The following is a 72089-nucleotide window of genomic DNA, read 5'->3' as shown; positions in this document are numbered from 1 at the left end:
TTCCTTCCAGCAGCAAATTAGTTATCCTCCCATCAATACTTCTTGAAACTTTTTTTATATGACATTTATATTGTGCACTGTTCTCGTTATACATTGTAAACTGGGATAGGTAACTGGTGCAGTCCAGATGTTTTGAACTACAACTTCCATACTTTCTAGACATTGTTCTTGCTAGTTGGGGTTTATGGAAGCTGAAGTATGCAACACCTGGAGAGCACTATGTTACTTACTCTACTGTATGCTATAGCTTTATAGCAGAGGGCTTTTTTTTTTTTACGGGAATGAGTTCAATAGGAAAGGTAGTGTAGTATAGTGGGTAAATAATTGGACTTTGACAAGAAAAACATGTCTTTAAATAATCCATAAAATTTGTTCAGTGACTTTGGACTTAACATAGGAATGGCCTGCTGGAGGAGATTCGTCAACTTGACAGTCTTTTAGCATTTAAAAAAAGCAATAAAGACTGATCTATTCTGGCTGGCCTATCCAGTGAAATTTTAGAATGTTTTTAGGATGATTTAAGGATGTTTTAATCATGTGTACTATGTTTCTATTCAGTTTTTAATGTGTTTTATATTCACTGTTGTTCCCCGCCTCAATCCAAGTGGAGAGGCAGGTAAAAGAAAAATTATTATTATTCATTATCCTACCTGATAGGATTGCAGTAAGGATAAAATAATAGCTCCTCAGGAGGAGGAGGAGGAGGAGGAGGAGGAGGAGAGGCCAACCAGCAGTGTCCCTTTTTAATCAAAGTTTGGTAGTAGTGTTTTAAAAAACTGTTGTTTCACTTAAATTGTGAGGGGGGGAGGGAATTAATCTTTGTGACTCGGTGTATCACACTGGTTTTATGATATTACTACCTCTAGACATGTATATTCTAGAAAGGCTAATCTTTCCAGAGGAGCCGTTCTGCCACACCCGGCAAGGCCTGGGTGTGTGGAAGAATTTGCAAGTGGGGAAAAGAAAGAGACGTGCCCTGCCCCGAGTGACTAGAAGCGGGTGGTGCCACTGGGCTGGGAGGAGATTTCTGTGGGCCTATAAATAGGTTCTTACCCCTCCCAGTTTCCTTCTTGTTCATATGGCTCCCTCCCTCCCTGTAGACAGTGTGATGTCTCTGGTCGCCATTTGGTGCCGAATAGGAATTTTTTGCTCATGTTCTAAATTGTTCATGGTTTTTTTCTCCTACTCCACACTGTAAGACAGCAGGGGAGTATAAATAGGTTGATTAGGTTGATTCTATCATTTGATGATAGGCAGGAAGGAATGGGCATCCAGAGGGATTTTCTAATGGTTAACATTCAGTCACTGTTGCGGTGACTGGTAATTCCTGAGGGTTCCCAGCTTTGAGCCCTGCGGCCTGGCTGGGAGATAAGGGTAACCTCTGAGGCCAAACGTGTTCACCCACTCATAGCTTTGAGGCATGCGTTGGGGGTGACACCAGAAGGTCTCCCTACCCCTAAAAGGGGCGGGCCAGTGGGAGGGTGAATTCTACAGCACCAACCCATGGGCCATGAATGGCTCGCCCTTCTCAGAAAGGTCTGCACAAGGCCAGACTGGATGCCCCCTTAGGTTCCCCCTTTGCAGATCTTTAAATAAATGTGGCCCTGTTTATACCCAAAGTTCTGTGTGTAATCTCTTTATTTACTGACCTCTGTCTTGCAAACATTGCTAAACTATCTCCTGAAGGATCATTCTGGAATTGCATTCCTTTCTCTTTCTCAATCAATGACTTCACACCAAGTGCATGACCTCCATATGTGCGAAGACTAAGCAGGTATGATAAAATATTTTCCGTTCATTTTTTTAATCAGGATTTACCTAGATCACACCCTCTGGATCAGATATGGACTATAATGCATTCTATGGTTGAAGTCCATACATTTTCAATCTTGCAGTGTGATTCATAGGCCAAAGCAATGTGTTCAAAGTCATGAGTACATCTGAAAAATGTGCATGAAAAAATGTGTACTTTTGGAATATGCTTTAATCAATAGGAAAATAATGTGTACATTTCAAAGATGGACACAATTGATGTGTGGATTTGGGGGAGAAAATGATCAGCAGAATTCATGTGTCCATTTTTTCATGCAAAAAGGAAAAAAAAAACCAACCAAACCCAAACTCACAATCTGATATGGTGTCAAGTAGGAAAGAGCTTCAAGATGGAATTCAGAGAACTTTGGTAAGCTCAGGTTTTGCTGATTCAGAAATGTCAACTTTGTTATGCAACTTATTTATCTAGGAGGGAATTCAGTAGTACTGATCCCTGGGTTAATATCTAGAAAATAATAGAGCCCTACTGAATACAAAAGTTGGCACTCTCTGGATCGCTGTATTCATGAAGAGGACTCCTCTAAATAATATTTAGTCCTCATTTCAGAAATACAGAACACCTTCCTTTAACAATAAAGTGAAACAACAACAGTTATCTGATTCTCCATTCACTGGAAAAAGCACTAAAAAAAATTGGTATCCAAAACAATTATCCTCAGATTGGAACTTCATGAAAATGTTTGATGTTTTGTAAATTTCTCATGAATATAGGCAGTGAAATTTCTCTCTCTCTCCATCTCTCTCTCTCTCTCTCTCTCTCTGTGTAAAAGAGAGAGGGGGAGAGAGAGAGAGAGAGAGAATTCCATTTAGCTGCCAGGATTTGGAATTAATTACTAGGAAAAAAACTAATCTATTCCACTTTTGCCCTTTCTCTGTACTGGTTTCTTGTCCCCTTTTTCATCATCTTCTGTTTAAGACACTTCCTCTCTGTTTCAGTTCTGTCTCTTCTCCCACCCTTTTCTCTCAGGCCCTTTCTACACCTAAGGATTATCCCAGGCAAACGGAGGGGTCATCCCTGCCTGCTCCCAGGATCCCCTGTGTGTCATTTGGATGCACAGGGATGATCCCAGGATGGTCCTGGGGGGAAAAGGCAGGTGTAGAAATGGCCACATTCTTGTCTGCTACTGAATCCCTCTTTTTGTTTCTTCTACAACTACATATATACAGCCTCAACACCATTCTTTTTTCTCAGGAACCTTAGGGACATATTTGCTAAATTTACAAACTACATTTCCCAGGATTCTTTGGGGGAAGCCATGACAGTTAAATTAGTTTAAAACTGCTATACCTATAAGATAGGTTTTTTTTTTAGATACCTGCTAATCCCATTGCCCTGTCCCTCTGAATTTACACTGAATAGCCCACAACAACACTTGATCACTTAATTAAGATAGTGAAATTTGACTGTTATATAATCCTGCCTTTGGGCTTTTATATGTTCTCTTATACAGATGCAAATGTTGCATTCTGCATATCACCTTCATAGAAATAAAGTAATTACTTTTCAGAAATGATTCATTATATTGGGCAAAATGCTAAATTTCATTGCCGGAGGATATACAGATAACTGGCAAAGACATTGAGATTCACAATGAAGGGATGGGTACCTTTAAATGTCATCTGAGTAATTTGAAACTCTGAGCAGGGTGTTACATTAAAAAACTGTCTTGAAAAGCTTGTCTGAATGCATTATCATAACTCACTGCAGTTACTTTCTAGAGAAGTCTTGAAGGCTCTGATCCACAAACTATATATTAAGAATGGTTTTACTAAATTCAATGTTCAAGAGTAAATGTGTTGATACTTTCAGCTTATACAGTTTTGCAGAGTGGATGGTGTCTGAAGTTGATCAAATGAATCTCATTTAAGTCAAAGATCTAAGATAAAAAAGTGTGTGTGTGTGTGTGGGGGGGGATTTAGCCAGTCTGGTGTAGTGGTAAGAGAATTGGTCTAGAATGATAGAGTACATCCAAGTTCAAATGCCCACTGAACAATGAAGCTCTCTGGGATACCATGGACCAATCACCATCTCTCAGCCTAACCTACCTCACAGGGTTGTTGTGAGAATAAAATAGAGAATCATGAAGAATCATCCCATCTTGCCTTTTGCTCCTTAAAGGCAAGATGGAATGAATGAATGAATGAATGAATGAATGAATGAATGAATGAATGAATGAATGAATAAGATGGAAAGGACAGTTGTTGAGTGAAGACAAATAATGTACTTAAAGTTTTTATTATATTTGTATCCCATAATTCCTCCTTGGAGCTCAGGATGGAATATATGATGTGATCCAATTTTTGCATTGCAGCCACTCGTAATGGGAGGTTATGTTGAAAGGCAATCACTTGTTCAGGGTCTTGCAGTAAGCATCATGGCTGAATCAGGATGTGAATTAAAGTCTCTCAGTTCATGAAAGTCCATTCGCTTTGCCTTTAGTCTTCCTCACACATTCATAAATTGTAATCAAGGGGGTCTTCAGGACTATACATATTCCCTTGCCCTTCCCACATTGAGCAGGAAGGTCTGAAGAGAAATTGTAACTGCTTTTTGGCTAGATGCACTTGCAGGCTGCCCTGAGTTCAGGTACTATGAGCAATTAGCCAAACAGGGTTACAAACACATTAAACCATGCCTGGCATAGCCTGGGCGGGGCGAGGCTGTTGCAGGGGGGGGCATGGACAAACAAGGCATGGAGGTTGGCTTTCCCCCCTCCCCTCCTTCCTCTTGCGAAGCGGCTCCCTCCCTCCCTTCCCTGTAGACAGTATGGGCTTGCTGGTTGTCTTTTAATTGAGGCCAAGTAGGATTTTTTTGCTCATAATCTTTCATTGGTTATGTGTTTTTTCACCTACTTCATACTGTAAGACAGAAAGGGGTAATAAGTAAGCTGTTAGGCATTAATCCAATTTGGTCATAGTTATGGGTGTTAGGCGCGGGCATCTTCAGAAGGCTAGGGTCGGCGAGCATTTTCAAGCACCTGACAGTGAGCGGTAATGCCTGAGGCTCAACACCTGTGAGTTCCGAGGCCCAGGTGGTGAGATAAGGATTACCCTTGGGGCCAACCCTCCTCACCCACTCAGAGCCCCGTGGGCAGGGCTGGGGTGACACCGGAAGGCCTCCCTATGCCAATAGGGGGAGCCAGGGGGTGGCAAAGTCATAACGCTACTGCCTGGCCGAGAATGTCTCGCCCTTTAAATTATTGGCTGGATGCCATAATAGTGAATGAAGGTGACCACTTAGGATACCCATCTGCGAATCTAACAAAAAATGTGGCCCTGTTTAAAACCCAGTCTTGTGTCTCGCTTCATTATTTCCCATGTTCTACATTCCCGCAATCTCCCTTCAGACCTGCCCGCTCAATGCAAGAAAGTTACGAGTGGAAGACATGGCAACAGTGCATGGGGCCCAGTTGTCCCTCAATTTCTAGAGCCTGAAAATGATTCCTCTCATTCCTATCCAATTTTGTGCATGGGGGACAAACTAAGGCTAACCTATTCTTTCCCTTGATGATGTCCGGGGTGTCTTGATGTCCGGCATGGCTCTGAATCCATGCTGCATCAGTTCTGTGATGCAGCTGCAAATTTGAAGCCATTCTGGGGCAAAGAGGTGAAGATGTGCGGCTGGAAAGTCAGGAATTTAATCCAACTTTTCCAGCCAAAGTGAGGTCAGCTCAGCTCTGCTGCCGGTCTGTCCTCACTCGGAGCCACTCTGGGAGCTTTCCCAGGCAGAAGGTGACATCCTATTAGTCGCCAGAAGCCACAGGAGGGGGACGGGGCTGGCTTGGCAGGCCTAAGGGTTGTTAGAAAGCCTGTGCTGCTTCCCCTCATATGGACAACTTGCTGCCACCATGTACCAGCAATAGCGCAGGGTTTGGCAGTGAAGCAGCACTAACCCGGTGCCATTGTGGCCTCATCTACACCATGCAGGATATTGTCGTAAGAAAGTGGTATGTAAAAGGCAGGAGCCACACCAAGCAGGTTATACCAGTATGAAAGTGGTATATGGTATATGTCAATGGGCCCAACAGTTGTCAGTGCACTTCAATAGCACTGTAAAGCAGTAGTGTGGCTCCTGCCTTTTATATACCGCTGTCATAGTGCAATATCCTGCTTGGTGTAGATGAGGCTGAAGACAGCCCCCTAGATAGCTGATCAGTATAACTGCCATTTCCAAACTAAGAAAAGAGGTGTGTGTGCAGATGTGGCTTTTCATCAGCTAGGTGTATGTGTGTATAACGCCTCTGGCTTTACAGCCAGTGGGGAAGGGACCCAAGGAAACAGAAGTTCTGTAAGAGAACAGGAAGTCACACATTGATCATGAATGGTCTCAAAGAAGACAATAACTGAGAAAAGATAGACATTTTGTATTAATCCTTGTAATCCCTACTGAGGTTTCACCTAAGGACTGACCATGTTCTGTGATTGAGCAGGGGGTTGGACTTGATGGCCTTATAGGCCTCTTCCAACTGTACTATTCTATGATTCTGTGAATTTTGCTGTATGTGAAATTGTTTGGCAATGAAAATTAGTTAGCCATCCTGCAAGATGGGTCAGAAAAGAAGCTGTGTCACCTCCAGCTACTGTGTCTGGCTCCTTATGGAAGCACCACTTCATAACTTTGAAATAATAATAATAATAATAATAATAATAATAATAATAATAATAATATAATATCTATTTATTACCCACCTCTCCCTCTGGATTGAGACAGGGTACAACACAAATGCAAAACACCATAAAATAGATATAATTAATTGTGAGTTAACATTCATAAAGATATACTTATGACTACTATACTGATGACTGCTATAGAGTAAAAAGGACCTCAGATAACGACACCTTTGCATCAGCCAATGACAATTTGTTGCTATCAAACAACTATTTCATTATGTTATTTTATAATGTTGGGATATCTCCTATACTAAACCATACCATACCATACTTCTTTATTGCGATCCATAGATCCATAAAAAACAAGAATCAAACATGAAACATCATACAGTTAAAGCTATTATCAACTTTCGTCTAATACACAGAGCTCTAATCCTGGCCGCCACTGTAAGAAATTTAGCAACAGCCAAAGTTACTCTTGAGGACTTATCTTCCAACAGAAACTTCACATAAAATTTGTCTGAACTTCTGGACAGTTTACTCAACAATGGGGTGATCATAAGATGGCGGGCCTGATTATAAAAGCTACAGGACAGAAGGATATGCTCCATCGTCTCCATTTCCATATTCCTACAGGGGCACCGTCGTTCCTGATAAGGGACACCAGCATATCTGCCCTGAAGTAATTCAATAGAATAAACATTGCATCTGGCCTTGGAGAAAGCAATACAATATTTAGCCACCGACAGGTTCTTTAAATAGTCGGCCAGCTGAAGAGGCCCAACGTAATGAACGTGCAATGCACTGGTAGAGCAAGAAACATAAGAGCGAGTGTGTAAATCACAGAAGGCTATGTCCCACAGTCTTTGTTTAACATATTTAAAAGCAAAATTCAAGCCCAGATTAAGGAGGAGAGAAGAGGAGAGACCAATTGAAGCTGCCTTCCTGGCAAGAAGCTTGGACTATACTAAACTGATTTTTCCCTCTACTTGCCTTTAAGTTGCATGCAAAGTAGCAGGACTGCATTATTATTATTATTAATAATATATATATATTGATAACTAATGCTGATGAGTAACTTTATAACATCCACTTTTAAAAAAATCTTGGCCCTACTTAAGGCGAGGAAGACTTAATATCATATATTACAAAATAAATAGCCAAATCATATGCACATTGATTAAATCAGTGAGCAAAAAAGAATCCTGATGCAGGGCAGATCTACACCAAGCAGGACATGGCACTATGAAAGTGGTATGAAAGCAGTATATAAGAGGCAGGAGCTACACTACTACTTTATAGTAGCATTGAAGTGCACTGACAACTGTTGGGGCCCATTGACACATAATGTATACTGCTTTCATACTGCTTTCATAGTGCTATATCCTGCTTGGTGTAGATCAGGCCGCAGTCATGAGCTTACATAAAGATTGCACTGATTTAATTATTGTGCATATGTACTGGAGAGCATCAATGCCCTGTACAAAAAGAAAAGACACGAGCTGAACACTGTGGCAAACTATAGTCTTCTTCGTACATTATTCGCATAAAGGGGCCGTTGTACTGGGGAATGGGGCCACCCTCCTGGCCCTGACTACAGGTCCTGATCATCTGTAGGGAAGAAGCAGGTGCTCATGGATAGGGTTCAACCTGATCAGGTAACCTGATCACATGTGAAAGCCTATGTGTAAGTACCTGCTCATGTATAGGCCTCTTTCATGGAGTCAAGTAAGCAAATGGGTGGATGTTTGTAGAAGAGGCTAATACTGGACATGGGGGAAGAAATGCAGCCCTACTTCTCAATAATCTTACTAGTAATGTGGGAAATGAGGTTACGTGCGATGTAGTTCCTAAAATAATTTGAGAAACTCTCCACATTAACCTGAAAGACAGGCAGAGTGGAATGCTGAAGATTGCAAATGCATTGCAAAATGGGTGGGTGGGTGGATCCGCTAATCCCTGTACAGTATACATTTTACAGTGTGATCCTATGCACATTTATTCATGACTAATCCCCATTCTGCTCAATGGGACTGACTCCCAGGGAAATGAGCAAAGGATTGCAGCCTTAGTTATTTACCCAAGTAGAAGCAGCTTCTATTCGTTTTGACCCAAAGGTGTCTCATCCCAGTGCGTTCTGAATAAGGCTGAAGTACTGTTTGCTGAGTTGTCATGGCATTAATCACATTTACTATGTGCCAAACTCCAATACTTTTGTTCTTGGGCAACGCCCTTGGGAGCACAAGGTCACTGTTATCAAACAGCAGTGTCTGCAGCCATTCATGCTGAGCTGAATTTGAGCCTTACTTCCTTGACAGAGGTCAGAGAGAAGGAATTGAAGTTAATTTTATGAGACATCTGCTATATTTGTGGTTATAGTAATTCATCAGGATTGCCCTCCAAGTATCAGTTGCTGAGACAGCAAAGGTAGCAGAAACACTAGGATGATGATGATGTCTTTGTAATGAATTATTTGTTTGTTTTTTGTTTCTACCAAATAATGGCATTCAAGCCAGTTTACAAACACGACTAAATGTGATAAAAATAATAAGCAAATACATTAAAACACAATTAAAACACAACAATAACAGAGCAAAAACAGCACCCTGTTGAACAGACCCACTTACACACCACAGGCCTGCTTGAATAAAGTGTTCATTTCCTACCAGCTGAAGGACAGCAGAAAGGGAGTGAATCTAGGCTCCCTTGGCAGCGAGTTCAACAGCTAGGGAGTGGCCACTAAGAAGGCCCTCTTTCATGTTTCCACCAAATGTGCCTCTGAAGGCAGTGGTCTTGAAAGAAGGGTCTCTCCAGAAGGTCTTAAGGACTGGGAACGCTCATATAGGAGAAGGCAGGCTTTTAGGCAGCCTACAGCATGTCTAAACCCCAAAGGTGTAGGGGGAGGATCACAGACTTACGAGCTTCCACGATCCTCCCTGGGTGTCTTGATGGCCACATGACATCCCAGAAGGATGTTGTGGCTACCATTTTTTAAAAAAACAACAACAACAATGAGAGGAGCACACTCGTGCTTCACCACAAAAGGTAAGAAAAACAAAACATAACTAGACCCTGCTCCCCGACCCCACCCCAGATGGGCACGGACTACCGCCGTGCAGCTCCATGCCCATTTCAAGTGCCCTGTTACTTGCGGGGAGGATGGGATGACCCGGGAGCAGTGGCCACACTGCTGCGCTCCACAGGATGGTCCCAGAACCGCGGAAAAGTCAGTTTTTCCACAGTTCCTGATATCCTAGAACTGCTCACCCCAGGTTGCTCCCAGGATCCCCTGTGCAACATATGGATGTACAGGGATGATCGAAGGACTACCCCGGGATATAAGCATGGTGTAGTGATTCCATAGAATGATCTCAATTCGAATTCAGGGTAAGCCATTTAACATCACAGTGATCCAAATATATGCCCCAACTACAGATGCTGAAGAAGTAGAAGTAGATCAGTTCTATGAGGATCTGCAGCACCTACTGGATAATACACCAAAAAGAGATGTTATTTTCGTTACAGGAGACTGAAACGCCAAGGTGGGTAGTCAAATGACATCTGGAATTACAGGTAAGCATGGTCTAGGAGAACAAAATGAAGCGGGACACAGGCTGATAGAATGCTGCCAGGACAACTCACTATGCATAACAAACACTCCCTTCCAACAACCGAAAAGATGGCTTTATACATGGACTTCACCAGATGGCTGACACCGAAATCAGATTGACTACATCCTTTGCAGCCAAAGGCGGCGGACATCTATACAGATGGTAAAAACAAGACCTGGAGCTGACTGTAGTTCAGATCACAAACTTCTTATTGCACAATTTAGAATCAAACTAAAGAGAATAGGGAAGACCCACAGATCAGTTAGATATGAGCTCACTAATATTCGTAATGAATATGCAGTGGAAGTGAAGAATAGATTTAAGGGACTAGATTTAGTAGATAGGGTCCCGGAAGAACTATGGACAGAAGTTCACAACATTGTCCAAGAGGTGGCAACAAAAAACATCCCAAAGAAAAAGAAAACCAAGAAGGCAAGATGGCTGTCTGCTGAGACACTGGAAGTAGCCCAAGAAAGAAGGAAAGCAAAAGGCAGTGATAGGGGGAGGTATGCCCAATTAAATACAAAATTCCAGAGGTTAGCCAGAAGAGATAAGGAATTATTTTTAAACAAGCAATGTGCGGAAGTGGAAGAAGACAATAGAATAGGAAGGACAAGAGACCTCTTCCAGAAAATTAGAAACATCGGAGGTAAATTCCAGGCAAAAATGGGTATGATCAAAAACAAAGATGGCAAGGACCTAACAGAAACAGAAGAGATCAAGAAAAGGTGGCAAGAATATATGGAAGATCTGTATAGGAAGGATAATAGTATTGGGGATAGCTCAGATGGTGTGGTCAGTGAGTTAGTGCAAAAGCTGGGTTGCAGTTAAACCTCAAAAAAACCAAGATTATGGCAACCAGCTTGATTGATACCTGGCAAATAGAGGGAGAAAACGTGGAGGCAGTGACAGACTTTGTATTTCTGGGTGCAAAGATTACTGCAGACGCTGACTGCAGCCAGGAAATCAGAAGACGTTTACTTCTTGGGAGGAGAGCAATGACAAATCTTGATAAAATAGTTAAGAGCAGAGACACCACACTGACAACAAAGGTCTGCATAGTTAAAGCAATGGTATTCCCCGTAGTAACCTATGGCTGCGAGAGATGGACCATAAGGAAAGCTGAGCAAAGGAAGATAGATGCTTTTGAACTGTGGTGTTGGAGGAAAATCCTGAGAGTGCCTTGGACTGCAAGAAGATCAAACCAGTCCATACTCCAGGAAATAAAGCCAGACTGCTCACTTGAGGGAATGGTATTAAAAGCAAAACTGAAGTACTTTGGCCACATAATGAGAAGACAGGCTACCCTGGAGAAGAGGCTGATGCTAGGGAAAGTGGAAGGCAAAAGGAAGAGGGGCCGACCAAGGGCAAGATGGATGGATGGTATTCTGGAGGTGACAGACTTGACCTTGGGGGAGCTAGGGGTGGTGACGGCCGACAGAAAGCTCTGGCGTGGGCTGGTCCATGAAGTCACGAAGAGTCGGAAGCGACTGAACGAATAAACAACAAACAAAGCTGTATAGGGCTTTATACGGCATAACCAACACTTTGAATTCTGCCCCGAACCAGACAGCTAGACAGTGAAACTGTTGTAACAAGGGAGTAACATGCTCCCTGTAACCAGCCCCTGTCAACAATCTGGCAGCAGCCTTCTGGACCAGCTGAAGTTTCAGAATAATATTGGATGTTTTATTCCTCAAGTAAAGATATTGCCAAGTGGAAAAATAGAAGCTGGAGGTGGATAAGATGGGCCACATTTACTTAGTTATTGATGTGTTTAAAATGTTTTTATGAAGTAACAAATTTACTTTGTTATTGAGATGTTTTAAACCCACCAACCCCAATGTCCCATGACCACCACCACCACCACTGAGATTTTGCTTTAAAACAAGGCGTGTGGGAAGTGTGCACTTTGTTTAGGAGCAGAATCCCACTCTTGGAAATTTCCAAGCAAACTTGCCACTTATTTTAGAGCAAAATTACTGGGGTTTTTTGTTTGTTTTTTGTCACCATAGATTTCTTTTTTTAAAAAAATAAAATAAAATGGGGGCAAAATTGCCACTTATTTTAGAGCAAAATTACTGTTTTTTGTTTGTTTGCTTGTTTGCCACCATGGTTTTTTTGTTTTGTTTTTTGCAACAAATTGGGTGGGGTGGGGTGGGAGGCAGGGGTCTGGGGAGCATTGTATCCCCCACATCCCAATCCCTGTGAGTTGCCCAGCGAGTTATAGGCAGAGAGATACAATGTGTCTCAATCATTAATGGGCCGGATTATGTATTTGTCCAGCAAGCCCAGTATAGGGATGGGCGAGTCAGAAGCGAAGTCATACATACATCAGGCCTGTGGACTTTGTGACTCACTCAACCAAACATTGCTCATGAATCACATATTTATGTATTTATTTTTACATTTATATACCCCTCTTGGAAGGAACCCAAACTGGCTTACATGGACCTCCTCCTCCTCTGTATTTTATCTTTACAACAACCCTTTAAAGTAGGTTAAGAGTCATTGGCCTGGTTCAGACAACACGCTATACCATGCTGCTTAACCACAAAATGGTATTCCCTTAACCATTTTTTGGTTAAGCAGCATGGTTTAGTGTGTTGTCTAAACCAGGCCATTGACTGGCCCAACATCACCCAGTGAGATTCATAGCCAAGTGGGGACTAGAATATGGATCTTCCTTGTCTCACTCTAAAGACTATACCAAACTGGCTATTTTTGGCCCCACCCAAGAGAAGTTTTAAAACTCCAAAAAAAAAAAAAAAATCTTTGCAAGGCATGTAAGTATGTAAACTTTCTCAAAGCCACAATATGTGACTAGCAGGCTGTTTTCAGCTTGGTGGGTTACAATTTTTGTCGGCCTGTCATTCTTCATCATAGCCTTCCTAGCAGCAGTGGCAGTGGTGGTGACACCCACAATACAAACCATATAAAAGTAATTAAACATTACACCCAAGCAATGCATTGTGGCCACCCATGTGCCTGACAACTAATGCTCCCAACACACCCCATACTCCCCCTGCAGGCAGCACAAAACAGGGAGATTACTGATCCCCCTGTGGGCTGCAATAGACAGCTAGAGAGCTATGCTCAGCTCTTGCCAGCCTGTTTTAGATGGGTTATCTTTAACTAATGCTTTGCTTTTGGTAACCCACTGTGAAGTCCATGAAAAGTGTAGGTTAGGAATCAAAATAATGGGGTATCTATCATATTATATAGATGTTTGCCCTTTTCCTAAGGAGCTTACACAAGGTTATCTTGTTATCTTCACAACACCCATCTGGGGCAGGCTGCTGACTAGTGATTTGCGAAAGTCATCCGGCGCCCCTCCTGTGGAATTCCCTGCCTCTGGAGGTCAGGCAGGCGACAACCTTGTACTCCTTTCGGCACCTCCTGAAAACATCTTTATTCCAAGAAGCCTTTCTTTAACATGCAGCCTTGGATTACTGTTATTGCTTCTTTTAAATTTTGTTTTAACTGTTTTTATTCTGTTTTTATTTTCATTTTACCTTGTACACCAGTCTGAATTTTTTCAATGGGGAGCGGTATATAAACATTCTAAATAAATAAATAAATAAATAAATAAATCCTATGAATTGTATGACTAAGCAAGGATTAGAACATTGTTCTTCTTAGCTGAAATCCAACACAGTACACAAAACATTACATTGGCTATCAGCATGTGATAACTCTATCAATAAGAACTTAAGTTATCTTCCTACAAAACTTTTATTGGCCTGGAATTCATCTCCAGATGGACATCAGTTGGAATATCTGAGGACTAGAGGAAGACTTGTAACACTTTTGATCATCCAGTGCCTATTGCATCTGCTAACAGAGCCAGAAGCTGTGAGAGACATCAGGAGCAGTCCAGCAAGTAGGCCTGGGCATGTGAGGGACTAATATTTTGCTGCTTCAGCAGCCATTTTCAGGCCAGGATATTCAGCTGCGTTTGAAAACTAGGAAGAAGCTTATACACACGTTTGTGCCACCCTAGTAACTCTTGTGTATTTGATTGCATTTAAAATATATTGTAAGATTCCTCAAGAAGTTTGGTTAGTAGGTGGGATGTGAATACTCCAAATAAATGAAATGAAATAAATAATAAATCTAGGCTTACCGATTTGCGAGTGTTTGATATGAATGCACACAAAGTGTCTCCTACCAGTCAGCTACTTGTTCTCCTGTCCCATAAACTCCGCTTGAGGCAGAGGAAAGGAAGACAAGGCAGAGGTGGTGGGTAGGGGGGGGATCTGTGAGAAATCCACTCAATCTGGTGGGTTTTGGGGGGTCTTTTTTCAGATTTCTCCTATCCACACCACCCAAAACCAGACATGGACTGGGTGAAATTTGTATCCAGAAATCTGTATGTTTCTGGATAGGCAACACATTCCCCAGACCAGGAAATGCATTTAGAAAAGTGTGCACATTTGAAAACTAGGCAAGGAAAAATACTTAGGTTTTTTTTTGTTTTTAAAAGAAAATGTATAAACCCACCCCTTTAGTCAATAGGCAGTTGCATACACAAAAACACACTTTTTCTAAAAGAAAGTACACCAGAAGTCCATATGGATTTATTTATTTTACATAAACACCCCCACCCCCAATCCACATTAATACAACATGGAATGAACTTGGCTCTTGAGGTGGAAAATGGAGGAAGTCTGTAGTGGGTGATCCCACACATTGGCAGAGCTTTTTTTCTGAAGGGGACTGGTCCACAAGTCCCATAAACTCATGCAGTTAAAGACATGAAACATCAATTTCTGCCTGGCAATTCTGGGACTCATACTCCTATTCTCTAGTGGGAAGAGACTTGCATTGGGGACTCGGATCATCTGCTGTCACCACCCACTGCCTTCCCATTTTCCAAGGTACATTTCTGAAGAAAGGCAGTGGTGGCTCAAAAGATCAAGATGACCCTGCCCTACAAATAGGTCAGTGTTCACCTTGATCAGACTTGTAAATATTCGAGCAGGGACACTCATAGTGTCATCACACAGGGGAAAATTGTGTTTGCTTACCATCGCTTCTCTGCCCATGGGATTTTCCCTCATTACTTCCTCTTTTGAAAGAGGAAATAAACAACCTGTATGTGGCCCATTGAGTGGGCCATTTTGATTGTGCTGCTTCTCCTGCACACAGCATGAGATGACAGCAACTTCCATCTTTAAAAATCATTCGGACTTACTGGGCGCTGGATGATCAAAAGTGTTACAAGTCTTCCTCTAGTCCTCAGATGTTCCAACTGATGTCCATCTGGAGATGAATTCCAGGCCAATAAAAGTTTTTTTGAGGCGCAAAGAAGGCTAGACAAGGTGATGTCATGAGAGGGACCCATGAAAATCTGTGAGTGCCCAGTAATGAGCATGCAATAAAATGCTCATCTGATGGAGCTCTCAGTCCTAACTCTGCTCAAATGCTTACAACACCTCTGACTTTGAGTATCCCAAAGCTAGCCTGATTACCCATCTCTAATGAATGGATCCTAAGTCAAACACACTGCATTTGTGTCAAGGTTATATGATACTTTTCTTCTAAGTGTTTCCAAACAAAATGAGATGCCAACATCTTATTTATAAGAGAGAAGATGGAACAAAGGTAAATGAGTTTGAAAAGTTCAGCTGTGATACCTAACCATTTGTCAGGGCTGGTAAAGACTGATTCCCCTCACTTTTTAAAAAAATTGTTTAGAGACACATTAATTTAGATGTATTCTAATTTAGTACCAAGGCAATAATTCAAAGATAGCTTCCGTGCAACTGTTCTTATTTAACTGGGTTTTTGGATCATACTCTTTATGCAAAGCTATAGATCTGACTGCTTGTGTCACAGAGAATACCCAACTACATCTTGAGTTGCCTTGTCATCATTCATTTGTGGCTGAGCTTTCATCTGAACAGTTAGCATCATTGCTTTTCCATTAGGAGTGGTAATGCAATCTTAAGGACAAGTAATTTTAGCATCTACCAGATGGTGGCCTGGGAAAGGAAAGATGATAGTGCAGAAAACATAACAAGCACCAGAATCGGCATGGACAGCAGGTACTTCACAGCTGCCAGGGATGTGTCTGTCAAGCAGGTAAACATAACTCATGTTCTAGGACTGAGGCACATACATGATTTAGCTGGAAGTGAATAAAATATATGGTTGACCTGCAGCGATTACTGGAATTCTGCTTCCCTGGAAGTGAATTTGAAAGTTCCTGCTTGAGCAAATTACAAGGGGAATTTTGAGGGAACCAAACATAAGAGTATTACATTTTCATGGGCACTTGCCATTCCTCAAGGTCCACCAAGTTTTGATGAAGGAACGTTTTGAGGGGAAACACTCTTTACAAAAAGAGTTTTGTAAAGTTAGTGAAATGTGTGCACGGAGAAGGGAGGGAAGGGTCAGCATGAAACATCCCTATTTCTCTGACCGCTACAAAAGTTCTTAACAGCATTTTCTGCATTGCTTAGGCTAACTCAGTTATTGTCCTCTGATTCGGCATTCACGGTTGTGGCATTACCCACATTTCTATTCCCTTAGGTATGTCTGGTTCAGTATGTCTAGAGAGTACGGAATGTTGGGCTGAGTGGGTGTGGCTGGTGATGCTGTGGAAAGGGGGGAGGAGTTTATATATATGGGGGAGCTGAGTGGTCTGAGGTGTGTTCAGTTGGTGATTGGGTTTGGAGGGTAGATGTGTTTAGCTGTGTGATTTCTTGTCAGGAGTTGTGTGAGGAAAATAACATCACAGGGACTAAAGATTGTTATTATTTGATTTGTTTCTACCAGTATTCTTAAGAATAGCTAGGAGTTGAATAGAATTTGAAGGAACTAAAAACTGTAAACTACAATAAGCATTTTATTTATTTTGCTACCACAAAACCATGTGTCTCCTGCTCTATTGGTTCATAAATAAACACATTACATTAAACCTTCAGCCTGCTATATTCACAGAAAAGCCTTTTCCAAACCTCCTTACCTTTTCCCTCTGTTATCAGAGAAAGGTTATACTTTTCTTTTTACCCCTTCCTCAGTGGTGGTGCTTAGCTTGAGGGAGGTGTGCACGACAAAGCCTTGTGTGTGAGGTGGTGGCATCGCAATGGCCATGAATTATCATTTTCATTCCCCTCCTTTGCCTCTGAGTTATGCCAATGTAACACTAAATGAACAGTAGTTGCAATCTGGGCCACCATTAGCAATAAGCATCATCGGACCACTCCACTATTGGGCGCAATGGCAATCCTTTCAGTTCTCAGGCCCTGCTGTCTTCTGTCTTGCTCTTCCTGCCTATTCATCTATCCTCTCCAAGTGAGCAAGCACTGATTGAGTGAGAAATTTGCTCTATCAAGAGTTCTTTAAAAATATAAATTTACCTAAGTAGCACCTCCCTGAACTGAACATGAACATGGACTTCATTTGCGGTTTCTGAGCTTGTACAAAGAAAAAGTGCACAAAGAAAAATGTGTACATTTCCAAAATGTGCAAAAACATGCTTTAGTCAATGGATATTTGCATCCAAAAATGCATACATTGATGAGGATATTACCAAAAGTGTGTATGGATTTCCATACAGATTTTTTAACATATAAAAATAAAATAAAATTACATAAAATAAAATAAAAAAAAATTAGAAGCTCATGTAGTAACAGGATGGGATAAGCTTGACCTCAAAAACTATCAGATACATCAGATAAATCAGATCAGGACCACCGTGCTTCAGGAGAGGGGAATTATACCTCCCAACCCACCACCATTTGCTTCCCAAAAATTATTTCATCGGTGGATGAGCTCTCTAGACAGGTACACCTATCACCTATGACGTACTACTTTTGGTGCCTTTTTATTATTATTTTCTTCACATTTTAGCATTCTAGTCTTTTAGCTCTGCTGTTTTAAATCTGCATTTTAAATCTCAGCATTGCTAGGTTTTATTTTGGTTATACTTTTATATTGTAGTCTTAAATTAGGCCTAACTAGACACACTAATAAAGATGGTCCTCCATATTTATGCTGGTTGACTATTCCCAAGTATAGGAGGGCATTTACCTTGGCTAGATTTAATGCCCTTCCTTCCAGGTTGATGGAAGGCAGATATTTGTGAACCGCCCAGAGAGCTTCGGCTATTGGGCGGTATAAAAAATGTAATAAATAAATAAATAAATTCCTTTATGCATAAGATGCTGCCCTTGTAACAAAACTGAAGTAGAAACCGTTACCCACATCCTGTTTTTTTGTAGCTTCTATGATGATATCAGAAAAGAGCTGATATGCCCTATTATACAGGCTTTGCCTGGGCGCTCCCCAGGGACCCTGATGGTTAGCCTCCTCCAGGGCCAAAATAAATCAATCACTCTACAGGTTGCCAAGTTTCTGAATCTGGCCATTCTCATCAGACCACATATGATCGCTTAAATTTTCCTCCTATGTTCTGTTCAAGATCTAATGTTAACACATGTCCCATTCTTGCTCTGATCTTACTCCCTTTTACCCTTGATTTTTATGTATTAAAATGTATTACTAATGATGTGTTTTATATGCTTAGGTTATCTTATTGACCTTTTGCTTGGAATAACTGTACCTTTCTTTTTCTGGTCTATTGACTGTAAATAAAGGATTGATTGATTGTAGTCTTAAGCTTTTATATTTTTTCACTGTACCTTGGGGTTTTATTTTTTGTGAACTGCCCAGAGATCTTTAGCTATGGGGTTGTATAGAAATGTAATAAATAAATAAATAAATAAATGTGGAAAATGCCTCCAGTGACATTGATGGAGACTTTCCTGACTCTTAACCCCCTGTCCTACATGGGGCGGGGGGATTGGGAAGCAAACAGTGAAGGGAGAGTATGGTGGTCCCAATCTACTGCATTTACAGTAGAGCAAATACAACCATAACTATGGCCAGGTCTACACCAAGCAGGATATTCCACTATGAAAGTGGTATGCAAGAGGTATATGGAGGCAGGATCTTCACTATTGCTATTGAAGTGCACTGACAACTGTTGGGGGCCATGACACATGCCATATACCACTTTCCTATCACTTTCATAGTGTTATATCCTGGTTGGTGTAGATTTGCCATGGGTTGGTGTAGATTTGCCAGTTGTCAGTGTACTTCAATACCACTATAAAGCAGTAGTGTAGATCCTGCCTGAGAAATTATTATTATTATTATTATTATTATTATATTTATTTGTATCCCGCCTTTTGCCCAATGCTGGTCCTCAAGGCAGCCTTACAAAGTTTAAAACATACATTGGGGGGAGGGGTGAACAAAACCATAAATGTTTAAAATACACAACAAAATTATAAGACATTAACATCGATGGAGGGCCAGATTATTCTCCAAAGGCGTGCTGGAACGAAAAAGTTTTAGCCTGCTTCTGAAAGCCCATCAAGGAGTGAGCACCGGAGCAGACACCGAAAAGGCCCTCTCCCATGTTCCCACCAAGCGCGCCTATGAAGATGATGGAACTGAAAGAAGGGCTTCTTCAGAAGATCTCAAAGCACGGGCAGGCTCATAAGGGAGAATACGGTCTTTCAAATGATTAGCGTAATGTGTAGTTTGGCTCTGATTATTTATCAGAACATTTTAAGTGTTCTGGAGAGCATCCCACTGAATGATACCTTAAAGTGAAAACCCCAGTCCACTTATAGAATGCCAGAAATGTGTGTGTGTGTGTGTGTGTGTTTTAATGGAGCTATAAAACCAGAAATGTAACTTAAGATACATTCAAGTTCATTTCTATTTGTCCTCTTGCTAAGATTATTCCGGAGACATATATCTTGAATAAAAGCAAGTTTCAGTCTGCATCTATATGGATTGTTCTCTAATAATCTGAGTGCAAGGAATGTTGTTCATCCATTTAGTGGTAAGTGGCTACCTGTGGAGACGATTCCCCTCCCCCAAGATTATTATTATACCTGGCAAAGTGTTTATGTTACTTAAGTTTCTCAATCTTGCTTCTTTGTGAAGAGTAATGGAAACATTTATAGACAGGTATTTCATATTTCATTCCACATTTTACTGCACAAGGCTGTTCCTCCCCCCCTCCCAAGGATGCAGAAAAGCTTGATATTAGAAGGAATGATCACATACTTAGAAAAGTGCCAACCATCACCTAATTTTAGCAAATGTCTTGCAACTCAAGTAGGTTTGAAAAGAAGAAGAAAATATTCATCTAGGGCAGATAACAGATCATCTGCTTTTCATCTTCTTTGAGAAAAGTGACTGTCAGCATTTTCAGTGTTATTAACAGTATGTAGAGAGTCCCTGAATTTCTCCTGTCATTTCTCTTTCCTTTCTTTGTATCCCTTTTTGAAAACAAGGAAAGAGAAATGGCTGTGATTTATTTAGCGGCTGTTGCTCATCTGTTGTCTTTCAGATCCCACTGGCTGGGTTCAAATCAATGTCTGTATGGAAGCACCAGTCAGCAAAACAAAGATTATTTTGTGGAGGGTATTCAATTGGGGTGATCCAGTTGGAAATGCACACCGTCTTCTACTTAGTCTACTTAGACCAAAGGTGGAAAACCTTCCCCCCCCCCACCATGAATGACTATTGGCCCACAGAAAAAAAATTGGTGGGGGAAGCTGTAGGTGGATAGAGCCACAGTATCAAAACTAGGTGGAGTTTGCAGCATTGCAGGATTGCTTAGTTCCCAACCCCTCAACCCCCATGGTACAGCTAGGTAGTTTTAGACCCTGGACTTAATGGTCTTCAGGGAGGTGTATTATTTCGATTGTGAAGTACACAGCTAAGATTTCTCTTCATTTAAATCACCACACCATCATTAAAACTCAGTGGCAAAGAGCACCTTTTATCAGCTTAGGTTGATATACCAACTACGCCCTTATCTGGACAGAGATAGCCTAACTACAGTTATCCATGCTCTGATAAACTCTTGTTTGGATTACTGCAATGCGTTATATGTGGGGCTGCCTTTGAAAATGGTCCGGAAGCTTTAGCTGGTACAAAACAGGGCAGCCCATTTACTAACAGGGACTGGCCAATGAGATCACATTACGCCAGTCCTTTTACAACTTCATTGGCTGCCAGTCCAGGTCCGGGCCCGATTCAAAGTGCTGGTATTGAACAGCATTCCAAACTAAAATTTTGGCTGTTCCGTCAGCAGAATGGTAGGGTAAAATGTGGGATTTTTGGGGGGGGGGCCATAGCATTAATTTCAATTAAGATTTCAATGAATATTGTTTCATCAACAATATTGACTTTCCTTGTCTTCATTGAAATTAATACTATGCTACAAAATTCTCCCACGGTTTTTCTACTGTTTTCATTCAATCTGATGGACTAGACAATGCTTTATAAAAGTAATTCAAGGAAGAAGAAAAATTCAGAGAAATTCTCCTAGGTTAAGAACATAAAAGTGCCATGCTGGATCAGACCAAGGGTCCATCTAGTCCAACACTCTGTTCGCACAGTGGACAATGAGTCATCAACCAGGGATGAATAAGCAGGACATAGTGCAACAGCACCCTCCCACCCATGTTCCCCAGCAACTGGTGCACAGCGGCTTATTGCCTCGAATACTGGAGACAGCACACAACCATCAGTGCTAGTAGCCATTGATAGCCTTCACTTTCCAGGGATTTATCCAACCCCCTTTTAAAGCCATCCAAATTGGTGGCCATTACTACATCCTGTGGTAGTGAGTTCCATAATTTAACTATGCGCTATGTGGAGAAGTACTTCCTTTTATTTGTTCTGGATCTCCCACCCATCAGGGTTCTTGTACTTACTTTAAACTCAGGGTTCTTGTACTTACTTTACTTATGAGGTGGCCAGGGCACACACATGAGTGTCCTGTTTTTCATTGTACAATCATTTCTCTGGCACCATGTAGCCTCCTCAGTTTCCCACACTCCAATTACAGCCCAGGGGAAAACATCATGAGATAATTCCTCCCATAGGGCTTTTTTTCAGTTCAGGAAGTAGAAGCAGCCTGAGAGACTGCAGAACAATGTAAAGTAATGGAAACATGTATTGGGGAAAATGGATGTGTGATGGAGACAACACACACACACATAGCACCCTTGGCCACCTCACAGTGATTAGGTAAGCTCAAAAACATCACAGAAACACATTATAAAATTAGAATGAGACAGAACTATGGAAGTCTCTCTCATGCGCTGTGGGGGGGGGGACCTTTCAGGAAATTAAAGAACAGATTTTGGAACAGTACTAGCTCCATCTCTTCCCTGGAGCTGGATACAATACTGTCCCTTTCACCTGCATTATGGAGGATGCAAAATGGTGGTCAGCCTGCCAGCACAGTTGATGCTATTGCCACTTGCAGTGGCAACTTTGAAACAAAACAAAACAAAACAAAAACTTTTGAAAAAAGAAAGAAGCTATGCTACAGCCAATGCAAACAATGAGTAACTGTTGAGAATTATCTGTGAGTAACTATTGAGATTTTTTCCTCCTGGAGAAATTCAGTGAAATTACCCCCTCCCCAACTACTCTGCCCACAAATAGGGTGGAGAACTTTGAGATCCCATTTGTGTACATCTCTAACTGAAGTAGCATTATTATTATTATTATTATTATTATTATTATTATTTATTTATATAGCACCATTATTCATCATGAGTCAGGAATTTTTCTCTAGCAAGTAATCTGAAATTTATTCATATCATAGTATCATTTTCCAATGCACCATTCTGGTAGATGGCACCAGTGAAAGTCTTAATATAGCCGTTCCTTAATTGTGATCTATCAAAGTGAAACTAGGACTCAAGATAAATTGTTGTTCACAAGGGGATCAATAAACCTCCTATTTTTGCTGCTGACTTGTGGCTGTCAAAACATAGCGCTTTGTCAAGCACATGACAGGCCACAATATATGGCTGGTGGAGTGCATTCAGCCTGGGTAGATCAAAATATGTGCAGCCCTCCCCTAAAACAACTAAAATGTGTTTGTGGAGGTCCTGGAAGTTCATTATGTAATGAACTTATGAAATTATGGAAGTTCATTATACAGATGGGGGAGAAATTTATTAGGTTTGGAGCTTAAAGCCGATACTCCTAATTCCACATTTTTGAGCCAGTGTGATAGAGCTTCTACTTTGCATGCAGAAGGCCCCAGGTTCAATCGCTGGCTTCTCCAGGTAGGGTGAGGGAAGATTCCTGCCTGGAACTCTTGTGAGCCACTGCAAGTCAGTGTTGACAATACTGGGCTAGATGGATCCATGGTCCGACTCAGTATAAGGCAGCTTACTATCTTCCACTATACCAACTGAAACTCAGGCCATAGCTAGACCTAAAGTTTATCCCAGGATTGTCCTGGGGTCAAACCTGTTCATCTAAGTGCCACACAGGGCATCCAGTGCTCAGGCAGGGACAAACCCAGGATGATCCTGGGATAAACCTTAGGTCTAGCTACGGCCTCAGTTAACTATCAAAATTCACACTTCTCTAAATGTTGTGATCGATTTCTCTAATCAAAACATGCATACAAAATTGTGTACATTAGAAAAATGAACATTAAAATAATCATATTCTTAAATCTTCTTGCAAAGCATGTTTATATTAGGCAAAAATCCATACAATAATGCATGTATTAGGAGGAATGTGTATAAAAATGCTTCATTTGAACTTTAAAAAAGCTCAGTATTTGAGATAAACTAAATTTAAGATGGAAAGAGAAGCCACTCTGACAAATTTGTTCATTCCTAGTTAATGTGGGGGCAGCAAAGGCTGATTCACAAAGACATAATTTGATGACTTAAAACTTGATGACTCTCATCAGACTGTATGAACTGACTCCACTTAGAGATTTTTGTATTTGAGATGGCATTCAAGTGATATGAAAGTCTTATCTTTACTAATTAGGGGTGCTGCAAAAAATGTTTTGCAATTTTCTTCTTCTGTAGTGAAAAAAAAATTCTCTGTCTCAGGCATGTCTCTCGAATTGACAGTGCATTTGTGAATGTAATACATTTGTGTGTAGGGGGAGGGGAAGTGGAGGCACAATCCCATTAATGGAGACACAATCCCATTAATGCACCCTTAATGATCAGAAGCCTGAGAACATGGAGACATTTGATCATTCAGTACAGGGTGGGAGGAGCTACAGAGACAATCTTCATCACCATGTCTTTCCACCCTGCATATTTCACTAGACAGGCTTTTAGCCTGTCCAGCCATGGTGCTGTCAGGAAGGAAGGAAGTTTGGCAGAGGCACAAGATAGGTCATATTCTGGTATCTCTGGTCTTCTCCTCTTCCTGCCCACTGAAATCTCCCCCTTTCCCCTCTCTGAGAACAATTGTCCAATCGCGGAAGGCAGCCAGCATAGTCCATGCTAGCTGAGAGGGGGCAGAGGAGGAGGCCAGATGTGATTTCCCTTCTTAGGTCAGAGCACTTTCTCCAACCTTGGAGGGGGAGACTCCAGTATCCTACGGCTCCTCAGACATTGTTTAGGGCCCATAGGATTGCCCCCTTAATTGTGAAAACTGTCACACAATTAAGCCAGTTCTGCAACTAATGTACAATGATTCAAACCTCCATTCATTTCCACTGCTTAGTGGAACAGTTAAACCAAATGGGAGTTGGAGCACAAGAGTTTTTCAGAACTGGACAGTTTTCTGTGCTGGTGCTCAAATGCAAATATGTGTGCAATGTAAAACAATGATTCAGGTACAATTTGCCTGGACCACGAGAGAAACCTGGCTCCTGCCATTTTAAGTCCTATAAACATGAACACTTTTCAGGGCAACACCACATACTGATAACATTCAAAATGGCTAGAAGACATACATGGATCAGAACCATCTTCATCCATAACATATTATGTGAATTCTCAAGGTCTTTGATTTGTTTGGCATCCCTGAAGTGGAGAGACATCTAGTGGCGTATATGAAATGTATGTTTCTTTCATTTTGTTTGTGTAAAGAATGTTCAGAGAATAAACAAGTGGGGAAGCATAGTTGTCAGCCAAGAAATAACTCCCAAGTCCTGTCATTTCTATGTGTACGTGTGGGTGGGGTGGGATGATTTGCTATTTGTCTCACCAGACAGTTTGCTATTTATCTCACCAGTGAAACCATGTTCTGACACCAACCTGTATACAGGCCTGATAAGCCAGTATGTGCACACATAACAAAGCTCTACCCAGGGCTTAATTTGTACTAGATTTCAACCTTACATTTGCTTTCCATCATGGTTGTCAAACAGTGAATAGCTGTTGCTGGGGCAGGAAAAAGAGAAATGTTATTTGTAGGGATGTGCTCCGCTTCTAATCGGACCGGAGAAGCAGTAGCGGAGCGGGGGGCTTCGCCTGCCCTTAAGGCGGAGGCGAAGAGGATTGGGGGGCCGGCGGAGCGTGGCGAAGAGGATCGAGGTGAAGGCGGATCCTTCGCCTCGATCCGGAGCTCCGCTGGAAAGGTAAGTGGGGTTTACCGGGCCCTGCCGCTGTCGCTGTCGCCCGTGCGGCGACAGCAGCAGGGCCCGGTAACGCCCCCCGCCCTCCTCTCCCTTACCTGCCTCCGTCCGCGGTCTGTCAGCGTCTCCAATTGAGCCCGTGGTTCCAGCAGGAAGTCTGGGCCGCACTTGCGGCCCAGACTTCCTGGTGGAACTGCAGGCTCAATTGAAGACGGCGACGGACCGCGGACGGAGGCAGGTAAGGCCCCCTCCCCCTTGGTCCCTTACCGGGCTCTGCCGCTGTCGCCGCATGGGAGGCGATGGCGGCAGGGCCCGGTAACCCCCCCTATGGGGGGGACCGGAGCTCCGATCCGGATCCGGAGCTCCGAGCGGAGCGGAGTGGGCACAGGCGGAGTGGGGGCAGGGCGGAGCGGGCCGATCCGAAAATGGCGGATCTTAAAGTGAAGCGGAGTGGGGGGTCTGTGCACACCCCTAGTTATTTGCATGTTTCACAACTGATACATATGGCCATATAAAGGGTGCCTCTCCATAAGATCAGGTTCTAAAATTACCTAGCGGCACCACTATTTTCTCTTTCTTTCTTTCTTTCTTTCTTTCTTCCTTTCAGGCCAGATCTACACCAAGCAGGTTATGACACTTTGAAAACGGTTTGAAATCTGTATATGGAATGTGTCTTGGGCCCCAACAGTTGTCACTACTGTTATAAACCATTTTAAAGCAGTAGGGTAGTTCCTGCTTTAGTTGTATGATTTCCCTCCTCTAAGTTATCTGTTGCTAGCTACCTTAAGCAGTTGTAAAGCATTGAACAGAGGAATCTTAGGGATGGGCAAAATCCCCTGTGTCTTGTTTGCACACTGCTCATCAGATTCCTGCCAGTTGCACAAACCTGGCTAGCCACCTGATAGTTCGTGGCTGGGCATATTTATGGAAATTGTGATTTACACAAAATTAGAGCCAAGATCAGGCAATTTGTGTAAAAATGTAGGCATAAAGGACCATTTATGCCTGCAATTTTGCACAAACTTCACTACGTATGGCTGCAATTTTACACATATCACGGTTTCCATAAATATTCCCAGTTGCAAATTTGTGCAAATTGGAATTTGCGCAAATAAAAAAGTGGGAAACTGTGAGCTTCCCTGACTCAGTGCACACCAAGGTGAGCTATCTCAAAGATCCACAAGCTGGTGTCTGGGGGTGGCAGCTGAACTGTCAAAAACACGATAAGCTCCATCGCTGAAATGGATTCCTCCAACATGCCTAGTAGCGGTTGGGGGTGGGCAGGAAGAAGAGAAATGCTAGTTGCATGTTTCACAGCTTAAATAATGCATGCAGTCATCTAAAGGGTGCCTCCCCATAAGGTCATTAAGTCCAAAGTCTAAAATTACCTAGGTGCAACACTGTTTGCTCTTTCTTTCTTTTAGGTGTATAATTCCCCTTCCTTTAAGTTATGTGTTGTTAGCTGCCTTAAGCATCTTATTCATTAATTGGAAAGGTAAGATATAAATATTGTAATGAATGAATGAATCTTGCCTGATTCCTCCAGGATCTGCCTGCACCCATCAGGTTCTACCCTGGTTCTGCCTGCCTGCCTGCCTAGGAAATCAGTACACACACACACACACACACACACACACACATATATATATATATATATATATATATATATATATATAGGCATACCTATGGCAAGCACTGAGCTGTCATTCAAAAATTGGGTTCCAAAAAACAAACAAAAGTAGAAGCCTTCAAGTCCATTTCTACACCTAAGGGTTATCCCAGGGAAATGGAGGGATCGTCCCTGCCTGCTCCTAGGATCCCTTGAGTGGCATTTGGATGCCCAGGAACGATCCCGGGTTGATCCCGGGATATAGGGCTGGTGCAGACATGCCCCAAGTGACTTTGGTGGATCTAAGATCTGATCAAAGACTTTAGTATCAAATAATACTCCAGTCATCAAACCTTTTCTTTCACTGCTAGATTTTGGTTCCTTCTCCCACTTCTGGATAGCCACACACCTAGAGTTACAAACACTGGGGCAAACTAACACAGCCATTTTTGAGGAGAAAGTGGGTCAAACAGGTTTTAGTATGAATGCCTCTTTCCCACTTTGCCATATGAGGAATAATATTGCGGGAGCAGCTACAACAACACAAACTACTAATACGTATTAATGGAATCCCGTCACTTTTGGCATAAGAACATCTGAGTATGGGCAGTGTCCAACTGGGTAATTCCATTAGTGCAGATGACATTGGGCATGTCTACGCCTATGGGTGTAGAAGGAGGGAGGATCTCACAATATGGTGTTTGTGAGATCCTTCCCTACATGCAGCTCATGATGTCCCGGGAGGACGGAGGGTGTCACGGCCAACATTTTAAAAAATATTTTTTACTGAAAAGGAGCACTCGAGCGCTTGTATGAAAAGTAAGGTATTTTTAAATAATAATAATAATAATCCCGTTCCCCCCACCCCACCCTCGATGGGCGTGCCCCGTGCCCCATGCCCGGTTCCTGGCTCCTCATGTTTACTCATGAGGAGCTGGGACAAACCGGGATGGCCACCCACATGTCCCGCAGTCTCAGGATCTGTCGTGTACTGTAGCTGCTCCAGCTTTCTCTGGGAGACGAATGAGGCAAAGTGCTAAGCAATTTACAAAGCTTTATTACAAGCAATAAACACTTCTGTAACACAAACTAGGCACCTTCTGTGAAACTCCCTCTTAGGCAAAAACTATGCAAACAAAGTAAGTCAATTGTCCTTTCAAAGAATAGGCTTTTCAAATGTTCATAACTTCAAGGTGGTTGATGCATGGACGATTTCTCATGCAATCTGTCCGACTGTCTCTTTGCCACTAACCTCGCTCAACATTTTAGTTTCCAGCGATTTCTAGCATCAAGTAAGGTTTCTGAATGCTCACCCCCGGAATTTGACTCCCTGTCCCATGAAAGCATAGAATTTGGCCTTGAAGAGATGGACTCTGGAGGGGGCAGATTTCCAGCTGGAGCCTCTCCTGTGTGAACCTCCTCCTCCACTAGCTCTAACTGCCTGGTGTCTGGCTCAGCGTCTTCTGAGTCTGAATCTGTTTCTGATTGATTACCTGCCTCACCTACTCCCAATAAAGGAGCAGTAGGCCTATACATGACAGGATCATCTGTAGAATGTGGGAAAAATTGAAATTAAAGGGTAGGGTGATATCCCAGGGCAAGGGAGGGTTCGTCCCTCCCTGCTCCTGGGATGCCCTGTGTGTCATGTGGCTGCACAGCGACGATCCGGGAAAAGCCCTGTGTAGACATGTCCATTGTTTGAGTGAAACCAGGACAGGATCTAACTACTGCTTTATAACAGTATTAAAGTGCACTGACAACTGTTGGGCCCCATGACACATTTTGTATAACAGTTTCAAACCACTTTCAGAGTGATCTATCCTGCTTGGTGTAGGTCTGGCCTAGGTATCAAACTGTGCACAAGAAGACAATCCAACTAACGTTATATTTGCACAAGCACAATTGTGCAAGCAGCTGTTCAAGTGGTTCTGTAACTGCACAAGATTCTGCAGAGCTCTGCTAGTGGTATTTTAGTTTGTAGAATGACACCCTTTATTAGCACTCACCATATCCACTGCAAATCCCTGTCTTTAGGGGGAAAGGCTACCTTTGCAGATGGATAACTTGACAGAAGTAGGAAACAGCCTTCTTTAAAAACAAAACAAAACGGCAGAGGAGGCTACTCTCTTCTTGATTTCCTACATTTCCCCATTAATGGGGTCAGATGTGAATTGGCCCTGTTTCTCCATGATTACCCCAAACACCTGCATTAAGAAGATAGGCTCCCAAATTATCTCTCAGGTTTGCTTCTGTTCCTGGCTGCCTCCAGTCATTGCACATCCTTTTTATCAGGACTCGGTAACGTGTGGAAACATAAGAACTGACAATGCTACATGCTATGTTTGCTATCAAACAGTTTTTGGCTCAAACCTAGACAGCAAATAACTGTTGTTCCCTTAGCAAAATCAGGTCTGGCTGCAAGCTGTGCATGATTAAACTTTACATAAAAGAGGTAACATTCCAGAGAGTGTTACTTACACGTACTGCACTAGCACTTTCTCTTTCTAAGATGACAAAGTAACATCACTCCTAATTCCTTTATCATTATTCCGTCTCTTCTTCTTCTTCTTTTTTTCCTCTTTAGGTAAAATGCACATTTAGCAGTAAACAGAGGAGAAAATATGATCCTAATGCAAAAGCTGTTGCTAATGACATGATCTGCTCTCAGTCTCATTATTTTGCGAATAATAATGACAGCTAATTTAAGCTTAATGCACAGGCAATTTCTTAGAATATCTATGCTAACAGTTTTTGGAGAGACAATGATGCCTTTGCTGAGTTCAGAAAGCAAAGCATAATTTAGCAGATTCTCAGTTCACTGAGCAAAGATAAAAATCCCTTTCGTAAGAAAATTACCCTGCTGAAAATGTAAAAATCGTTCATAATTCAGCAGATATACAAACACCTCAAGTCATTTATTGTAATGCAGGGGTCTAGTTTGATTAAATGCAGAGCTGCATGGATCCAGTCCAGCTAGAGCAAAAACTAGAGTTTTTCCCCATTTATAACAGCAATAGATTGCACTTGTAATTGCTTTCTTACAGCTATTTATACTGGACTAAAACCGGTGGGCCTTTAATGACAAAAGTGCCCTTCTAACATTATCTTAAGGTGTGTTGAAGCTCTTATAGTGTGACGCCTTCCTATGTCAGTTGTTAATATTGGAATTCTAAGGGAAGAAAAACCTACGGCACAGATTGTATCCAATCAAGATTGTTCTATGGACCATGTTGACATGCTAAGAAATAGGGATGGGCAAATCTGTTGGCTTGGCTTTCTCCTGTGTTTTCAAATCTCATTAGACCATAAGAAGACCCATACTGGATCAGACCAAGGGTCCATCTAGGCTAGCACTCTGTTCACGCAGTAGCCAACCAGCAGGCAATCAGGACCCACCATCTCACATTCTTTCCAACCCACGTTTATGAATATTATTATTATTATTATTATTATTATTATTATTATTATTTATTTATTTATTTATATAGCACCATCAATGTACATGATGCTGTACAGAGTAAAACAGTAAATAGCAAGACCCTGCCGCATAGGCTTACAATCCAATAAAATCATAGTAAAACAATAAGGAGGGGAAGAGAATGCAAACAGGTACAGGGTAGGGTAAGCAGGCACAGGGTAGGGAAAAACTAACAGTAGAAAGTAACAGTAGAAGTCTGCACAACATCAAGTTTTAAAAGCTTTAGGAAAAAGAAAAGTTTTTAGTTGAGCTTTAAAAGCTGTGGTTGAACTTGTAGTTCTCAAATGTTCTGGAAGAGCGTTCCAGGCGTAAGGGGCAGCAGACGAAAATGGACGAAGCCGAGCAAGGGAAGTAGAGGCCCTTGGGCAGGCAAGAAACATGGCATCAGAGGAGCGAAGAGCACGAGCGGGGCAATAGTGTGAGATGGGAGAGGAGAGATAGGAAGGAGCTAGACCGTGAAAAGCTTTGAAGGTTAACAGGAGAAGTTTATATTGGATTCTGAAGTGAATTGGAAGCCAATGAAGAGATTTCAGAAGCGGAGTAACATGGTCGGAGCGGCGAGCTAAGAAGATGATCTTTGCGGCAGAGTGGTGAACAGAAATCAACGGACTGATGTGAGAAGAAGGAAGGCCAGAGAGAAGAAGGAAGGCCAGAATATTGGTAACTTCAATCAAAATCAATCAAAAACTTTATTGAACAAGTCTTCAGACCATTTCACACATATTAAACATGTGTTAAAAACAATAAATTCATGAATCTTAAAACATTACTTTTAAAAAGTCTAAAATTAAGGTGATACAATATTTAAAAAGACAAAAGTGCATAAACCTTCTTGATAAAGTGAGTGCTGATGTTCCTATTGAGGCCCCACAAGATTTAAAAGTTGATATATGGCTCATTTAAAACACATTTTTCCTTTTCCATTTTCCTGAATCTGGCCACCTTAACCACAAAAAGGGCAACGCTCAGAGTTACAAACTGGTCAGATCCTCATAAGAAGAAATTCTGCTTGTCCTCAACCACCCAGTTTTTCATATGCCCAAGAAATGGAGATAAATAATGTTCTGTACTATTTATTTATTTATTTATTTATTTATTTATTTATTTATTTAGAATATTTATATACCACTCCCCATTGAAAAATTTCGGAGCGGTGTACAAGATAAAATGAAAATAAAAACAGAATAAAACAGTTAAAACAAAATTTAAAAGAAGCAAAAACAGAAATCCAAGGCTGCATATTAAAGAAAGGCTTCTTGGAATAAAGATGTTTTCAGGAGGCGCTGAAAGGAGTACAAGGTTGGCGCCTGCCTGACTTCCAGAGGCAGGGAATTCCACAGGAGGGGGGCCACCATGCTGAAGGCTCTTCCCCCGGTGGATTCCAATCGGAGGATGGATCTATGTGGAACCACCAGGAGCAGGCCCTCGGATGACCTCAGTGACCGGGCAGGTTGGTAAGGGAGACGGTGCTCTCTCAGGTATCCTGGTCCCAAGTTGTTTAGGGCTTTGTACACAAGTACAAGAACCTTAAACCTGGCCCGGTAGCGAATAGGGAGCCAGTGTAGTTCCCTCAGCAGAGGAGTTTCCAGCAACTCCTCCCTCAGCAGAGGAGTTGCTGGAAAGGGACAGCTCCAGACAACAGCCAAGCTGTAGCATTCTGCACTAGCTCCAGTTTCGAGAGCAGCTTCAAGGGCAGCCCCACATAGAACGAGTTGCAGTAATCCAATCTTGAGGTTACCGATGCCTATACCACCGTGGTCAAGCTATCCCTGTCCAGGAGAGGCTGTAGTTGGCGAACCAACTGAAGATGGTAAAAGGCACTCCGAGCCGTGGCAGCTACTTGAGTCTCCAACAACAGAAATGGGTCTAAGAGTACCCCCAAACTACGAATCTCTTCTTTCAGAGGCAGTGCAACCCCATCCAGAACAGGCAATGAGCCTGTCTCCTGGATTCGGGAACCACTCACCCACAGGGCTTCCATCTTGCCAGGATTCAGTCTCAGTTTATTGGCCCTCATCCAGCCCATTACTGAGTCTAGGCACTGGTCCAGGACCTGCACAGCCTCACCTGATTCAGTTGTCACAGGGAGACAGAGCTGCGTGTCATCAGAGTATTGATGGCATTTAGCTCCAAATCCCCTAATGACCACTCCCAACGGCTTCATATAGATGTTAAATAACATTGGGGACAAGATGGTGCCCTACGGCACTCCATAGCTCAATTGCCAGGAGGCCGAGGACTGGTCACCCAATGCTACTCTCTGAAAATGACCCTGTAGGTAGGACCGGAACCACTGTAAAACAGTGCCTCCGATGCCCATCCCACAGAGTCGATCCAGGATACCATGGTCAATGGTATCAAAAGCCGCCGAGAGATCGAGCAGGATTAACAGGGTTGCATTCCCCCTGTCCCTCTCTCGATAAAGGTCATCCATCAGGGCGACCAAGGCTGATTAAGTCCAGATCGGAACCCAGACTGGAATGGATCTAGATAATCAGTATCCTCCAAGAGTGCCTGCAGTTGCTCCGCCACAACCCTCTCAAGTACCTTCCCTAAAAAAGGAGTGTTATCAACTGGGCGGTAGTTGCCTAATACCAATGGGTCCAGGGTGGGCTTCTTCAGGAGTGGCCGCACTACTGCCTTCTTAAGGACAGCAGGGACCACCCCTTCCCAGAGAGAAGCATTTATCACCCCCTGGACCCACCCAGTCAGACCCCCTCAGCTTGCTTTTATAAGCCAGGAGGGACAGGGATCGAGAGGGCAAGTGGTCAGTCGCACTGCTGCAAGCACCTTGTCCACATCATCAGGCCGCAATAACTGGAACTGATCCCACAAAATTGGGCAGATGGTGGCATTGGACACCTCAACTGGAGCTGCACTAAAAACAACGTCAAGCTCGCTGCAGAGAGAAGCGATCTTGTCCTCAAAGTATGATGCAAAAAGGTCACAGCGGGTCCTTGACGGAGCCAGGGCCCCATTTGCTGGGGATGATGTTAGCAGCCCCCAGACCACCCGGAAGAGCTCCGCTGGACGACTACTCGAGAATGCAATGGAGGTAGCAAAATAAGCCTTCTTTGCTGCCTGCACTGCCATGCAATAGGCACGATTACGCGCTCTACAGCGTGCTTGGTCATCTTTGTCTTGCACCATTTGTACTCTAGCCGACGTACAGCCTGTTTCATTGACCACAACTCCTTAGTATACCAAGGAGCAGAGCGGGCTCTACAGGACTGGAGAGGGCACTCAGGTGTGATCAAGTCAATGGCCCTACACATCTCACTGTTCCACAGTGAGGCTAGGGCCTCGGCTAGATCACCAGCTCTCTCCACTGGAAAATCCCCAAGAGCATTCAGAAATCCATTGGATTCCATCAGTCTCCTGGGATGGACCATCCGAATGGGTCACTCACCCTTGCAGGGGGGTAGTAACGCCGTGAGTTCAAATCTCACCAGGAAATGGTCCAACCATGATAATGGGGTTACTTGGACCCCCCACCCCCACCCAATCTTCAGACTATCCATCTCACAGCTTGGAGCAAAAACCAAATCAAGGGTATGCCCTGCTTCATGTGTTGGGCCAATGACAAATTGAGACAGCCCCATGGTTGTCATGGTTGTCATGGGAAGACTTCAGGGCTGGTGAGAGAAGAGAACTGGGGGAGAGGACTGCTCTACCATCCACAGCAGCCTGCTGCTTGTGCCACTGCCCCACCAACCTCCCAGTTCCATTGATTGCAGAGTGGAGCCAACTGCCAAGGTTCTCTCCAGGCAATTGGCAGAAGAGTGCTGTCTCCACGCCTGTTGAGACCTTGAGGCTTGAAGAGCATAAGATATAAGCAGCATTCTAGTAAATAGTTGGCCAGATCTTCCACATCAGATGCACCACATATACAAAGTTTGTGTTCTATTGGAATGCCCCAGCATCTTCCTTGCTACATCATTGTGTCCAGTTGTTCAAATCGAAGATGGGTAAAGGCCATGGGTAGAATTTCATTGGGAAGAAGAGATATTTTTCTTTCTGAAATTGGGATTTAGCCCTTGCTAACCGTTTCGTAGACCGGTTCCATTTGACAGGGCAGCTATGTCCATCTGTGCTCTGGTATCCAGTACTCTTTGTTTAAAAACATTTCTTATATCGGAACTGAGAGCACTTAGAACCTCCACACTAAAAACATCGTTCAATAATAATTTTTAAAAACTGTAAAACCAAGGTGGTTTTTTTGAGATTTTAACTGTCTGTTCTTATTTATTTATTTATTTATTTATTTACAATTTTTATATGCCACTCCCCATTCAAAATTTTGGAGCGGTGTACAGGATAAAATAAAATAAAAACAGAATAAAACACTTTACAATAGATTTTAAAAGAAGCAAAATGCAAAGTGAAACGTGGCTAGTCATTAAGGAAAGGCTTCCTGGAATGATGACTTTTCAGGAGGCACCGAAAGGAATACAAAGTTTGTGCCTGCCTGATCACCAGAGGAAGGGAAATTAGGCATTTCTTAAGGAGCCTGGCTTCACTCATTTGAACTAGCTTGAACCAATAATTAAATAACTTAAGGTGAATCAGGTCTGAAACTGCCACTATTCCAAGTTCAGTTTGAGTCATGGGAGCCAGAGGAACTCTTTTTTTTTTTTTTGAATATTTTTATTATTAAAACAACAAACACAAATCAAAATCACTTAATACAAGATATTATCATACCTTACTATCATATATTCAATATTAACCTATTAAACATAATATAATAAACATAACAGTGCTCCCCCCACCTCGGGATCTCATTCTTGTTTCCAAAAACTCATAGTTTCATCTGTTGGTGGAACCCCCCTTCCTTTAGAAAATACAAACTCCAGGAACTTTTTCCATATACTCTCAAAATCATTCGTTTTTACTATGCCTCTTTGCATTTTTATATTACATGTCAATTTATCGTTTATAGCAATGTCCCACACTTCTTTATACCATTCTTCAATACAATAATCTCCTGTAATTTTCCAATTCCTAGTTACTATCAACCTCGCAGCTGTCAGTAGGTTCGTTATCAATTCTTTCATTTCTTTATTACATTTAGGATCATCATGCAGTGAGAGTAATGCAATCCTTGGTGTAACTTCTACTTTAAATCCCACAATCTGTTCAATCTCATAAAACACCATCTTCCATAACTTTTGCACATGTATACAATCCCACCACATATGTAAATACGTTCCCTTTTCTCCACAACCCCTCCAACAATCTGCTGAAAGCTGTTTATTAATCTTATTTAATCTAACCGGAGTTAAGTACCACCTCCATACAAGTTTATAATAATTCTCCTTTATTCTTACTGACATATTTCTCAACACTCTCTGTCTCCATAGTCCATCCCACCTCTGTTGTCCTATTTGTATCTTCAAATCAGTCTCCCAAACCATTTTCCCAGCACTATCCAGCCCTCCTTTCTCAACTAATATATTATATATTTGACTCACTAACCCCTTTATCCCTATGTTTTGTCCCTTATCTATTTCTTTTTGTTCAATTAATTCCTCAAATTTCGTCCTCTCTTTACATTCTCCATTTTCTCTTACCCAATTTTTAGTCCATTGTTCTAATTGAAAATAATTTAACCACGTTAATTCCAAATCTCTCAAAACTTCTTCCAACCTCTCTCTTGTATTCATCCCCCTTAACCACTCTCCTAATTTCATTTTATTTCTTTCTTTTAAAACTTTGCTTAACCTCATCTTTAAATTTTCAGGAAATTTCTTTAACATTATCACCGGTGTTAAGGGGGAATTACTTGAAAACAATTCCTTTTTATAATTATCCCAAAGTTCCCAATGGAACTTCAGAAATTGGTTATCTAAATCATTAAGCCATTTACCCTTCCCTTTTTGCTTAAAAAACACATTTTGCAATTTCAACTCAATATTCCCTAGCGTATTTTCCTCCATCCATTTCAAATCCCCTACCCCTATAATTGCTTCAACAACATGTCTTAACCTATTAGCTAGATAGTAGTACTCAAGGTTTGGGAGACCCAGTCCGCCTCTCTTTTGGCTTAAATACCATTTACTTTTATTAATCCTTGATCTCTTCCCTTCATTGCAGTAATTATTTATAAGATTCTGCCATCTTTTTAATTCTATCACTGAAATTCTTATCGGTAACATTCTAAAGAAAAAATTAATCTTAGGTAAAATTTTCATCTTTATTAAAGCTATTCTTCCAAACCAGGAAAGATTCAGTTTCTTATACCTCTTTAACTCTTCCTCCAATTCTTTTTTCAATCCATTTAAATTCTCACTTCCCAAATCTTCTAAATTTTTTGTAATCTTAACACCCAAATATTTAATTTTCTCTTTGCTTTTCAAAACTGAAGCCTTCCCTTCCCACTCCCTTTCTTCCTTTTTAGTATAGTTGAATAACATCAAATCCGATTTTGCCCAGTTTATCCTTAACCCCGTAACTTCCTCAAAATCATTCAACTGCTGTTTAATTCTTTCCATTTTACCTAAAGGATCTCTGATAGTCATCAATGTATCATCTGCAAACATGTTCAGTTTAATTTTATTACTATTACCTATCCCCTCTATCTCTTCATCCTCTCTTATTGCATTTGCCAACAATTCCATCACCAATACAAACAGGACTGGCGAGAGTGGGCATCCTTGTCTTGTCCCTCTAGCTAGTCGTATCTTGTCCGTTATTCCATCATTTACTACCACTACAGCTGTGCTTTTAGAGTATAACTGTTCTATTATTGTTCTAAATTTAGTACCAAATCCCATTTTATTTATAACCAACTTTAAAGTTTGCCAGCTCACACAATCAAAAGCCTTAAATATATCTAACGCTAAAATACCCGCCTTAATCCTTGATTTTTTTATCCCCTGTATTACACTCAAAACTCTACCTATTAATGTGTGCATCTGTCTACCTGCTATAAAACCACATTGATCTTCCCCTACATATTTAGCTATACATTTATTTAACCTTTTAGCCAAAATGCCTGAAAAAATTTTTGCATCTTGGTTTATTAGTGAAATTGGTCTATATGAATCGGGGAGAGTTAGATCCTTATCTGGTTTCGGAATTAAAATTATTATAGAATGCTCCCATGACTCTGGGATCCTCTCCCCCTCCATTATTGCATTATATAATTTCAGCAACTTTGGCACTATTAAGGTTTTAAATGTTTTGTAAAACTCTGGTCCTAAACCATCTGCCTCTGGTGATTTCCCTGCTTTAAGCTGGTCTATAACCTCCTCTATTTCACTTTGCGATATTTTATTATCCATTATTTCCTTATGTTCTTTTTCTAATCCTTTCTTCAAAAATTTATCCACATATTCCTCCGTCCTCTTCATTTGGATATCTCTTTTCTTGTATAACTCTTCAAAAAAATCCTGAAAAATTTTTATTTTATCCTTCATCAAATGACAATCATTACCCTGCTTATTTTTTACTAACCCTATCCCATTTTTGGCTTTTTCTTTCTGTGTGAGTTTGGCAAGCATCTTAGAGTTCCTGTTACTATTTTGAAAATATTCCCTTTTCATATAAATTAAATTCCTCTGTACCTCTTCTAAATTAATATTTTCTAATTCCTTTTTTTGTGCCATTAATTCTATTAATTTATGTTTGTTCTTAGTTTGCCAATATTCTTTTTCCAGCTTTATTATCTCTTTTTCTAAAGTAGCCTGCCTTGCCTCTTGTTGTCTTTTTAATTTACACGTTTCCCTAATACAGTTCCCCCTAAACACAGCCTTCATGGTATCCCAAACCACTGCTATTCTTGTTCCCCCTTTCTCATTTATTTCCCATGTTTCTGACAATTCCTTCTGCAGCCAGAGGAACTCTTGATACACCTGGAAACGTAAAAAATCTTTCTGGACCCTTTCAATTCTGTTATTATTGCCAAAGACCCCTCTTCTCTGAACGCTTACGTTTTTAGCTCAGTCTAGGAGTAGACAGCATAGTGGCTTGCTGAGCTCTTATTTGTAGCCACTGAGATAGGAGAAGGTCCCAGGGAAACTTAATTTTGTTTAATTACCATAGTTTTCAATGGAGTTTTAAATAGGGCTGTGCACCCACCCCACGATCTGCCTTGGAGGCCGATCTGGAGCCCCCAAAGCAGTACTGATCCACCTTGGGACTGCCTCAGGGGTTCCAAACCCACCTTGGCGGTGGACAGAAGTGGGTAAAAGGGGGAGGGGGCTTACCTGCTGCCTCTGTAGCCGCCACCATCTTTCTTAAAATCACACGGCCTACTCCCTTTCATTTCCAGTGGCAGCACCAGAAGCCACCAGATGAAAGATGGCGGCGGTGACGGAGGCAACAGGTAAGGAGACTGGTGGGGAGTGGGGCTGGCTCTGAAGTACCAAGGCGGTCCGAAGTTTCAGAGCCTATTGGCTTCGGCTTTGGATTGCCTCGGCCTTCGGCCGAACCGCCTCACATCCGTGATCCGGAGCTCCGAATCACCCCAATCTGCTTCAGATTCGGGGTTTGGAACAGAGGCGGTGCACAGCCCTAGTTTTAAATGCCTAAACTGTAAACTTCAGTTCCATAGATTTTTTAAAATCCTCCTTATATTCATCGCTGCCCACAGGCCACATTCCCAATCTGTGCAGCAAACTCCACAGCTGCTGATAACATATGACACCCTTTCTGGCAACAGCTTCCAATAAATGCCCCTTAAATATCTAGCAAGTATAGTGTGATTTCCCATTGAAACAAATACATTGACCAGTGGGAATGGCGAGCATTAATTTTCTCAAAAGTGACATACTTTGGATAGCCTAAAAAGACCAGTACGTTGCAGTCAACAGCAAATTGACACAACATTTTGCTGACAATGTTTGCTTTTATACCTTCGTAGGGTGCTTCACTTAATCCTGAACCAAGTTGGAAAGTGCCTTAACAGCAAGGATAGGGAAGATAGTGTTCTCCATATGTTTTGGACTATAACTCCCATAAGTTCTAGCCAGCCTGGCCAATGGTCAGAGATTATGGAAGCTGTAGTCTAAAACATATCGAGGGCAACAGGTTGCCTGCCCCTGCTTAAAAATGTGCCCAGAGTCAACCAGGAAAGTTTGCTATTGGGGTATCGATTGCATCAGCTATGGTAAGGCAGATGGAGGGAAAATATGTTATCAGCTCAATAAGCATTTAGGTCAGTGCTTCAAAACTGTAAGTAGTGTCCTATATTTTAGCATATTTAAAAGATACTGTACACAAACCAGAAGGAACTGCTGTGATATTAGCTGGCAAAACTCTGTTTCGTATTTCTCTTATGGAACCCCTAAAGTAGTTAGAGAAGAAAGCGACCAGAAAGTCCAGTTCACACTGCAAACCTATACAACAATGACCCGGAAACTACAGCTTAGAAGCAAGAAGCAAGAGAGGTCACCTTATTGTGGTACCCACAATTCTGAAGGGAATAGGGAAAAAAATGTTGCAGGACTATTTGAGCTTGTGTCAAACAATAAAACTGGTAGGCATGAAGGGGGGAAAGCTAGAAGAAAGGTGAGACCCATTAGGAATCGAAGGCAGAATTTCTTTGGACTCTGAATAGATACTTGTAGACTGGCCTTTCAAAATCTATAAAAGGGAGAGCAGTAGTACAAGACATTTCAACAGGAGTTAGAAAGGTAGTTTATTTGTTGTATGGAATATCTTCACATTACAGGATGCCCTAGGCTACATTTTAAAAATCCAAAGCTCTGGCACTATTAACAGAATTATCAATTAAAATACTCTGGTCACAATCCACCCAGAAAATGCTCCAGTGCAAATCCCACTGAAATGAAAGGGAATTCTGCAAAGCACAGTAGTGTTCACCTTAGCAAGGGTTCCATGTAATATAGGGTGATCATATGGAAAGGAGGACAGGGTGCCTGTATCTTTAATGGTTGCATAGAAAAGGGAATTTCAGCAGGCCCCTGTCTATACAACAATGGAATTGCTCCTCATTAAATATAAACCCAAATTTTTGTTGTTTCGAATCTAGCTAAAGGCGTCACACTGCAACAGCAGCAGCAGCGATTTATTTCCTGATTTTTTTATACTGCAGTTATTAATGCACACATGCACATATATGCATATATGATGCTATGGAGGAGAGATGATGGAAGCTATAAATTTTATATGTGGAGCTCCACAGAATCAGAGAATTCAAACTAAAAACGGCACAAAGGAACGAGGCAGCCGATAGGTGGGAAATAGGGAAATCAGCCTACTGTCAAAGCTCCGCCCACATGTCAAAATGTGAATTAACTCCCCCAAAGACACATAACCATAACGCGGTACAAACTCGGTCGTGATCCAAAAGTCGCGGTAAATCGCAAATGCGAATATGCGCATTATTGCGGTAAAAACCTGGCTCTACGGCAAATGGATGGCTATGTCATGTGTCCTGAAATGAGAATATGCACATTTAGGTCAGGGTAAACAAGCCATATAGACAAGCCCCTGGTGTCATCTGTATGCATGCAGCACCTGGTGAAATTCCCTCTTCATTACAATGGTTACAGGAGCTATACTAGAGTGACCAGATACAAAAGAGGGCAGGTCTCCTGCAGCTTTAACTGTGGTGATGAAGAAGGAATTTCACCAGGTGCTGCATGCATACAAAACAAATGACATCTGCTGAGATTCCCTTTTCTATGCAACTGTGAAAGATACAGGAGCCCTCTCCTCCTTTTCATATGGTCACCTTAATGTAATGTAAAAGCTACCATGTTTGATTCCCCTTCGAAGTTGATGCACAACTGAGGACACCGAAGATTGTGTTGAGACCTACAAGGATTATGATATGATCTCCCAACAAATTGTGTGCTGCAAAAGAATATTGTAATTAAATAATTAAGGGCTTCTATGAGCCCAGAGCATTCATCAGCAGAGGAGGTTTCTTGCTGCATCTCAATGTCCTGTCCTGCTTTCTTTACATAGCTACACTACACACTTTACCCATCAGTTTGGTTTATATTCAGGGCACAGTGAACTGGACTATTTTGAGCACACCTGTAGTTTTTGTGCGACATCCAATTGGTGTCCCTCTGCTGATAGAAGGCCTTTATCAGCGGAACAGTGAGGAGTGATTCAACAATTCCCCATCTCTGTGGAGTACCCTGTTCTACTACCACACTGTTCTGGTGGACCCCCCAATTCTCCAGAGCAGGTTGGAGGCAGGAGTGCAGGGATTTACTGGGCCCTGGGAATAATGAAAACTCACCATTCCCTATTCTGTTGACGGCTGCCAATGGGCTGCCAACTGAAAAACCAATTGGATACCATTCTTTACTCCATAACTATTAGGTTATTAAGTATCATGTAGTGAACAAGATGCATTTGGGCAAAAGGATGGATTGCTCTCCAGCCATTTTTTTAAAAAAATCTAACTTCACTGTTAATAGATATATTGCAAAGTACTTTTTCACGTGGTATCTGGATAGTAAGATTGTTATGTATTGCATATTATTAGTTTCAGGTTTTATTACTTTTGTAATCTTTTTTTTAAGGAACATTACTCGAGTTTTTTTAAGATAGAATGATCATATTCTTATATTGATTTTGCTTTGCATATTGATTTTTACAGCTGCCTCTGATGAAGACGTTTCTCAAAATGTGATGGCCAATTCATTTGTATCAATACATTCTCTTTCAGCTCTTGCTTTAGAGTCCTCCCCCCACCCCCGCTTTTCTCCTTTAATCAGGCCGATAATTCTACTGTGGCTCTTTAATAGGAATGACTGGATTACATTAGATGCACCAGAATTTATCCACCCTCAAAAGAGGCTGCCCATTCTATTTCTGGATGAGTCAATGTTCTACGCTTTCTCCCTTCCAAACAGGAAGCATACTCAGAATGGTGATTGACTCAAGCAAAAGCATGGAACAGGTGGGCTCCTATGAAAGGAGGAATTTTTTTACTCTTGCACACTGTGATGGTAAACCAATTGGGGTGGGTGTTCTACCAGTTCTAGATGGGATTGCACTCACCCTGAAGGAGCAGGTTTGTAGCTTGGGGGTTCTTTGAGATCCATCATTGTCACCTGAAGCTCAGGTGACCTCAGTGACACAGAGTGCCTTTTACAAACTCTGGTTGGTGGCCCAGCTACGCCCCTATCTGGACAGGTATAACCTGGCTTCAGTTGTCCATGCTCTGGTAACCTCCAAGTTAGATTACTGCAATGCCCTCTACGTAGGGCTGCCTTTGAAGACGGTTCAGAAGCTGCAGCTCATGCAAAATGCAGCGGCCAGATTGATTTTGGGAACCAGAAGGTTCGACCATATAACACCTGCTCTGGTCCGCTTGCACTGGCTGCCTGTATGTTTCCGAGCCCAATTCAAGGAGCTGGTTTTGACCAATAAAGCCTTACACGGCTTGGGACCACAATACCTGACGGAACGCCTCTCCCGACGTGAATATACCCTGTCACTACGTTCAACATCTAAGGTCCTCCTCCGGGTGCCTACTCCGAGAGAGGCTCGGAGTATGGCAATGAGGGACAGGGCCTTTTCAGTGGTGGCCCCCAGACTATGGAATGATCTCCCTGACAAGGCTCACCTGGCACCAACGCTGCTATCTTTTCAGCGCCAGGTTAAGACTTTCATCTTTGCCCAGGCATATGGCAGCACATCTGAATCACCCACATATTTAGTTTTTTAAACAGTTTTTAATGCTTTATGTGTGTATGTTCTGTGTTTTAGAATTTTAAATTTTGTATACTCGTTTTGATCTTAATTTTAGAATTTCTGTAAACCGCCCAGAGAGCCCTGGCTATGGGGGTGGTATATAAGTGTAATAAATGAATAATAAATAATAATAAAACTAAGATGTGCCTCCAATTTTCCTAGAATAAAAAGAGTGTGCCTCAACTATCAAATGTTTGGAGAACACTGGATAAATGCACCCACAAAAAAGTGCAAATTCGAATGAGGTTGGCAATTTGTGAAACACTTCTTCCATACTAGGCATGACTTTGAGAAGAAGGAAAAAAGAGTGAATATGGATGCATTAATCATTCTTAATGGACTTAAAAATGAAGCAATCATTATTTTATGATTAATTCTTTAAAAAAGGTAGCAGGTGATAAATGGCAGAACTGAACTTTTGTTGTAATTGAATAGGAATTAACTCATGATGTCCTAATGAATTTGGGTGAAGTAATATTGCCATATTCATAATTGCTCAATTAAGAAACAAATAAAATAGTCCTAATTTTAAAAAGTAGTGTATTTATTTAATAGGGTTGTTAGTGTACAGAGTGCTTTAGTATGGACATGGGCATTCATTGGCCACATTCCTATGTAGAGTTAGTTGTATTCAGTCCAATATATTTTAGAGACATTAAGAGCTTGAATTGCCTTAAATAGAAGGCCGCAAAGCGAGTCCAGGCCTGAAAGAACAGGCCTCCACCATGGCCTCTCTCCCTGCTAATCTTTGCTTTTATTGCCAACCCACTCAGCCACTGGCCCCTTTCTCCATCCCCAGTAGTAAGCTTTGGAAAAGGTAAGACCAATGGACGGTGTTGCAAAAACAACCCTCCCTGGTTTATAGTATGAGACAAAAGGGAGCACTTGGGCAGAGATTTTCTTTTCATAAGCGGTATCCAAAAAAGATAGGAAAAAACAAGCCAATCATGAAGCAAAACTGGGGAAGCTCGTTCATCTTTTTGGGGGGCGGGCGGGATGATTTAGATATTCACAATTCAATGATGAATACAAGCCAATATAAGATAGAAAATAGTGAATAAAATCATATGTGTTCATGCTTATTACCAGTTTTAACAGCACAATCCTACTCTGTACACAAAGAATGCTGAGTTTAAGGATCAATGAAACCTTTTCCCCCACTTCCCTCAATACCTGCACCCCACCATTACTTAGTGTCGTTATAATGCATTTTTTCAGAACAAAAGTGCTTCATGAGAAGTATTAATGTAATCCCGAGGGACTGCTTGAGGAGCCTGAAGGAATTTTCATCCCACATGTCCCACACCTCTTTGAGATCCTCAAGGGAGATCATCAAGTGCTTGAATATCCCACCATCAGAGATTTGGTGGGCTTCAAGGGACAGGGTGTTCTCCTTACTGATAACCTTCATACTTATGCAAAGAGTCCAACAGGCCACCCATTCACTTGTGGCCACCTGGCAGTTGGCCAAACCTTTTTTTAAAAAAAAATAAAGCAGGCTTTTGTAGTATGTGAGTCATTCTAGTTTTATTATTTGATGGATTGGCTGCTTTTCAATGTATGGGTTGTTACTAGGTGGTATCTCATTAGTGCAGGATGTTCAGATGAATGGCATCTGTCAGTGGAATGGGAGTTTTCGGTGATTCCCCCTTTCAGCTGCAGCCTCCCACAATGTCCTGAAGGGTCCACCAACCTTATGGGGCAGATTGTGCAGGGCACAGGGAACTACAGGGGAGGAGAAATTCCTGGAAATTACTCACTTCCCCAGTCCATTGATGGATGCCTACTATCAGTGGAAGGACATTGACTGGATATAAATGCAGGTTGCTTACCTGTAACTGTAGTTCTTCGAGTGGTCATCTATGCATTCACACATATGGGCTTTGCGCCTGCGCAGAGACCAGACCGGAATCTCCAATAGCTTAGGGAAACGCTTTTGGGCGGGAACCCCTCCCCCACGCTACCGCGCATGTCCACGGGGTTCCCGCCCTTCCCTCAGTTTACAGGAGTCCGACATCGTGCCCCCATAAACATGAGTGTAAATCAATAAATAAGATAAAATAAATCTATAGTCAACTATGTCATTATCAAATATCACACCACCAAGAGGGGATGGTGGGTGGGTTGTGTGAATGCATAGATGACCACTCGAAGAACTACAGTTACAGGTAAGCAACCTGCATTTCTTCATCGTGGTCTCTATGCATCACACATATGGGCGAGTAGCAAGCTCACATACCTTGGAGGTGGGTTGGTGTACTATTTCAACACTTCCGAGAGCACCGCCCTTCCAAACGAACAGTCATGTCTGGATCGAGTGTCTAAGCTATAATGCTTGACAAATGTAGAAGGGGTGGACCAAGTCGCAGCCTTACAAACGTCCTGAAGTGGAACACCCCTGCTGAAGGCCACCGACGTCGACATCGCTCTGGTTGAATGAGCTGTCACAGGTCGATGTATCTCTAGCTTAGAGATAGAGTAGGCAAGTTCAATTGTCTCTACTATCCAGCGTGACAATCGCTGGCATGACACCGGGAGTCCCTTATAAGGCTCACCATAACATACGAATAGTTGTTTGGATTTTCTAAATCCTTCAGTTCTAGCTCTATAGAAAGAAAGAGCTCTTCTAACGTCCAGCATGTGGAGAGCAGTGTCTGTAGACGTTGTAGGGTTTGGAAAGAAGGCTGGCAAAATAATGTCCTGAGCCAAGTGAAAGGGTGTCACGACCTTGGGTAAAAAGGATGGGTCTGTTCGCAACACGACCTTGTCATTATGGAAAATTGTATATGGCGCATCAATTCTTAGAGCTCTAAGCTCACTTGCACGCCTTGCTGAAGTTATGGCTACCAGAAACACAGTCTTGAGAGTCAAGAGTCTTAAGTCCGTTGTAGCCATGGGCTCAAAGGGTTTCTTTATCAATGCATGGAGCACCACCGACAAGCTCCACGATGGTACGATGTTCCTAGTAGTCGGTATGGTGTTTTTCAAACCCTTTAAAAATTCCTTGGATGTAGGATGGGTGAAAGGCGAGAACCCTTCTACACCTTCATGAAAAGCAGTGATGGCAGCCAAATGGACTCTGATGGACGAAAGTCCTAAGCCTCCTTGGAACAGTGAGAGTAGGTATTCTAGAATCACAGACATGGGACAAGCCTCAGCGATGTGATTCATTTGCACCGCAAATTTAGAAAACCTCTGCCACTTAGCCGCATATGATTTCCTTGTCGAAGGTTTTCTCGATGCAGTCAAAATACTCTGTACCGTCAACTGTTCGATACCGGAGGTTATGGCAGTATTCTCCATGCCGTCATCTTGAGTGTCGAGAGGTCTGGGTGTCGAACTCTGCCTTGGTGTCGAGACAGAAGGTTCGGTATCGATGGTAGCTCGATGTAATCCCTTTTCGACAGTCGAAGAGCATGAGGGAACCATGGTTGTCGAGGCCACCACGGCGCGATCAGAATACAGTTTGTGCCGTCTGTTCTTATCTTGGCCACGACTTTTGTCAGTAGTGGGAACGGTGGGAAAATGTATAGTAGTCCCCCTGTCCAGGTTCTTGCGAAGGCGTCTCCTAGCGAGTTCCTTCCGCTTCCTGCTCTGCTGCAGAAGTTGGTACAAACTGCGTTTTCTGCAGTGGCAAAGACATCGACAGACGGATCGCCCCAATATCGAAAGAGGTTGCTTCTTACTTCGATATCGAGCTCCCATTCGTGATCGACGTGGAAGGACCTGCTTAGGGAGTCCGCTACGATGTTCTCCTTCCCCGCTACGTGGATCGCAGTCAGGTAAGTTTGTCTCCTTATACACCAATTCCAAATCCTGAGTGCAGAGCGGGTTAAGGGGTATGACCTCGTTCCCCCTTGCCTGTTTATGTAACAGACAACAGTGGTGTTGTCTGTTGCAATCAGAACGTCTTTGCCCTCGATGATCTGGGCAAACGCTTTTAAAGCATTTTCCACAGCCAAGAGTTCTAGGTGATTGATATGATCCCCTTTCTGCAGAGGGGACCATCGACCTTGGACGGTGAGCGAATTGCAATGAGCTCCCCATCCATCGAGAGAAGCGTCTGTCGTGATAGTAAGCGATGGTGCTCTTTGCTGAAAAGGAATCCCTTCCAGGAGGTTTCCCATCGAAAGCCACCATCTCAACGACGCCCGGACCTGACTCGGTATCGAAAGGTAAGTCCTGCGAGCGTTGCGTCGAAGATCGAAGGTCTTCAAGAACCACCCTTGAAGAATCCTCATTCGCAATCTGGCGAATCTGATGACAGCGGTCGTCGCCGCCATCAAACCCAGCAATCGTTGGATTGTCCATGCCGAAGGTCTTGCCTGGGTTTCGACATCGAGAATCAGTTCTCGAAGTGTTTTTGCCCTCGCAAGCGGGAGGTAAGCTCTTCCATCTCGAGACGACAGAGTCACTCCTATGAAGTCTATCGTTCGCTGAGGAGTCAGTATAGATTTTTCCTGATTGACCCACAGGCCAAGGGATTCTAAAAGTTCTAGAGTCGTGGCTATATTCTCCTGGAGCGTGTGACTGTCCTCCGCAACCAGGAGCCAGTCGTCTATGTATGGATAAACATGTATTTCCTTCTTCCGCAGGTGGGCACACACAACAGCCATCACCTTCGTGAAAACCCTCGGCGCCGTCGCGAGGCCGAAAGGAAGAACGTTGAATTGGAACTGCTCGACGCCGATGGAGAACCGTAGGTAAGTTCGATGCGACTTCCTGATGGCGATGTGGAAATACGCATCCTTCAGGTCTACTACCGCGAACCAAACCCCTGTATGCAACAGTTGGAGGATAGAAGTGACTGTTGTCATACGAAACTTCCTTGGGGTGATATATTTGTTCAGTTGTCTTAAGTCCATGATCGGTCGAAGACCTCCATCTCTCTTCGGGACCGTGAAGTAACGGGAGAAAAATCCCTGGTTGAGCTCCTCTGTAGGTACGGGAGAGATGGCTCCCTTCGATAGTAAGGTCTGTACCTCGAGCAGCAGAGGAGGGGATGGTGCTGTTATCTTCACTCCCGAAGAGAAAGGAAGGGCATCGAATTCGATGGCGTAACCCGTCTTGATGATAGTGAGCACCCAGGAGTCGGATGTTATGAACTCCCATTGATGGTACTTGGGTGCTAGACGGTCTGTAAAGGGTAGTAGGCCTGGTACGGAGAAGTCAAAGCCGCTGCCTCTTTGAGAAATCCGGCTGATGTCTGCTTTGCTGGTATCGACCTTGATAAGGTCTCTTTCTCTGCATCTGTTGTTGCTGTTTTGGAGGTTGCTTGTCAAACTGGGGACGCTGTTGGATCTGCTGGTACGGTTGTCTAGTCCAGCGCCTTTGCTTTAATTGTGGTTGGGGTTGTGAGAAACCCATCTTTTTGGCGGTCGTACGAGCCTTATAAATCGAATCTAAAGACTCGTCGGTTTTGTTATTGAATAGCCCCTCTCCGTCAAAAGGCAGGCTCTCTATTCTGGTCTTAGTTTCGTTTGTCAAGTTGGCTGATCTCAGCCAAGCATGACGTCGAAGGGCTATAGAACCCATCATTGATTTGGAATGGGAATCCGTTTGATGTTTTGCCGAGTTTAACTGTAGATGGGCTATTGCCGTTGCCTCAGTGTGGAAGATTCTCGCTAACTCCCGTTTATCTTCAGGCAGATGGTCAGATAGAGAATTCAATTTTTCCAGGATGAATATCTGGTACCTGGCCATGGTAGCCTCGTACGCAGAGGTTCGTATTCCAAGAGAAGATGAAGCATACACCTTCCTGCCCAGGTAGTCTAACTTTCTACCTTCTCTGTCCGTGGGGGCTGAGTGCACCTTCTGGGATCTTCCCTGAGCAGATTCCACAATTATGGAATTCGGTTTCGGGTGCTGGAATAGAAACTCGGCATTGGCTTCTTTGACCTTATACATTGACTCTAATCTTTTTGATGTGGACTGAGCTGCGCAAGGATTTTTCCATGAGATTTGTGCAGTCCTTCGTAGTGTAGGAGGTAAAGGAATAGCTATGGTAGAGCTAGACTCCGTTCGAGACACATCATAGATCGGGTCATCGTCAATCTCTGTTGGCTGGTCGATATCGAGACCTAGAGATTTTGCCATTCGGAGTACCTGATCTGAGAATTTTCCCACATCTTCAGATGCAGAGACAGGCTCATGAGCATTTACAATGTCATCAGGTGAAGGCATAGATGGGGCTACAGATACTACGGAGTCTGAGTCAGACCTGTAGTCCTCATCCGGAGAGTCTTGAGCCGCCCGCACCGTCTGATGTGCTGGCTGCAAAACCAATTCTTGCTGAGGTGAAGGAGCGACAACCGTAGCGGTCGGTATCGAACGATGCTCTATTCGCCCAACCCTACTATCACGGCTGCGAGGCGTATAGGATCGAGGATCTGGAGGAACCTGCAGGACTCTCGAATTCGGAGGAGGTTGTGCAAAATGTTCATATCGTCTGTGGTCAGATGGGTAATAGTCCCGGGGCCGATAATACTCCCAATCATAAGGGTAGTCACGTTGGTGTTCAGAGTATTGAGATACTCGATCAAAATCCGGACCAGGAGATCGGTGCCTTCGATCAAAAACCGGGCCAGGAGATCGATGTTGCCGATGTGGAACAAGCCTAGTCGACTCTTCCAGCTCAGTCGTGCACGGTACCTGAGCCGATGGTATGGATACAACCGATGTGGAGTCCCGAATTTCACCCTCCGACATGGAGCTCCTCGCAGTCGGTAAGGGTGCTGGTAGCGGCAATTGCGTCGATACCGAGGTCGGCGCCGACCCGGTAGGCTCAGCGGGTATCGAAGATAGGGTATCGACCCTCGAGGTGGAGCATTTTTCAGCGTCCTTCCTCTTTTTCTTCTTTTTCTTAAGCTGTTCCGCCGATTTAGGGGTCCGAGCCTTTTTCGAAATCTTCTTGGCTGCGGAAGCCGCTAGGGATCGGCCTGGCGTCAGGGGTATGGCCCTGTTATCCGCCATCAACTCCTCACCAACCACAATCGATTGAATTTCTGGGCTAAGGGATTTTTCCATTGCCCTCGAGGAGTGTTGTTCCTTACGCTTATGAGGCGTAGGTTCAGTTGCCCGCAGAGCCTTTTCCCACAGTATAGACCGCAGTCTATCTGATCTATTTTTCCGTGTTTGTTTGGTAAACGCCATACAATGGTGGCACTGTTGGACTTTATGCGCCTCGCCCAAACACAACACACACAGCGAGTGACCGTCCTTAGGTGGCAATTTAGCGCCACATTTCACGCACTTTCTGAAGGGGGCCCTTACGGCCATGCGCCTCAGGCGCCTCAGGCGATCGGTGATCGTTGGAAAAAAAGAAGGAATAACAACAATATATATAGATAAATATATAAGAATTTTTTTTTTTTTTTTTTTTTAGGTAAGACAAGAAAGAGAAAAAAGTGCAGAAGAGAAGTCAAAAGCGAGGTAAAAAACGGTAAGTAGCAAACAAGCTGGAGAGAACACGGTTTCTACGTCTAAGCACGATGGCGGACGACGAAGAACTGAGGGAAGGGCGGGAACCCCGTGGACATGCGCGGTAGCGTGGGGGAGGGGTTCCCGCCCAAAAGCGTTTCCCTAAGCTATTGGAGATTCCGGTCTGGTCTCTGCGCAGGCGCAAAGCCCATATGTGTGATGCATAGAGACCACGATGAAGAACTATGTTTTATTTATTTTCCCTGATTTTATTGTTGATTTTATTGGCCACCAAAGAGCCTACATTTTACAATAACTAATTCTTATAACATCCCTGTAAGGCTATTATCCACCACACTGTATCTCGGGAGATAAGACGGAGAAAATAATGATTTCTCTACCTACTAACCTGCATGCCCACATAACTCATGCTAATCATTTGTGGCCCATTGATACTCTTCTCCAAGTTATAAAAAACGTATTTTTTTTACTTGTTACCTAGAAATGGTGGCATTTTAGAGGCCTGCATTGTACTATACCATACATAATATGTTAATTATTACAAGCTCACCTTAGAGCAAATGTTGCTGAAGTGGTTAGAATGACAGACGAGGACAGGCAGACCAAATTCATATCTCCAGTCAGTCACAAAGGTCTCTGGATCACCTTCAACCAGTCACTCTGTCTTACCCTAGCCTACCTGACAGCAGTTGTGAGTATAACAGGAATGAATGGAGAACCATGTATTGCACCCTCCTTGGGGAAAGGAGTGGGATACATAGGTAGTAATGGTAATAAATAAATACAAGAGGGTGGAATCTTTTTGAGCGGTGGATAACTCCACTAAAGGCAGATCAGGGAATGGGGATTCAACCTGTCCTGGGTGGGGTATGCTCTTGGCCTTGGCCCTGAAACTGGATTCCCAGGTCTTGGTGGTGGCCAGGAGTGTTTCCACAGATGAGGCTAGTGCACGAACTACGCCAATTCCTAGAGACACCTGATCTGGCAACGGTCACACATGTCTTAGTTAGATCCCATTTAGACTACTGTAATGTGTTGTACATGTGGCTGCCTTTGAATATTGTCCAGAAAAATCACCTCATCCAGAATGCTGTGGCCAGACTGTTCACCCAGGACGGTTACAAGGAGAAATGGGACTCCCTCGTTACAACCGCTTCAGAGTCTACCAGTTGTTTTTTTCAGAGTTTACCAGTCTAACAGAAAGAATTCAAAGTGCTATTTATGACATATAAAGCCCTATATGGTTTAGGACTAGGCTACTGCCTTTTCCTACATGACCCTGCCCAGTTCCTCAGACCTTCTGGAGAGACCAATCTTTTGAGACTGCCACCTTCAGAGGATTCTTTGGTACCCCAAAAAGGGTGCCTTTCGGTGGCTTCTTGTAGGCTAGGGAACTCCCTCCAAAGGGACGCTAAGTTTGCTCTCTCTGTCATATTTAAGGACTATAACCTGTAAGTGGGTTTGGGTAGGAATGTCAGAGCAATTTGTGCAAATGTCTGCCATAATTTGCTTAATTTGCACATATTGTGCATATAACATGTTTAATTTGTGCAAATTATGGCTGAAATTTGTGAAAATTACAGGTAAAACATGTGCAAATTCATCATTTTAGGGCCTCAACTTGTGCAAATTAAGCAAATTACAGCCAAAATAGTTGTAAATTGTGCAAATTGCAGCTGCAATTTGCATAAATGGGGAATTAAAAAAAAAAAATCTGAGAAACTTTCTGGATTTCAGGGGGAAAGCCTGTGGCTTGCCTTGCAAATGTAAATTGGGCTGGGGGCTCTGGGGGAAATCTGGCAAGGCCAAGAAAGCCACATTTCCTCACAACAGCCATCCCTAGCACTGGGTGTTGTTTTTATTAAAATAAAATAAAATGAAGTATTATGTTTTTATTGAATTTTAAAGGACTGTTTTAATCCATTTCTGGTTCTGTAAGCTGTCTTGAGTGCCATTTTTGGGTGGAAAGCTGATGTACAAATAAAATGGAAGAATACGGGAAGCATTTTTCTTCTTCTTTTTTTGGCTGTTTCTTGCTCACGTATGCTTCAGAGGGCTGGGAGACCCTCTAGAACAGCATGGAAGTGGCATGGTGGGTTGCAGGGGGAACTGGCAAAAATACCTCCCCCTCCTCTTCCAATAATGGAAGCCTCTGCTAGATCAAAGACTCTTCCACAAACAGAAGGATTCTTCTGTTCATGGAAGGGCAACATTAGACACAAGCCAATAATATCACTGTTGTTGCTAACAACAATAACAAGCTGTTTGCTCTGGATGTCATCTGGAAGTATTTTCAACCTGAAAGTTATATTGTCTTGTGTTTTGTTTTGTTTTTCCTTTTTCTTATTTTTGTTTGAACTTATTGACATCTGAAAACAGTCTTTTATCATTGTTTTCAGCTTTAATTGCCATGACTGTGCTTTTGCAGCCATAATATATTTTAAATTACTTTATTGAATTTCTGTGGGAAATTACATGTTAGCCACTGTTTAATTACAGTGTATATACCATGAATTTGGTCAAGCGTTGCCATCCTTAGAATTTATACGTCTGAATGGTTTGTTACCTTCCAAATGTGCTTTCCATTTCTTTTTACTGAAGGTTTTATAAACAAACAAAAACAACCTTAAAAGTCATTCTTGAACCTTACTTTTTCTTAAAATCATGTGAAAGAATTCCATAGATAAGTAGCCTCCGGTTTATTTGAGGGCACTAATACAAATTTCATTTTGACAGGAATTAGCCTGCAAAGCAATGTTGTGCAACTAATAGACCTAATTAAAGAAAATAAGAAGAAGCCTAAAGAGTCATCAACTGGAATATATAATTATCCCTTGGGATGTATTTCAGTCTTTTAGACTGAACAGAAATTTTCTTTCTACAGCTGATTTAAATGCATTGATATACCTCAGTGCACAAAGGTCATGATCAAGACAATTTTATCCCAACAACATAGTGTATGACCAACCAAAATAAATCAGTGGCACCATTTTGGGAAAGAGGAATGGACTGTTTCCCTACAAAAACATATGATTGTCCCTATATCTTTAGCCAGCTTGCTGGTCCTATTCACTGAGTTATTATTATTATTATTATTATTATTTATTTATTTATTTATTTATTTATATAGCACCATCAGTTGCTGTTGTCATAAACACATCAATCTCAGCATACAGCATGCATGCCCAAGCCACAAAACATGTTGACTTCTTTAGAAGGGTGACTGTTTGACCTGTACTGATAATGCTTCTATACCTCTGAAATGATATTAGAAAGTTACAACAAATTCCCCTGAATTTTTCCCAAAGCAGGACTTCATTTAGTCTTACCCTAATCTCTTTGCCACCCCAACTGATATTTGAAATACCAAACTGAAAGAAATGCAGACAACATTAAAATATCATAGCATCTCTGTCCTCTGGTTCATTTCCTTCTGCTTTTAAACATGCTACAGTCTCTCCCATTCTCAAGAAACCTACTCTTGATAGGCTATCTCTGTCTAACTACCGACCTGTCTCTTTGTTGCCGTTTGTTTCAAAGATCCTGGAGCGGGCGGTCTACTCTCGATGTCTTGACTTTCTTTCTAGTAACTCTGCTTTGGATCCATTTCAATCTGGATTCCGTCCCCTGCATTCCACCGAAACAGCCCTTACTAAGATCACCAATGATCTCCTTACTGCCAAGTCTAAAGGCCAATATTCCGTTCTTATTCTCCTTGATCTAACTGCAGCCTTTGACACGGTTGATCATGATCTTCTCTTAGATTCCCTTCATGACCTTGGATTTTGTGGCTCTGTCTATAACTGGTTTGCCTCCTATCTAGCGGGTCGCTCTTTCAGCGTGTTGACTAATGGCAGCTCGTCTTCCTCCTTTCCCCTTTCAGTAGGGGTTCCGCAAAGCTCGGTGCTTGGCCCGTTGTTGTCTTCCTTATACATGTTGCCCTTGGGCAAGCTTATTCAATCTCATGGCCTCCAATATCATCTGTACGCCGATGATACACAACTATATCTGTCATCTCCAGAACTTTCTCCTGATGTTCACGATCGTATCTCGGCATGTCTTTCAGATATCTCAGCTTGGCTGCTTCATCGTCGCTTGAAACTTAACATGGCAAAGACTGAATTGCTTGTTTTTCCTCCTAAACCTTCTCCTCATCTCTCATTCTCTCTTACTGTCAATGATGTTACGCTTACTCCGGTCAAGGAAGCTCGTAGCCTTGGCTTTATATTCGACTCCTCGCTCTCCTTTATTCCTCATATTGAGGCAGTAGCTAAATCTTGTCGATTTTTCCTGTATAATATTGCCAGGATTCGATCATTTTTGTCTGTCTCTTCTGCCAAAACGCTTGTTCATGCACTGGTTATTTCACGGTTGGACTACTGCAACCTTCTTCTCTCTGGCCTTCCTTCTTCTCACATCAGTCCGTTGGTTTCTGTTCACCACTCTGCCGCAAAGATCATCTTCTTGGCTCACCGCTCCGACCATGTTACTCCGCTTCTGAAATCTCTTCATTGGCTTCCAATTCACTTCAGAATCCAATATAAACTTCTCCTGCTGACCTTCAAAGCTTTTCACGGTCTAGCTCCTTCCTATCTCTCCTCTCTCATCTCACACTATTGCCCCGCTCGTGCTCTTCACTCCTCTGATGCCATGTTTCTCACCTGCCCAAGGGCCTCTACTTCCCTTGCTCGGCTTCGTCCATTCTCTTCTGCTGCCCCTTACGCCTGGAACGCTCTTCCAGAACATTTGAGAACTACAAGTTCAACCGCAACTTTTAAAGCTCAACTAAAAACTTTTCTTTTTCCTAAAGCTTTTAAAACTTGATGTTGTGCAGACTTCTACTGTTACTTTCTACTGTTAGTTTTACCCTACCCTGTGCCTGCTTACCCTACCCTGTACCTGTTTGCATTCTCTTCCCCTCCTTATTGTTTTACTATGATTTTATTAGATTGTAAGCCTATGCGGCAGGGTCTTGCTATTTACTGCTTTACTCTGTACAGCACCATGTACACTGATGGTGCTATATAAATAAATAAATAAAATAATAATAATAATAATAATAATAATAATAATAATAATAATAATAATAGCATCTGTGCTCTCCTAGCATTATAGCAAAGTCTGTCATGGTCTGTTCTATACCTGCCCTACATGCAGGATAGTGAGCAATCATGCATCCAGTATGAGGCTATTGTGCTTAGAGACAACAACACCTTGAAAGGTCAGGTTTGTAGTGTGTGAGTGAACCTTGATCCTACTTTCTCCTTGGACCTTCAAATGAAAGTGGTGTCATGCACTTTAGTTGCACAACTACATCTAATGCTCCAGTTGCAATTTTTCATGAGTCAATCTGATACAGCAGTAGATATCTATGCCTTGCTTACATCATGGTTAGACTATTACAACATGCTCTAAATAGGGTTAACCATGAGGAACATCTGGAAGGTTCAATTGGTGCAAAAGGCAGCTGCCAAGCTGCTAAGTGGTGCATTGTACCATGACCTCATTACCCCAATACTGAAAAATCTGTGAAGGTTGCCAATAGTTTTCTGGGCTCAATTCAAGGTTTTAACTTTTAAAGCTCTAAATGGCTTAGGGCCTGTCTGTCTGAGGGACCACCTATTTCCGTATAAAACTGCTCACCTATTAAGATCAGTAAGAGACGGCCTTTTGAAGTTCCTCTTGCTTGCAGTGGGCAGGGATGTATGAGAAATTCATTTCAGTTTGTTATTGATCATGATTTATTGAGTTCACACTTTCTGGACTGAACATGAACTCAGCTGCAATGGAATTCATGGATACCCTCCTCCACCACCACTTGGTGCATGAAAAATGTGCCTGAAAAAAAGTGTACTTTTGAAAAATGTGCAGAAATCTGCTTTCATCAATGCAAGAAGAATGTGTGCATTCAAAGATGTGGACAATTGATGTGAACATTTTAAAAATATGCACAAAAATACAGACAGATTTTCATGCAAAACAAAGAAAAGAAAGCTCACAATATGATATGGACTTGAGTCAGAACAAGCTTCAAGATGGAATTTAGAGAACTTTGGTGAACTCAGCTTTTGCTGATTCACACATCTCTAGCAGAGGCCCACTTGGGTACATGGGAAAGGACTATTTCCTGCATTGCTCCCAGATGCCTGCTTCCCACCCAGCTGGAAAGGCTTTGACATGAGGGTGGGATTTTGTGGGTGGAAAGTAAGGGATGAAAGATGAGCAGCATAAGGCATGAGCGGGTCAGAGCCTATAAAGACCTGCCCTGCCGAAGGTCGCCCTCTTTTGCTTTCCGGCTCCCTCCCTCCTTCCTCTTAACTAGTATGGGATTAGCCATTCACTCCCTTTGGATGGGGGACTGAGTAGGAATTTTACCTGCCATGAATTCACAGTTGTGTACAGGTTTTTGCCTACTCCATACTGGAATTACGATTAGGGAGGGTGAGTAAATACATGGATTAGATTGGATTGACTGGGGAGGGGGTGAGAATTTGCATGAGATTACAATAGGGATGGTGGGCACTCTGGCACCTTTTAGTGATTGGCATATCTGGAGGACCTGCTCCTCAGGGACTGTGCAGCTCTCGTGTGAGGATATGGTTTGCCTTTGGGGATCTTCCTGCCTCAACTATTCAGTGCTGTGCATCACTGGGCGGGGGTGACACAGCTTGGTCTTCCCACCCTTTCAAAGTCTCATAAGAGTGTGTTTACCTGACTCCTGGCTTTGGAGAGTGGCTCACCCATAATGGCAGGCTGGGTGCCTGAAAAAAGGATCTAATAGATCCCCACACTTTCACATGCAGATCCAGGGAGGGATAAATGAAGAGTCCCAAGTTCATCCCAAATTGGAAGCATGGAATAAAGGCACAGACACCAGAGTTTGGGATAAACTTGGGACTCTTCATTTATCCCTCCCTGGATCTGCATGTGAAAGTGTGGGAATCTATTAGATCCTTTTTTCAGGCACCCAGCCTGCCATTATGGGTGAGCCACTCTCCAAAGCCAGGAGCTCACAATCTGGAATGCGCTTCCTTTGAAGTTATGCTGGTCTCCACCCTTTCTGTCTTCAGGAAGACTGTCAAGACAAACATGCCTGTTTAAATTGTTGCTATGGCTTTTAAGGGTTTTTTCCCCCCCATGTTTGGGTATATTTTGTTCATTTGATTATAATGTGGTTTGTTTGTTTTTTTAAGCTTTTGCAAATTTTGAAAACTGTGTTGGTTGGTTTCGGAAAGGCAGTCTAGAACTACAACAAACCACCACAACATACTAGGCCCTGCCTGGCATGCCCTGAAGATTCCAGCATGGTGTGGGAGAGTGACCATTCTGACTGATGGAGGACCTGACTAATTGCCATGCTAGAGGCCTCAGGCCAAAGTGTAGCCTGAGGATGGCACAGATCCCTTGTCCTGCCACAGGCCTTGAATGCTGTCCCACAAATCGGCTTTCCTACAAATCCCTGACAAAAATGTGGTATCAACTGCAGCATGGAAGTCTATGTGGCCGGGAGTTGCTGTTTTATTGTTTTACTATGTACAGCACCATGTACATTGGTGGTGCTATATAAATAATAATAATAATAATAATAAAATAATAATAATAATAATAATAATAATAATAATAATAATAGCAGCAAACTGAGGCATAATGTATGCAGCCATCTTACAAATGATGAAATGGGGGTGTGTGTATGTATGTGTTTGTTGGTTTATAAATTCAACTCCTGACCCTGCAATTATTACATAAATTCAACAGTTATCTGGAAGCTTCTCATTACACCCAAAGGGATAACAGATACGTATCTCAGAAATCAGACTACAACAACATTGGACACAATGTCATTAAACCTCAGGCCAATGATTAATTAAGAATCCTCAATAAAAAAAGAGTAAAGCATATTATCAGGCCAACCTTTTCTGTGATCCCTTATTCATCAGTCTTTCTTCTGTAAATTAAATGGATTCATTTGCTTCAGCCTCACCTCATAGGTTATGCCATACATTAAGTATTTAAGAGTGACATTGTTCCCGGTGGAGTTTGGATTGTATGTTTAAACAATGTTAACCAATTCTCTTGGCAACAATCATCACACGAAAATGAAGTAGTTCTCTTTCATAGTTAATGACTGCACTTCACATGACTAAAAAGCTAAACTTGAACAACTGAAAGAGAGATAGATTAATAGTGCTTTATAGCGCCCTCAAAATCCTTGAAAGCTAGTTACTCTTCGTATTATTCCCTCTCATCATTTTCTTGTAGGCGGACCCTTCTATATTATGTTTAGTCTAATTAGACCATCAAATAACACTAGTTCAAACCGAATTATAATGACTATATATTTCAATTAATATGCTGAAACTGAAACAAACTGATTCATCAGGAGGACAGAACTTCCTTCCTCTTCATCTCTTTCAAACTCTACAGTCGGGTTTGTTGCTTACTCATGAGTGTTGTATGTCATTTGATTTCTTATAACTTGATTACTCAAGACTTAAGCACCACATCATTCACTCTTTTGTAGCCATTACAATGCTCTCTGTCCGTCTCTCATGTATTGGATAGAGAAGCCAAATTCAGATGAATTTGAGCAAACTTAAGGACATTAGCAAAAATCAGGTATTTTACAAGAATAATAAAGAAGAGTAGGTCATTAAATAAAGGGATATCTTGAAAATTATTTGAGACTTTGGCCTCAGCTAGACCTGCCAGTCTAGTGCGATGGAGGGATAAGGGTCTTGTGATATTTTTATTGTGATATCTCCCCTCTGTTTACACATAGTGTGCGACAACCTCAGAGGGAATCGTGCCTGCCAATTTGTTTTTGTTTTTTTAAAGAGGAAGGAGCGCATGAGCGCTCATGTGCAAAGGTAAGAGTTTCCCCACACACACTCCCACCACCGATGAGTAACCGATGACTTGTGAGTAACCGTGAGGAGCTGGGACAAACCGGGATGGTGGGCCACACATTTCGCGGTCTCGGGATCATCCCGAGACCATGGAAAAAGTGGGCCTAAAGTGTAGGGGCATATCCCGGGGCAAGGGAGGGATCATCCCTCCCTGATTCCAGGTTCCCCTGTTAATCATGTGAACACACAGGGACAATCCCGGGGATTGCCCCAGGATAAAGTCCTGTCTAGCTACGGCCCTAGTATTTTCTGTGCCAAACAGATCCAAATGCAAAATTAAGAATGCAACCCCAAATGTGCAAAGCTCCCCTTCTCACTCCAGAAACATAGTTATTTCTTCCAGTAGGAACTTTTAAATTTCCCTAAAGCTGTTGCTTTAGCCAATATTTTGTGGCAAGTTATGGATGCGTTGACAACACCTTGATAAACCATATGCTACCTTCGAAATTCCTTGGATGTTCATCTGAGAAGGAAAATCCAAATTTGTCTCCAAATGTTAATGGACAGTGGCTCCATTTTTAAAACATCTCTCATTTGACATAAATGTTATTTCCAGGATAACAAAATTATTATCAACTGTTCTAAGATTATAAAAAACCAACAACATTAATTTGATTTTACTGGAGTGGTGTTTTGGAATGAATGAATGTTGCTCAAATTCGTCTTGCTTAACAGCTCCTATCAGATTGTCCACTTAACACAGATGAATACATAATTATATATTGTAGCTTGAATATATTTATTTATTGCACTTATATACTGCTTCCATAGCCAGGGCTCTCTGGGCGGTTTACAAAAATTCTGAAATTAAGATAATGAGTATACAAAACTTAAAATTCTAAAACACAGAACGTACACACATAAAGCATTAAAAACTGTTAAAAAACTAAACATGTGGGTGATTAAGATGTGCTGCCATATGCCTGGGCAAAGAGGAAAGTCTTAACCTGGCACCAAAAAGATAGCAGCGTTGGTGCCAGGCGAGTCTCGTCAGGGAAGCAAAACAATTTACTTTAGCTATACAGAGCTATACAGAGACCCACACCATACAAAAACTTCAATTCTGTCTCAACTTGCTGTTCTCCGTAGCATAATGTTTTAGTTTATTCCACCAACACAATACCCCCCCCCCCAAAAAAAAAATCACCTTTCTTGTTTCTGTTTTTCCTCTTTTGGCTTCCCTAAAAACTAAGAAGGAGCATCTAATTTCATGGTACAACTCTATTCAGATTAAATCCACTAATAACACAGAGATAAGAGGAAATTTCGCTGAGAGATGTTGCAAGTGTTACCAATAGGCTTTTAGCTTTACTCAAAATTCCTCAGATGTTTCCCCTGAAAGGGAACCTCAAGTTCTCTAGCAGTTTTGTTTTAAAGAAGAATTTCAGGGGTAATTCCAATGAACACAGTACTTGATTCCTCCAACATTTAAGCTCACCAGACATCTTCAGATACAGGAAAACAGGAATCCTTTCTGCCCCCATGGGGAGACAGAGTCCTGAGTTCTTGGATGAGCTCCCATAGAAATAAATTTAAATTGCACTTCCAAGAAAACATGATTAGGATCAGGTTAGAGGCATATTAAAAGTATTCTCCTGGCTTGGATGGGTTGCTTGCATGTAAACCAGTCTCTATTCTAGCATCAAGAGCATGTCTAGATGGGGTGATATCCCAGGAATTGTCCCTGTGTGTCCACATGATGCACAGGGGATCCTGGGATATGCCCCTACACTTTAATCCTGGTTCTTCCCACGATCCTGGGATGATCTGGAGACCATGAGAGGTGTAGCTGTGCATCCCGTTTCCGTCCCAGCTCCTCACCAGTAACCGGGAACTGGACACGGGCCATGGAGCTCCGTGCCCATCAGGGGTGGGGGGGGAGCGAAAGGTTTTTGTTTTGTTTTTAAAAACGTACCCTTTGTGCTGGAGCACTCCTGAGCTCTTTTCCAATGAAAAACAAAAACAAAATGGTGTAACATCCTCTTCCTCCCAGGATGTTCCGTGCCATGTGTAGAAACAGGGTCACGATCCTGGAAGTAGGTAAGTCCGGGATCTCCCCCTGTCTGGCCCTCTACAACTGTAGGTGTGTAGTAGATATGCCCAAGTTAACTTCCCTCTTTGCTATCTTCCTTTTTCTTGGAGGTATATCCTATGAACATCACCCTTATATGATGGCATATTTATTGCATTGTATTGTATTCCTTTATTTACAGTCAACAGACCAATATAAAACAAGAAGATACACCATTATATAAAACAATACAGAGTAGGGATAAAAAGAAGGAGTGTTACAAAATCACTAAAGATACTAGATGGTTATTTGTTGGTTTCTGAAAAGGGAACAGAATTGGGTTATTGGGCCTAGCATAGTGAAAAAGGGAGGGATATATAGATAATAAAATTGCTAATCTGTGGATTTAAACGCAATCAACATCCATAAGCGATCTGGTGCGGATGGCCAAATTCAGGAATTTGGCCACCTGCTCAGTGGTAGATTTACTGGAGCCCTGAAGTAGACTAATCAGGAGTGACTCAGGGGATCGTCCAGGGAGACGTTGCATAATAGGACATAATAGGTCTTTTCTTGCCTGTTGGTAAAAATTGCAATGGAAGAGCACATGCAAAATGGATTCCACCTCGATGTTATTACATGGGCAGTATCTGTTTTTGGATGGAATTTTCTTATATCTGCCCTCCAGCAACTTGGAGGGGAGGACGTTAAATCTTGCTAGGGTGAATGCTTTCCTGTATTTGGGAATGGTTAACCAACCCAGGTATGGCATTCCGTCTTTGCAAGAAGGGACTGGGAGACCCAATGATTGGGGGGAACATGGTCCCCAGGCAGTTCCCCGGAGCTCTTGGTGGTCTATATCCAGTAGTCTCTGTTTGGTGATCTGTTTAACGCTGTCCAAGTCCAGAGATAGCAGGAAAAAAGGGGATAGCCCTATTGAGGTTACTTTTTGCACCACTGCCCTAGACCAGTGAGATTCGGAGGGTTCTAACAGGACTTTGGTAACCAAGGAGTTGGGGGTGAGCATTAGGTGACAGCGGAGCCAGTAGTGTATGGTGAATATCCAAGCTTGGCATTTAAGTGTACTTAGTCCAGCCTCCAAGTTGAGGGCAGCACCAGAAACACATCTAGGGACTTCAAATATAAGCCTGAGGTAGAGATGTTGCACTCCTTCAAGAGAACTTTTGAAGTGTGGGAACCATATTGGAGCTCCAAATAGAGTCTGAGACACTATTTTAGCTTTGTAAACCTGGATGGCTGCCGGTAGATATTTCCCACCTTTCGCATAGAAGAATCGGGATAATGCACCAATAGTTTGTTCAGCTTTACTCTTGGTGTGTTTGCCATGTGCCCTCCAGTTTTGAGCTTCATGAAACCATATGCCCAGGTATTTATATGCGTCAATTTGGTTGATTCTGTTTCCCCCCATGGACCAGGGGAATCTTACCTTCCTCCTGGCAAAAACTACCACTTTGGTTTTTGAATAGTTAATTGTCAGCAGGTTTTTCTCGCAGTATTTGGCAAAACCATTTAGTAGTCTCTTGAGGCCCAGTCGAGTCTGGGAGATCAAAACGGCATCGTCAGCATAGAGAAGAACGAAAACTTTTGTTGAACCAATCTTGGGTGCATGCGATGGTAATGAAGCCAACCAGACAGGGAGGTCTGCCAGATAAAGGTTGAACAAGATGGGGGCGAGAACACATCCTTGTCTGACACCAAGTGAAGTGACAATCTCATTTGTGAGATGTCCTTCTCTACTGCAACGTATGGCATATTTATATCATTAAGCAAGTCGCCAGCAATACAGCACCTTACAATTAGGCATGGGTGAGAAATTTGGGATGGGTGACAAAGTCAGTCCATCATGTTTTTTGTTAGTTTGTTTATTTACACATTTAACTGATCTGCACCTTGTGGAACTGAATTCAATTTGCAGCTGAAAATCCATACATTTCCAGAGTTGTGATGTGTTTTATGAAATAAAAAAAAGTATTTGACAACATGCACACATTTGCACACACGAAAACCCCCACTGTGTACATTTCTTTATTATTATTATTATTATTATTATTATTATTATTATTATTATTATTATTATTATTATTATTATACTGCCCAATAGCCGAAGCTCTCTGGGCGATTTCTAAACCTCGCACAAACATAATTTAATCAAGGGGGGAGCATGTGCCCATTAATGCATCCATTTGAAAAATGCACACAAAAATACACACAGATCTCCCCCTGAAGGGGGCATTGAACTGGCATGGATTGGACTTAGAGGTGGAAAAAGGAGGACTTGGCTCCTCTGTCTGCCCCTTCATATGAGGACATAGCCACAACTATCTTTGGGCTGCTTGTGCTTGCTCACATGTCAATTAATAATTTGATATGTGATTGTGATACACCTTCAGATACACCTCAATGGGTAGTGCTGCAAATGCCAGCTCTGCAAGGCCCTAACTGGGCAAACTGCATCTCCATTTTTTATTTACCCACCTTGAACAGTTCCTGTTGAATCAAAACAGTAAAAGCAGTAGGACAGAGTTGCTTGGAGACAGCCAGCCTAAATTCTAAATGTTCATATTAAGCCAGTTGAGATAATGTGCCAATTTTCACAAGATAAACCCTAAGAAATCATGTAAACTAAACACTAAAACCATTATGAAGGCTTCCCCCTCTTTTTTTAGTATTAGTATTTTTAGTTTTGTGTGGTGTTCTTCTCACTGTATCAGATACAGTTGCTGCATTGCAGGCAACCCCAGAAGAAGAACCTTCTCCTCTTTTCCACCTTTGTCTGAAACTGCCCCAAAACTTTCAATGTATTCTTACTAGCTTATTTGTTGGCTGTTATCATCCATGTCAATGTGGGTCATAGCCCTTTATAGGAATTGCAGTGACAATTCAATTTCAACTCCCACGTCAATTCTAACAAACTTTTTTTCCATTTACCTTTATTTTTGTATACCAAGATAATATGTTCTGTTGGCAATATAGATCCTAAAAATGTGAGTTCCACAAACTGCTAATCATTAGCCCTTTTTTGTTGTTGTTCCTATATAATTTCTTCAATGGTAGTCATTCTGCATCCTGCTGCAAAATACCCCTCTTTTTTGGCATTGCTTACCTTCTGCTTCCTTTGCAGGCCATTGCCACCAACTAAGAATAGGTTCCAGCTAATTGTTCCACAGTCACCATGTTCGAACGACATGCTAAGCCATGGCGATTAAGCATTTGAACTAAACTTTATGGCTTAACGAGTCATGTGAACCAATCCTAACCATGGTGGATAAATAACCACAATTTAAACACATTCACTAAGCATTTTCTGCAAAGGAGTTAGTGGCCTAACCATGGTTTAGCATATTGTCTGAACAGGCCCATATTCTCCCCAGAGCTTCTGATAACTTGTTTTGATCTCACATACTCTGATTGTGCTGAGGTTTTATGCTGCACTTTTGGTCTGGCTACCATTTCTTCCATGTTATTCTTGATGTTCACTGCATTCACAGTATCTGGTATATCATTGCATGTAGAACTAGTATGTAAGTCCACCTATTGCTTAGTTGTGGTTTCATGCATTCTTTCTGGCTTCTGTTGTTCCCTTGTCTTTCAGTTTTTCCTCTCTCACCCTTGTAGGAGCCCTTGTTCCACTTTCATATTAGTTGACAGGCAAATACAAAGGTGGATCAATAAAGAGTTAAAGGTCAAATGAACAGATTTATCAAGCAAAAGGTGCAGCTGAGGTAAAAACACAGGAGAATAGCCAAGTAGAAATACAGTCCAAGAAGCAGAGTTTAGAGGTCAGTACCACAGATGTTCAATTACAAGGCAAGGTCAAGGAAACAAGAGTACAAGGCACTGGAATCTGAGGTATGGTGTTGTTTCCAACATCTATCAAGATCCTGGCTGAGATCTGATATAGCCAGAGGTTCCTGAACTCCACCCAAGGCCCAGCTAAAGTTCATCACAGGCTTGTGTAAAAAGTCTGCCTGATGAGGATGGCCTTACTCATGAGGAGCCTGGTTGCTGTGATTCTTGAGAAGAGCAATTTGCCTCTGGGGCTAGATCAACACTACTGCTTTATAGCGGTATTGAAGCCTACGGATAACTATTGGGACACATTACACATTCCATACACCAGTTTCATAGTGTTATTTCCTGCTTTTATTTCAAATTACCCAAAATATTACAACAATTTTCATTGCATGTCCTATGAGGAAGAAATGTGCAAGAAGGATATAGCATTACCACAGTGGAATTATCATGATTTGACACAAGGTTCAGATCTGGCCTGGCTGGCAGCCTTTGCCCCCACCTTCTAGCACTGGTGTGCTCTAGGGCTGGACATTGACCCTCCTCAGAGCCAACAGGGAATGCATCATTCTCAGGGGCCTCATCCAGGGGATTCACTGTCCACCAGTACAGAAGGATCTGGTGTAGCTTTCTGCAGGTACTATGACTGCCAGTGTCAGGACGATGGATGGGGTTCTTGGACACTGCAGTCTCAGAATCATGATCCGATGAATCCTGGGCCAGGCAAGGCAATTCTAAAGGTTTCCTCCCCAACCTGAAACACAATTCTACCCTGTTGGGTCAAAAAAACCCATCCCATTCTAACCTCAGCCATCTTGAAGTGGAAACTCAAGAACTACTCCCAGAAGAGATGGTCCTTCTTGTTGAACTCCAACTTATTAGTCTCCCTTTAACCCAGAGGTAAGCAACATGGTGCCAAATACACTGCTGGACACCTTTCAGTATGCCCACCAAGGTATCCTAGCCCTCCTACGTTTTTCATTAATACATGGCCTTTGCCCCATGGCAATCGGTTTGTGGTGGTGCCCATAATAGTGTCTGAAATTGCCAAATGTGCCCACAGCCCCCAAAAGTATGCCTACTCTATTTTAACCCATGAAGAACCATGACCCTATATAATGCCACTTCACCATTTCTATTAGATTCTCTATGATTACTTGTTTTTTTAATAGCTGACTATACGCTCAGTGCCTTTGTATGTAACTTTTGTTGGAATGGTCTATTGACCGCAAAAAAAAAAAAAATGTTGTTGTCGTTGTTGTAACGCCACAGATTGTTGTAAAAATTACTGAGTTAATGACTATGAAGTAATTTAAACACTCAAAGGACATAGGAAGCAGCCTTAAGTTATCTCACTGGTCCACATAGTTGAATTTTATTTAAACTGACTAGCAGCAATTTTCCTGGGTTGACAGCAGCTTTACCCAGCCCTAAATGTGGATGCCAGGTATTAAAGTTGGGATATACTCTAGGGCAGGATCTACACTACTGCTTTATAATGGTTTTTGACAACTGTTGGGGCCCAGGACACACCCATACACAGTTTTCAAACCATTTTCAAAGTGTCATATCCTGCTTGTAGATCTGGCCTAACTCTGAGCAAAGGTGTCTTGCATACAGTGTTATGCAAATCACTATGGTTCCTCTCATCTCCCTCTGTCCTCCCTCTGTTGTCTCCCCCACAGATGCACACTACCTAACTTTTTTTTATTTTAAGCTCTTAAGGGATGGAGCTGTATTTGGTTTATGTTACTTCTCAAAAGCACCATATACTTTTATGGCGGTGCTATGTACAAAATAATATGATTTTCTCCCTGGCCACAGTTAATATAGATATATAGATATTTCCTATTTGTGCATTTTATTTCCATTTCCTATACTTGTATGAACACTGGATCCAGCATGAAGGGAAATAATACTAGCATAAAGCAACATTCCTCTTGTTTGGTTCCAGTTTGCTAGTAATCAGTGTTCAAACAGACCGACATCTGTTCTTTTTATTGTATAAGAAGTATACACATTTGATGTGGTGATTTTTTTTCTGAGATAACTCTCATTATAGCTGAAGACCAAAATAATTTATCAAAAGGACTCATATATAATTTAAAACTATGAGATGTTTCAGCAGCTGCCAGTTCTACAGTACCATACATGTTTCATTGTCTGCAGTTTTTTCTTTAAAAAATCATTTTCTTTCTGCCTAAGACCATCCATTTACCTTTGTGTTCCACATTTCCCCCCTTAGTTTTTCCTCAGGTGCAACAGCAACATGTTTTTTTCATGTTGTTGATGTTGTTTTAAAGTCACCACAAAACAGACAGTGGCCTTATACAGGCTTTAAAGTTTAGATATAGGCATTGAGCTCATTCCTATGGTCAAGAATGGATGATTGTTACCAGTCCTGGCCCTAACAGAAAGGCTTTGAGCCCATCACAGAGAAAATGGAAAGTCCTGTGACCCATCTCCACAGTCTTGGATTCCAGGCATAACAACAATGAAACTGGGAATACTCCAAGAGATGAATTGTACAATACAATTGCCACATGTATGTAGGGTGACCGTATGGAAAGGGGGACAGGGCTCCTGTATCTTTAACAGTTGTATAAAAACAGGAATTTCAGCAGGTGTCAATTGTATGCATGCAGCTATACTTGAGTGAGAAGATACAAAAGAGGGCAGGGCTCCTGCAGCTTTAACTATTATGGTGAACAGGGTATTTCAGCAGGTGCTGCATGCATACACATGACACCTGCTGAAATCCCCCTTTCTATGCAACTGTTAAAGATACACTTGCTGTCCTTTTTTCCATATGGTCACCCTACATGTATGTGAATCTTCTTTTGTTTGTTCTAGATTCTGGTATCCTACTACTTTATCCAGCACAAGTCAAGAGTAAAGGAGAGACCCACAGGGACTGGCTAATTGGGCTCTATTTTAGGTATGTATTTGAATTTAGTTTCTGTTAACAAAACATGGGTACATGAGGAGTATGTGTGTGTATTTGCATTCTGAGAAATGTCTCACAATTTGTGGTCATGTTCATAAAGTGTGCTTTAAAAACAACTTTGAGATGCACACACAATACACACACTTTCATGCTTTAGTCAAAGGAGGAAAATAGTACTTTTGAAAAAAACATGTACAAAAATATGCCCAGAATTTAGGCAAGCTTGAAAATCACTGGTTCTTCCATCCCTATTCTATACAGCAAGGCTAGTTCAAACAGAACTAGCCTTGCTGAGCTCATTTCCAAAGATTATAAACTCCAGATTGAAACGAGGCAAAGTGTAAATGACTTTCATGATAGCTCACTCAGGCTATCTAGTAAAGGGATGGACAGCTTGTGGCCTTCCAGATGTATTGGCCGACAGCATCCATCAGCCCTAGCCAGCGTAGCCAATCATGAGGAATGATAGGCATTGTAGGCAAAACGTTGACCATCCTTGCCCAATTAGTTCCTCCTGTGCTTACTTATAGGCTGTATTCTGAAAGCAGCTTTGGTTGTCCAGCAAGAAGGGGGATAAAAGTGTAACTAAGTTCAGTCTATAAACTGTTCTAATTCCTATATTGTATATTATATTATTGTAATAAATGATTGAAAATAATATAATAAAAATGATATTATTGTTGCATATTCATTATTTCATTAGATGTTGAGCTTCTACTAAGGTTATTTGATTCTAGCTATTCCACAAATGTGTTGATGATAGACTAAGAACAATAACTGCTGAGTGATCTGACTATTTCTTTAGTGATCTTGTTATATTATTACATGTGGCCTTCTTTTTGGAGGCCTTTATTTTTCAAAATGTATTTCAAAACAGTTTTAATGGAAAAAATATTGTGGGAAGTGGAGGGTGAAAATAATGAGGAGAGACACAAAAGTGGGTTTAAAATAGGGCCACATTTTTTGAAATATCTGCAAAGGGGATGAAAGCCTAGAAGGCATCCTTTTAAGGCCTGTTTACAGACCGGTGTATGAATCAGGCAAGCCATTCATAGCCCATGCAGTGGCACCTGGCATTTTGCCATCCCATAGGCTTGCCCCTTTTGGGGTAGGGAGGCCTTCCAGTATCACCTCCCCCCAGGCCGCAGGGCTCTGAGTAGGCAGGGAGGGTTGGCCTCAAAGGTAACCCTTTTCTTGCCAGTTAGGCCAGAAGGCTCAGAGCTGGGAGTCTCAGTTATTACCATTCACTGCAGCACTGCCTGTGATTATTCACCAATAAAAACCCCACTCTGGATGCCTTAACCTAGCCATGAACAGGAACCAGATTAACCTAATTAATACTCCCCACCTGTTTTACAGTGTGGAGTAGGCAAAAAAACCCAAAAACACTCATGAGCAAATTATGAGCAAAATAATCCTACTCAGCCCCCTAATGGTGACCAGCAAGCTCATGGGGTGGAGGGAGGGAGCCACACAAGTAAGACAAGGCTAGGAGGGGCAAAAGTTGTTTTATAAGAGTGATTTATCTCCCAGCCTCATGGCACCATGTCCTGGTCTGCCAATGGTGAGCCCACATGTCACCCCACCCCACCCCACCCCACCCCACCCCACCCGCGATGGCCTCCCCACAGCCAGGCACAGGAGTAAGGCTATTGGGTGGTATAAAAATGTAATAAATAAATAATTATTATTATTATTGTTGTTGTTGTTGTTGTTGTTGTTGTTGTTGTTGTATCTTTTTTCCCAAATTATATGCATCTTTTGAAATATATGCATTTTTGTGTGTGCTTTCTCAAATGTACAGTTTTTGGCAAGTGAGTGTTCCATTGAGTAAAGCACTCTTGTATGCATTTTGTATGCTTTTGGGGGGAATGTGTGAACTGTATCACAAACTTCAAAGAAGTATGGATTTTAACACCTAACTGCATTCCAGTTCGTGTTCAGATACAGGAACTTTGAATTTGCTAATTTTGCATTGAAATGTGAACCATATAAACTTTTCACCCATTCCTGCCCTTACCACAAAGAGCTTACAAGCTAAAGGTCAGCACAGGGAAAGGAAGGGAAAGCAAGTGTAGATTGGGAAAGGACAGGTGATTCCCACCCCCAGTTAGACATGCTTAGGCTTGGTTACAGACTTGGTTGCAATCATGCAGCTTTCTCCAACCTGGTGCCCTCCAGATGTTTGAACTACAGTGCTCAGGATTCCAGACCATTGGCCAGATGGGTAGATGGGATTGAAGTTGGTTGTTTTATTATGGTTTTAATTTTTGTGAACCGCCCAGAGAGCTTTGGCTATTGGGCGGTATAAAAATGTAATAAATAAATAAATAAATAAATAAAAATAATGGCAACACATTGGGCTAGGATGCAACAGGGTATGGGGACATTAGGGCTGCTTATACAACCACCAGCCTGGGTTGCTAGATGGGAGGTGGCACACACACACACACACAAAACAGCTGGAAAAGATATTACAATTATTGTAGTTTATGTATTTTTTACTGTTTTATTTGAACATTGCTTTGGGTGAACATTGATCGGGGGGACAACTGAAAAACATTCTAAACAAATGGGCAAACAAGTAGTAAAGTAGTAAAGGGTATAGGCATGTGCTCGCACCTTCACCGTGGATGTATGACGTGACCCAGACCATCACTTTGTTCTTTTCAGAGATTATTAGTTTATTCTAAAGCATAAATAATTATGAGGATTGTACAATAAAAGCCAGTACAACAGAGGGGGGGGGGAAGGGGGGAACAAACAAAAAGAAATATGGAAAAATGAATTCTGAGCTAAAAGCTTTTATAGAAGAAGACGCAATACAAAATAAGTAAATTTCATAGAAGCTTTTCTAAAGAAGAAAAAGAAGAAGAAATATGTGTATAAAGAGGCAGAGAGTTGGAATGAAGCAGGGCGGAAGCCAGAGCAAATGACCTAAGACAAAAAAGCCTTTCAACATTCTCCACTGAAAACTGATATTGGTTCAGAACAGTTTTCTTTGTATAATTTTTGACTATATGATTCATTTGCACCTGAATTTGCTTGTTGCTTTAAGTATTACGAATTCATATTTGTTCATTTGCATTAATGCTTTTACTAGGGGTGTGCACAGACCCCCCGCTCCGCTTCACTTGCAGATCCGCCATTTTCCGGATCGGGCCGCTCCGCCCCGCCCCCGCTCTGCCCACTTCCGCTCCGCTCCGCCCGGAGCTCCGGATCCGGATCCGGAGCTCCGTTTCCCCCCCCCCATAGGCTTGCATTGAAAGCTAAAAAATTATACAACTTTTTTTCTGTTCAAGTTAGAAACCTCATGTTTGGCACCATGACACCTCATGGGGATATACACACGCATGCCAAGTTTCAAAGCAATCCCATCATCCCCTGATTTTTGGCGAATTTTTGAAAATCGGGCACCCCACACACAACATCCCTGCGAGGTGGGCAGGGGAGGAGGGAGGGAAGGCAGGCAGGCATGCAGCTGGCATTTCTGGGGGCATAAGGAAGTGAGCCAAGGATAAGCCAGTAATGCATATAAAATGGAATAAATCAATCAATAAACAAAGGAGGGGTGGAATTAAAAGCAGCAGTGTTGCTCAATAAACAACAAGAAGAACGTTTTTTAAAAGGCTATATCTGTCTTTGACCAGCAATAGGGGGACGTGCCCGGGGGAGGGGGAAGTAGCTGCCAGTTCAAGACACTGACAGCCACAGCTCTGAGAAGAAGTAAAACGCTCACTTCGACTCAG

The sequence above is a fragment of the Elgaria multicarinata genome, chromosome 5 (genome assembly GCF_023053635.1).
Source record: "Elgaria multicarinata webbii isolate HBS135686 ecotype San Diego chromosome 5, rElgMul1.1.pri, whole genome shotgun sequence".
Classification (NCBI taxonomy): Eukaryota; Metazoa; Chordata; class Lepidosauria; order Squamata; family Anguidae; genus Elgaria; species Elgaria multicarinata.
Note: the sequence above shows the minus strand (reverse complement) of the source record.